Source organism: Tursiops truncatus, chromosome 10 (assembly GCF_011762595.2).
Source record: "Tursiops truncatus isolate mTurTru1 chromosome 10, mTurTru1.mat.Y, whole genome shotgun sequence".
NCBI classification, from domain to species: Eukaryota; Metazoa; Chordata; class Mammalia; order Artiodactyla; family Delphinidae; genus Tursiops; species Tursiops truncatus.
This window is the reverse complement of record NC_047043.1, coordinates 33,715,098-33,786,159: the sequence shown is the minus strand read 5'-3', so window position 1 is coordinate 33,786,159 and position 71,062 is coordinate 33,715,098. Positions and strand designations below refer to the sequence as shown.

Sequence of the window (71,062 nt, the reverse complement as noted above, 5' to 3'; positions counted from 1 at the left end):
TGCCGATGACCTTGAGGCCGCACGTCCAGCTTAATCCACGTCAGCGTCAGAGTGAAGGTCTCACTGTCACTCGGGGATATTTATAACCTGCCTGCCAGGCCCCAGTACCTGGAGGCTGCCTGGAAACTAGGCCACAGGAGCCACAGAGGAGGCAGGCTCTGCCCCTGCCCCAGCTTCGGAAGGCTCCCAGGAAGTGGGGCCCAAGTTAGGGGACAAAGGAGAGAGAGCCTCTCTGCCCAGCTAGAAAACTCGCCCCACCTACTGGGTGAGTGGAGTTTCCAGAAAGGGCTTCCCGTGTCCATAATAAGCTTGTGTCTAGGCTGAGTCTCCCACCCACTCCTAACAAGCAGCCCATTAACAAATGACCCAGCTGTGTGCATCCTCCCGGTGATCAAATCACCCAAGGGCTCCCAGTGCTCGGGGGCAAAGCCTTCACCCACACCACCTCCCCACCCGCTCCATGTGGAGGGGTCATGGGGTCACTAAGGACTCAGATGGCCTGGGGTCCAGTGCGGGCTCCACTGATCTCTGGGTAACCTTGAGTAATCTCATGTGAAACTTTCTGGGTCTCAGTTTTCTCATCTGTAAAATGGGCTCAACAGTGAGGCTTCCATGAATAAAATGCTCAGGATGGTGTCTGGCACGTAGTAAGCACTCAGTGTGTGCCAGCTTGTATAGAAAGGCTTACTGATTAGGAGAAGAGGCTCCAGACCAAGGCTACTTGGGTTTAAATCCTGATGCTGTCACTCACTGGCTGAATGTCCTTGTACCCATTACTTAACCTCTCTGGGCCTCAGTTTCTTCCTCCCTAAAATGGGATGAATAGTACCTACTTCATGGGGTCATTGTGAGGATTAAGTGAGTTAACATGGAAAGCTCTGAGAATGGTGCCTGGAACATAGTAGGTGTTCAGTTAGTATTAGCTCCATGATGATGATGATTCTGGCAAGATTTTCTTCCAGCCAGGCTCCCTCTCTTGTCCTGCCCCTGTACTTAGCTGGCACAGCTGCCCTCCCTATTCACCCTCTCCTTCCTCTTCCTTCCCAGTTCAAGTTCTGTACTTCTTTCAAACCCCACCTCCTCCATGCAGCCTTCCCTGACCACTTTGGTGGACTCTGCACTGCCTCCCTTCTCTGATCCCCTAGGTCTGACCCCGGCCACCCCACATTATTCCTCTGAGTAAATCTACTCTGTGGGCCCTGAGGCAGGGGCTCTGCCTGGCCCACCTCTCCTACCCACCTTGGTGCACAGAGCCCAGCCTCGTGCTGGGTGAGCAGCAGTGAAACCAAAGCTTTCCTAAGTCAGACTGGTCCTTGATGAGTCTGGACCTGTCTGTTCCATGTAGGCATCTATTCTTGAGCTGGGGGACAGTGCGTCCTAGGCCCCAACACACACACACACATGCCCCGTAAGGTAGAATCGAGTTGTTTCCCTAGAAATAATCCCCATTCCCACTAATGACAACGAACGTGCATCTTCCCCAAGCCCAGGCGTTCTCTGGAGTTTTCAGTCCTCCCCAACCCTGGGAGATGGGGCACACCCAAGAGCCTAGGTGCGACTCTTGGCAGGGTGACATCTGACATCACGAGGGGGCACCAAGGCAGGACACCCCAAGAACCAGGGCCAGCATGGGGGAGGGGGGCGATGTGGGAGGCTGAGGCACTGCAGTCCCTTCCTGAGGAGGAAAAGGGCACCAGAATGTCATTGTTTTCTCTCCCTTGAAGGCCTGACAGACAGCAGTCAGCCTTTCTGACCCTGAGGCTGTTCACACTTGCTGTCTCCAGGCTACACTCAGCCCCAGGGACATCAGAGGGCTCTGTTGACCAGCTTCCCCCCCCCCCCCCCCCCCCCCCCCCCCGCCCCGGCTGGGCTCCCAGGAGCTGCCTGTCTCCCTAGGACCTGTCACAATGGAGGGCTGTCCCTCCCGCCCCCTCCCCTGCCTCCCCCAGTGATCACTTCTCCTGGGGTGCGCCCTGGACAGAGGCAACCTCGCTCATCGCACAGGGGCCACCTTTGGCGGGGGCCCCTCCTTTTCCTATGAGCCGGGGCACAGGGAAGAAGGGGGCTCAGCAGGGCAGGGAGGGAGTGCTGCCGTTGGACTCATTATTCTCTGGGCGACAGAGGGCCGCTGTCGCCAGCCTGAGTGCTCAGCCCTTTCCAGCCTCCATGTCAACCTGCCCCAGAATAGGTGAGGATGGGAAGAGGCCCTCCTGCAGCCCCCTCGGTGGAACCCCGAGCCTGTCTGCTTGGCCCTCACGCCTCTCCCTTGCTCTAGTCTAAGACGGCCTGAAAACGGTCTCACACTAGTATCTGTGATCTATGAATGAGAGCTGGAAATTAACCCCCTCCACTTTGTAAGTTATCCCCAAGGATAATACCTTCCCAAAGGAAGGTCTGTCTAACGGAGGGAGCCCGGGCCAGGGGAGAGGGGGACGAGAGAAGCCTTGTACATCCAGCCAAGCGTTGGTCTGTGTACTCCAGCCCCATGCAAAGGTAAATCCGGGCCCTTCTTCCCCAACAGCAGGGGGTTATGTGCAGTAATACTATTGGGTATTTACAGAGCACATCACAGCTAAAAGATGCCTTCCAACACGCTCCATCAATTTGCTACCCTTCTGCACTACAGGACAGCAATCCTCTTCCACATGGGAGGGTACTGGACCTCAGAGCAGCTGGTCCAAGCCTCAGCATGGAAGGATGTATCAGATGCCCCTGGTGCCCCACCCGGATCTCCTTCACCTGTCAGGCACCTGCCCCAAGCTGCTGCAGCGATGGCTGCTAATGGCTTACAATGTGCCCTTGTCCAGCAGGTTGTCCTTAGCCAACAGGAGACACTTCCTTGGGAGACAGCCAGGAGGTTAAGGCCTCCATCATAGGCCCCCGCCCTGGGAACAGCCCTTGGCTAATGACGCTGGGTAGGGACTAAAGGCAGCCCCCTTGTCTCAAGGTGGGACAACTCCACATGCCATCCGGCTCCAGAGCTCCTCGTGGGTCAAGCCGGGGCTTAGCCTCACCTGAAGTGACTTCTTGGCCTCGATTCTCCTCCTGCTGCCCTCACTCCTTCACAGCTTCTCCTGAGAGCACTCCCTCAACAAATCACACAGACTCGGGGATCCCAAAGAAGACCCCTCTTCTGGGGAACCAGAAGGGCTAGAACACAGGGCTTCTGATCTGAAATCTTCACGCTCTTAAGATAGTTCCTGGGGTGTTTGTTGCAGTGAGAACCTAGCTTTCTGCCAGGATCTGTCTCCCTCTCCTCCCAGAGGAGAAGCAGGTTCTTACCACTTTCCCCTGAACCTGAGCCCCGGCCCCGCCCACAGCCCACAGCCTTTCCCCCTCCCTGCCCCCAGGCCGCCGCAGCCAACACCAGCCATCTAGCATCCTCCTGGGCCTCCAGGATCGCCACCCAGTGGCCTGACTTGTTAAGCAGCACAGATGGCAATTAACTGCATGATATGAAAATATCCAACCCTAATTATTTCAGGGATGAGGCCAGGGACCATAAATAAATGATGAAGAGGCTTTCCAGAGTCTCCTCGGCTGGCCCCTGCTCTAGCTTGCGGAAGGCTGGGGAGCAAGGGGGACGCTTCTCCGCACAGAGTTCAGCGGTGTGGGGTGGTGAGACAAGGGGCCATGCGGAGGGAGGCGGTGTGAATTTACCAGGGGAAGTCAGGCCACTCTTCCAGGCACGGAAATACACAACCGTTAGGGCCACCGTGCTGGTCTTGCGGACAAACAGGAAGCAAACAGCAGTGGCTCCCTGGATGTCCTCTGATGAATAATTGATTGTAGAATGCAATCTGGTGAACGAATTCCAGGAGGATCCCCAGTCACCCCCTTCTCCCACATCTGCCTCTTCCCTGTCCCATGCCAGGCTAAGGCAGGTTCTTCATGTTTCCCAAATGATTAAGTTCCCTTTGTGCCTCGCCCCGAGGTGGCCACCCTATGGGTATGCCCCTGGGGAGTCGCAGTCAGACGCCAGGAAGGATAGGCTGCAAGCTCAGATAGAGATCTGAGCCACTCAAGGGCTGCCCTTTGCTGGAACAGGGTGTCTTTTTCCAGCAACATATCACAACAAAGCCGTGGAGAGAAAGAAACAATTTGCATTCATGGATCCTTTTATGTGCCAGAGTGAATGCCAACGCGCACACACGCACAAAGGCACACACACACACACCCAGGGACATACACACACAGACACATTCGAACAGATGGGGCTCCCATACTTTGAAAGCCTGAATATGAACATTGGTATTTATGGAGGGAGAGCTATTTACTTCACAAGAGGTTTTGCAACAGGGCTGCTTTAAACAGTAAAGCAACCAAACCACATTGAATAGAATTTGATTTACAAAAATTTGACTTACCTGCACATTTTCAGAAGCCCGTGCGTTGTAGGGGTGCGAATGTGTGTTTGTAAATAAGTGGAACTTGTCAGGGCCTCTGGTCATCTAGTTGGGGAAGGGGCAGGCACTTCTGATGACCGGCTACGCACCTAGCCGGGTCCACACACCAGTTCCTCCTCCACCTCCAGCTGGAGAGGAAAACAAACCCTGACCCACGGCTCATCTTCAAAGAGGTTCCCCCACTGACCCCACCCCAGTGGTTGAGCCTCCCATGAGTGTTCTGAGGGGGGCAGCTAGAAAAGAGCTTATTGACTGTCTCTACCAACCCCCTCATTTTTTTTCTTTCTTTCTTTTTTTTCTTTTTTTTTTTTTTTGCAGTACGCGGGCCTCTCACTGTTGTGGCCTCTCCCGTTGTGGAGCACAGGCTCCGGACACGCAGGCTCAGCGGCCATGGCTCACGGGCCCAGCCGCTCCACGGCATGTGGGATCTTCCCAGACCGGGGCACGAACCCGTGTCCCCTGCATCGGCAGGTGGACCCTCAACCACGGCAGCACCAGGGAAGCCCTAACCCCCTCATTGGACAGATGAAAAAAATGAGGCAGTGGCCTGTCGCAAGCCCAGTGCCCACCTGACCTTGGGCCTTTAATGCCGTTATCCCAGCCATCTCCACAGTACCTGGTGAGGCCAAAAGCAATAAGGAAGGCTCCTGGGAAGTAGCCTTGCTGTCCAGTCTCCTCCAGGCTTGGGCCTGCCCCCTCACTTCTCTGCCCTCCTCCCCTCCCTGCTCCAGGTGACAGATGTGTCCTCTGAGTGTGAGCCAGCCTATGACACTCCCCTGATGAGATTAAAACTCACTCCCTGGGTAAAAACCTTACCTTTTTATTAAGACCTCACCCTTCAGAACCAGCTCCTGTGTCAACTGCTTACTGTGGGTCCCTTGTTCTGACTTCCCGTCCCTGGGTGTCCAGTCCCTCTAAGGGGAACCAGACTGTTCTGGTTCCCCTTAGAGGGACTGGACACCCAGGGACGGGAAGTCAGAACAAGGAGTAAGATTCAGTTCTCTCCTAATTTCCAGTCCAGAACTTGTCCCAGCAGAAAAACACACACACCTCTCAAGATCTAAGCCCCTTTTCTGTAATGACAACGAGGCTGATCTTAAGAGCAAACGCTTATTAAAAAGGAATAGCTGACACATGCACATGGCACCTGTGACGAGGAATAGCTGACACACATGCACATGGCACCTACGTGCCCGGCAGCGTTCTAAGCTCTTTACATATGTTAACTTATTTGATCATCACAACAACTCAGAAGGAAGTTCTGTCATTACCTCCCCAGAGACCCAGAGTGGTTAAGTAATTTGCTCAGGGTCACACAGCTAGTAAGCAGCCCAGGAGGGAACTGGGCCCAGGAAACGTGACTGCAGAGTCCAAGATCTGACTTCTTGAACCCTTCAGACCCGGCCCTTGCTGACATCTCTGACCTCAGATCCTACCATCCCTCCTCACCCCAGCCCTGCTACTGCTGTCCAGCTACAAACACACCATGTTCATTCCCACATAGGGCTTCTGTCTTTGCTGTCCCTTTGCCTGAAATGCTTGGCCTTCAGGCTTTCATGTCTCCTGGGACAGGCTCAGCCCGGTGACACTATCTGAAGCTGCCACCCCACCCCCCTTACCCATCACTTACTACACATAGATGTGCTGTATTTCCTTTAGCACTTCTCACTACCTGACACGGTCTTACTTCTTGGTTTACTGTTTCTGCCACTGAGATGTAAAGTCCACAGACACAGTGACCTGGCCCTCTACTTCACCGCGGTGCGCCCTGCACCTGGGCCAGCTTGGCCTGGCACGCAGCGGGTGCACACTGCTGCGGACTAGAGTGTGCCCATGAAGGCGTCCACGTGAGGCGCGGCGCACAGATGGCCGTGTGTGTGAGACAGTGCTCTGCAGCGTAGCACCAGCTAGAAGTGGTGAGACCAGCTTAACGTAAACGGGCTTTCTGGCAGCCGATGCTAAGAAACAGAATGGCTCTGAGGACTGATCTCTAATTACCCGGCCTGCAAGAAGGCAGAACAGGAAAGAGAGCCCCTGTGTTAGAGCCCAAGCATCTCCACCACCTGGCCCAGGCCTTTTGTTGGTTGCCTGGAGAAATGGAAGACTTGGTTAAAAGGTGCGAGGAACTGGCCCCTCCAGAGTCCTTTGAAGGGGTGGGGACAGGAGCTGCGGTGGTCCAGTCGCTCTAGTTACTGAGTTGAGCTTCTAAATATAGCCGGGCCAGGCATTGGGCCCTGAGGAGGAAGGTCTGAGATCAGATAGGACGGAAGGGGCACCCCTCCCCCCAGCTCCCTGCCCCCCACCTGACCACTCCCTGCCCAGGAGCAGTCTGGGGGGAGGGGATGCCATCTCTACTCTGACAAGGAGATAGGGGGAGAGAGGCCAGCAGGGACCTAAGCTTATGAATGTTCTGGCCCAGGGCCTGACCCAAGCTGGGGCATTCTGTTCTGGACAACAGGTGTTTGGGAAACGTAGGATCACACACCCGTGTGTGGTCTATGGAGGTACCGCCAAACTCAGGCGGATGTGACCCTTGCTCTGTGGCACTCGGGCCTTGCCAACTTCAGCGCTGCTCCAAGCCCTCGTCTGTGTGTGTGGTGATTCATACAGTAGGAGGAGAATACCCAACCCCCGTCTACCGTATGGCTGAAGGCCAGTACGTTAAATACGATGCCTTCCCAGAATGGAGGCGTGGATATGGAGGGGGGAGAAAACTCCAAAGCCACCATGAGTGGCATGAGGCAGGAGTAGTCCTCCTTGGCCTGGCAGAAAGCCAAAGCCTCTGCTTCCGCAGAGAATGTCCCAGGAGTCCTGTACTGAATGGGAAGGGCTGGGCAAAGCTCTCCACAGCAGGGGGCTTGCAGAGCCCAGGGGCATTTAGCAAGCCCAGGTGTGTACCTCTGTACCCACCCTGCCCGTGGTGCCAACATGCCCCATGTCCTTGTCTTTCGGTCACTCTGGCCTCTGGGGGTCCTGGTGTCCCTTCCCCCCACGTGATGTTCCCCCCGGACTGTCAAGGAGCCAGGAAGCCTTGGCTGGAAGTAGGTAGCTGGATGCAGGGACGGTGCAGAGGGCGCCCAGTCTCGTGGCCCAAGATTCTCCCTATCAGAGCGTCAGCATCAATCATCCTGCCCCACACCCACCAGCAAGGGACCTCGTCTATAAAAGGGGACAATAACGCCCTCTTCAGAGAGCTGTTATGAAGACGAAATGAGAAAGGACAGTGAGGCACCCAGCACAGTGTGTCAGCCCAAACAACAAAGAGGCATGTGGACACCCACCGTGACTCTCTTCTCTGGACTCTCTTTGGAGAGTGTAAGTTGGCCTTTCCCATGAGAAGATGTGGTCAAAATTTGTTATTGCTTTCTACCACCTTGAACTGCCCAAGACAACTGTCTTCTCCACTCCTACCTCCAGTGGAACTCCCACCACCCCCCGGGCACTCCCCATGCTGGTACCAGCTGCCCCACAGGCCAGGGCTCAGTTGATCAGTGGACATTGGAACTGGGTGCCCTCTCCCTTAACCCCACTGGTTTACGCAGGGTCGGGGGAGCTGGCAAGGAGCCTCCTCCAGGGACCACCTTCCACTGCCCTCGGCTATTGCCCAAGGCTCCACCTTGGGTCTCCCTACCCAGGCAGGGGATGCACTGTTTGCAGGCCCGCCCCAAAGCCTCTCTTGAGCCCCTCCTCCTTTCTCGGGTGAGGGTTCTCAGGACTGCTCAGAAGGCAAGACTGGGATGTGAGCTGGAATCCTAGTACGAGGAAAACATGGCCCCTCCCATCATCCCTGCTCCCCGCCTCCCCTCCCTGACCACGGCTCCGCTCTGCCCCTCCACTTGCATCCGAGTGAAGTCAAGTCTTCACATGGCCAGGTCTCTGCTCCTCGGCCGAGTGTCCTGGAGCACCCCCAGTCTGCCTCGAAGCCGACTCCACGACGTCTGCTTCACCCACGGCCGAGGGGCCCCACCATCACCCAGGCTCCAACAGAGTCCCTCTTGCATCAGGCTGGGATGAACAGGTTCCTTTAAGAGAGTGTTTTATACCTTATTCTTTACTGTTTGAGGTGGTGCATGGAGTGATGAAGTTAGGACAAGAGTCTACCTTTACCTTCTATCCCAACAGGTGGACTGAGTTTGGGAAAGAAGAGAGATGAGAATTACAGGGAAAGGGCCCTGGTCCCTGGCTGCCTCACTACCCACTACTCGAGGGACCCCCCCATCCCTCGAGTAGTGATCACTTCCTGTGGCCTCAACAGCTCTAGAGCAGAGCCCGCATCACTTGGAGGAGTGGGACCACCTTCCTGCGTGTGGTTACATTTTGTGGAGGGTGTTCTGTTAACATGAAGGAATGGGCTCCCCACCAGTGCCAGGTACTGGGCGAGGCTGGGGGCAGGGTGGGGCAGTGCTCTTCACCGGTGTGGTTTCCTGGTGATTGCTAAGGAACAACCGTGTGAGACGATGACTCCCGGGTGACAGATGAATGTGGCAGCAGTGCTGACCACATCTGGGGAGACGTGATCCACAGGGAATCAGGGCCCTGCGCTGTGAGGTGTACTCTGGAGTGATATCAGGAGCTCTTCGGGGACTTTTAGCTGATACTGGGACAGGGGGGCCCATTTCCTCCTGGGTCTGGGGGAGTGGGCCACCATCTCCACCCCCTGTGCCCATCTGCCCTTTTGTCCTTCCCTTCCTGGGGTGAGAGCATGGCAAACACCACAGAAAGTGTTCCAGTCCAATTCCTCACCCGGAGCCGGTTTTCTTGTTCAGATGGTGGTGACAGACCACCCTGGGTGCCGAATCTGTCTGCGCTCAGGGTCCAAGAGGACAAGAGAATGGATCTGGTTGGCCAGGGCTGCCTGGAGGGGGTTCGGCACAGACCTCCTCTCCCGGTCCCTGGGTGGATTCTGAAATTCAACATGCCCATCGTTAGTCAGGATGGTGTCAGTACTCCTTGGCACAAATACGGATCAGAGAATTCTAATATCAGGTAAGGGAGACTAAGCTGGACGGCCTCGGAGGCACTTTCCGTGCCAGTCCAGTGATTCTACAGCCCAGTATACCCAATATTGTCATTGACATGATGTCACGATCACAGTGTGCTCACGGTACATATTATAAATACGATGGAGGTTGTTAGCCCTCCATTTCTCCAGTCCTGGGTGTCATGGATTTAACTACTCAGTGCTTCTCAGTTTACAAATGCACAGCTGCCTGAGCTCGATCTGCCTCTGAGGCCAATTTGCCAATTAAAGAACTGAGGCTGAAAACTAAAGGCTCCCCGCCTTACTCACGAAGAGACGGGAGTCCCCTCACTGTTCTCTCCTGCCCACTGTCTGCTCCTCCCACAAGCCCACAGGACCACGTCCCCCCAAACTTTAATGCCAGAGTTTGCTCCCTCAGGCCTCCTCTTCCTCAGAAACAACCATCAGTCTTAACTGACTCCCGGTTGGACTCAGAGCAAATCTCTTCCCCTTCGAAGGCCTCAGTCGCTTTCTCTGATAAGTGAGGCACGCGGGTCTGCAGACCTCGAAGAGTGCCATGAATCCTCAGGTGAGAGCCACCTTGCACCAGGCAGTCCTCCGGCCAGTCCATCCTTTCCCAGGCCGGGCATTCCTGATACAAGGGGACCAGGGAGGGCTGCATGAGAAGCACACCTGTCCTTGTCAACCAGAGACGGTTCCTTAGGGAGACTTGTGAAGACCTCATGGGCCCGGGCCTAAGTGCTCTCACATCTCACCACAAGGGGCAGAGCATCTTGTACTCAGCAAGTCACTGAATGTGAATTGTCCTGATTTCTAGTCTCCCGCACAGGGCTGCTGGCCCCTGTCTTCTTAAAGTTCACGGCCCAGGTGTTAGGAGTCAGGACTTTAGGAATTAAGGAACTGTCTACGTTTCATATCAATTCCAACACAGGAAAATGTGTTTATTGAAGGCTTCCTCAGCCCTGTCACTCCCCAGGACTGTGACCTTGGACATAGAGGTTTGTTTAACCTCTCTGTGCCTCAGTTTGCTCATCTGGAACATGGATATCCTGCCCCACGTCACGGGCTTACTGAGGGTTAACTGGCAGAGCGCATGTGCAAAGAAGCACAAGCTTCTCCCTTCTCTACTCATAAAGCCCTTTCTGCATCGTTAAGAACTTTCCTTTTCATGGAGTCTCAGAACAGTCAAGGAAGGTCAGCAGGGGCCCCACCTCTTGGGCTTCTGTCTTTCATCACAGATGCCAGGGCTTGGCCCATCCAAGTGCCCCGGGAGGCTAGATCTTGGCATTCCTCCTCTGCTCCCCTTTCCCTGACCTCCAGCTTAGCCCCACTCCCCATACGCAGGAGTCGCAGCCGACCCAGAGATCGTGACGGTTTTTAAAAGACCGGCGGCTCATTATTTCCTCCCTCTGCACTTTGGTCCCATGGGCTGGGCTCAGCTCATCTGAGGTCAGGACCTGGGCTGGGGTGATGGGTAGAGCTCGGCCACAGAATATTTATAGCGGAGTCTGGAGCCAGGCTTCTTAACTTGTCCCAGATGTGACAGCTGTTGTGTCCCCAAGAACATGTGCATCTCCACACCCACCGATCCAGGTTAAAAACTGACAGGTAAGAGTGACAGGTATCAGGAGCCCTGAGGTGCCCAACAGGGGGGACACAGCCCCCAAAGCAGGAAGAAAGAGCACCCTGAGGCCAGAGCACAGGCTCCCCTTCCTCAGAGGGCTGGCCAGTGCCTTTGTATGTTGACAGACACATTGGCTGCCACTCCCACTCCTGCCACGGACTCCCTAGTGGCTGGGACATGAGCATAGAGAAAAAAGAAAGGAAAAATCGGGGTGCCTCCCCATGTTCTGAGTTTTAGGAGTCTCCTCTTTCACTGGTCTAACCAGAACCAGGGGGTCTCTTCTGCATCTCTCTCTCTGTGTCTCTGCACCTAGCACTCACTTCTGGGTTTCAGGCTGTGCTGAGTTCTGCTCAGGGGAGGCCCGAGGGAAAAACAGGCTCAATTCACCACCAGTTCAGTGGTACTTGGAATCCTGGTGCCTCTTACCCCCCAATTCACTTGCTGGTACTTACTGTTCAGAGACTTCAAATAGCCGTTCCGTACACCCTGCTCAGGTTTTATAGTCAGTGGGAGACAGGCTGCCATGGGTTTACTGCATCTCTCCTGGAACTGGAACACAGTAAGATTTTAAAGCCCCACCAAGCTACAAAACACTTGGTCCTTCTCCTCTCGCCAGGAAGAAGGAGACGAGTCCTGGCTGACTGTCACGTTGTCCTCCATCCCCATATGAAAACACAATCACACCTATTCACTTATTCATTCCTCTCACAAATATTTCTCGAGCTCCGGTTCTGTGCTGGGCCACTTCTAGACACCGAGAATTCAGCAATTAAGAAACAGACAAAGCCACTGTCAGGCAAGGCAGTCAGAATATAAACAAATAATTAAATATATCCTATGTAGGCGATAAGTACTATTGTGAAAAATAAAAGAAGGTAAAAGGATGGAAATGCTTTTTTACAAAGGGTGGACAGGCAGAGCCTCTTTGAATAGGTAATGAAATCTAAGGAGAAAGTAGAAAAAAGTGAGTTCTCTAAATATCTGAGGCAGAAGTATTCCAGGAAGAAGAAACTGTCAGGGCCCTTTGAAGACAGAGGAAGCATGTCCGTTCGGCAGGTCTGAGGAACAGCCAGGGGGCCTGTGTAAGCGGGGAGCACAGGGCAAGGAGGGGCGCTGTTGAGGATGAGGTCAGAGGTTGGTGGGGGGTGGGGCAGATCACATGTAACCATGTAGGTCATTGTTAGGACGCTGGGGAACAGGGAGTTTGACACGGAGGAGTGGCATTGCCTGACTTCTAATTTAAAAGGATGGGACTTCCCTGGTGGTCCAGTGGTTAAGACTCCGCCTTCCAATGCAGGGGGTGCAGGTTTGATCCCTGGTGGGGGAGCTAAGATCCCACATGCCTCACGACCAAAAAAACCAAACCATGAAACAGAAGCAATATTGTAACAAATTCAATAAAGACTTTAAAAATGGTCCACATAAAAAAAAGGTCTTTAAAAAATTTTTTTAAAGGATCAGTTGACTGCTCTTTTGAGAATAGACTTGGGCAGGAGAGTGGGGGGCCAAGAGGGAAGCAGAGGAATCATCTAGAAGACCACGAAATAATTCAGGAGAGAGAACACCGTGGATTGGTCCAGGGCGATTCAGATGGAGGAAGTTAGAAATGGTTGGGTTCTTAATATATTGATATGTTGAAGGTAGCGTGGACAAGAGCTACTGACAGTGAGCGTCCAGATGGAGAGAGAAGATGAACGGTCGACTTGGCGTTGCTCTGGAGACCGTTTGGCAATCACCCTGCTGACCCAGGAATCTCCAGCTCAACGTCCCTGACATGATATTCAGCCACTTAATGCACACTCCTGGGGAGAGAGGATCCACCACCTCACACAACGGCCTCACGCAGTGCTTGAAAGTTCTTTCTTTTTTTTTTTTTTTTTTGCGGTACTCGGGGCCTCTCACTGTTGTGGCCACTCCCGTTGCAGAGCACAGGCTCCAGACGCGCAGGCTCAGCAGCCATGGCTCACGGGACCAGCCGCTCCGCGACATGTGGGATCTTCCCGGACTGGGGCACGAACCCGTGTCCCCTGCATCGGCAGGCGGACTCTCAACCACTGCGCCACCAGGGAAGCCTGAAAGTTCTTTCTTATACTCAAAGGCTACATCTGTGCTTTCTCTCACTGCTCCTAAAGCAATATAGGGCAGGTCTCCAACACCTCCCTCACACAGTCCTCCAGATTGTCTGATTTCTCTCTCGGTTCGCATCCCCCATCAATGCCATTTTCAGTTGCTCTGGACATGAACACATTCCAGAAGGAAGTAGCTCTGGGTGCTCTACTTCCTTCCTCGGTAGAAGGGCCAGGGACTGATTGTTCTCTGAGGTCCTTCTAGAACATCATTCACAGATTATGGTAAATGATTTGCATTCAGACCACAAATTTAAATTTGGCAAATTCACTCAACCCTTACCCTTTTTCAGGTGGGAGGAATTAGAGAGCTAGCTTAGATCTTGCTTCTTACCACTGAGAAAGCCAAAGCCATTAGAAGAGCATCTCCTTAGGTACCACCTGTCAGCATCCATGTCCACACCCCCTGCTTTCCTTCCCATTACAAAAATGGACTATCTGTGCTCCTATCTAAATTCAGCCCCTCCACTTTTCTGCTATATTCCACCCCTTCTCTCATGTTCAAGAACACTGGTGACCTGAGAGTTGGAGGGAACAATGGAATAGAACTAATATTTTTAAAATAAAATTTAAGAATCCTTTATAGAAATAAAAGAAAGCCTAAATTTATGTAAGAGCTAACCATGTGTCTGGGAAAATTGAGAATGATCAACTCAGAGACACAGCCTAAAAAATGATTAGACTTTAAAGACAAAGAAATCATACTCAAGGACTCCAGGCACAATACTCGTAATACCTACAAGAGTATGAAAATTATATTGGCATCAGGATGTTTAAGAGCAACCTGCAAAGCAAGGCAAGAATGGAACGTTATTTTCAGGTAACCAAAAGAAAGGAAACAAATTGTGAGCCAAGGACTTTATATGCAACAAAGCCATCATCTAATTACCAAGACTATAGAAAAATAAATTATATACATAACGAGTAGGGCTTCCCTGGTGGCGCAGTGGTTGAGAGTCCGCCTGCCGATTCAGGGGACATGGGTTTGTGCCCCGGTCCGGGAAGATCCCACATGCCGTGGAGCGGCTGGGCCCGTGAGCCATGGCCACTGAGCCTGCACATCTGGAGCCTGTGCTCCGCAACGGGAGAGGCCACAACAGTGAGAGGCCCGTGTACCACAAAAAAAAAAAAAAAAGAGTAAAAGAATCTGTGCAAATGAGCCCTTCATGGATAACCTGCTAGAGGATGAATTCTATCCAATCAAGAGATGATGGGGGAAACTTTGGCAAAAGAATGATGGAGGATGTAATGTATTTAAAGTGTATTTATTTATTATTATTATTTTATTTTGCGGAGGTTCCTTAAAAAACTACAAATAGAACTACCATACGACCCAGCCATCCCACTACTGGGCATATACCCTGATTATACATTTTATATGGTTTGAAATTTAGAATCATGGGAATATTTCACATATTCAAAGAATAAAATGGAATCAACATGAGGGAAAAGATACTTACATCATCTCTAAGTATCTGCCAACAAATTACTTACTAATTCCAAAAGAAAAAAGTAATAACTTTACAATGGTGAAATCTGGCTTAAAAACATTTTGATGAAGTGATGAACATTAGCCTAACCAACAATGAGACAAACCAACATCATGGCCCCCTATTATTTCACTGACAAGGACAAGATTCACTTAGAGTTTTTGCCAAGGATGCACTAACTGAATCCAATCTACGTGTAATACAATACAAAAGAAGAGGGAACTGTTCCAGATTAAAGAGACATGACAACTAAATGCAGAATGATGCTGAACTGAATTCCGGGCTGGAAAACATAATTGGTACAAAGGACACTACCTGAATAATAGAAGAAATTAGAATATAAATACAATATAAATTGATTAAATACTAGTATTGTATAGATGTTAACTTTCCTGATTGTTAATGATACCGAGCTCATAGGACAGAATTTCCTTCTACTTAGAAAAAAAATAACTATGGAAGAGTAAACAGGCATGATGAAATGTAAATTACTAGTAAATGAGAGAGAGAGAGAGAGAATGATAAAGCAAATATAGTAAAATGTTAACCATGAATAGATCTAAGTAAGCAAATATAGGAATTCATGTACTATTCTTGGAACTTTTCTATAAATTGGCAACTAAAACAAAATAAATGTTAAAAAATTGTATTCACACCTCTCCTATAGCAGCCCTTATACCCATTAAGTACCCCAATTTCTATATTCCATAACACTTAAGTTCTAATATCAAATATATAGTATGTTTATCATGAATCTCCCTCCATAAAAATACGAGTTCTCAGGGACAGGAACATTTGCAATTTTGTACAACGAGGTAATCCTGTTTCTAGAACTGTACCTAGCATTTTGTAGATGTAACATAGATATTCTTCAGTGAATGAATAAATGTATAATTGGTTAAAATAGGCTCTAGGGTCACATGAGTCAAATCCTTGCTCTTAGTGTTCCTTGATACAACATGGGCAAGTTACTGAACCTCTCAGGAGCTTAGCTCCTAATAAGTATTTACTTCAATACTTATTGAGGAGAGTGACATGAGGATATGAGGAGAGTGACATCCGCAAAAATTGTGCAGTAGGAACAAACTCCAAAAGTTTGTTCTCCACAAAAGCAATAAATATACTGGCAAAAACTGTGAGAATCAACTTTTTTCAGAACTCTGGAATCGAATCAAAATTTACCACAAGCAGAGAAATGATTAATTGATTAAGAAAAAAAAAAACAGATGAGTCTAGATAAGAGAGCTTTGTGACATTTTAACTTACCCTGATACCATCTCCCACTTCCCAGCTTGCAGTGGCATGAAGACAACAGCTGGCATTCCTAGTATGTACCTGGAACCAGAGGGAGCAGAACAGACTTTATTCTCAAACAAATGTAGTTTTTTTCTGACCTGTCTGGTGCCTCCTTGAAGAACTCTGTCAAATGGCTTGCTTTACTTCACCTCACTCAGAACATTCCCAGGGTGGAAGCAGCTACCCAGGGAAAATTTGTTCAAAACATTTAAAGGCAAATGTATTAGCTTTTGCTTCCTGAGACTGGGAATAACGGTTGGGGAAAACAATAGACTAACCTAAAAGTTTGGGAGGAAAGGCTGGGAAATGAGATGATTTGGAGAATAAGGATTTTGAAACGCAGTCACATATTTCTGGGAATCTAGGAGGCCATGCACCTATTCAGGGCTGGGCATATGCTAAGAAAAGACCTGAGAAGGCCCTAGGTTCTTACCTCTGGCTGAATCCAGGCTCTGTAGGAGCAGGGAGTGAAGGCTTACGGGGAGTTGTAGTCTGCCTGGCTGAGTGTTGGAATGCATGTCCCAACACACACACACATACACACGCACATGCACACGCAGAGTCCATCTGCAAAGACTTGAGGAATTTTTTCTTTTAGTTCTAAGAGCATAAGGAAATTTCTCTTGAACCACTAACTGAGCTAACAGAACAGACTTTAATGACCACACATAACAAAGGATACAAACTTTCCAAAACTAGTTCAGAAAAGTCAAAGAACAAGGGACACGCAAATCAAAACCACAGTGAGATGCCATTCACACCTACTAAGATGGCTATAATTTTTTTTTAATAAAAGTAAAAAGCGTTGATGAAGGTGTAGAGAAACTGGAACTCTCATATATTGCTGGTAAGAATGCAAAATGGTACATCAATTCCATGTTGGCAGTTCCTCAAAAAGTTAACTATAGACTTATCATATGACCCAGCAGTTCCACTCCTAGATATATATCCGAGAGAGAACTGAAAACAGATACTCAAACAAAAAAACACGTGTACACAAATGTTTATAGCAGAATTATTCATAACCGAAAGGTGGAAACAATCCAAATGTCCACCAACATGAATGGATAAAGAAAATATGGTATATATGTGCAGCGGAATATTATTTAGCCTTAAAAAGAATGAAGTACTGATACGTGCTACAACATCGATAAACCTTGAAAACATTAGGCTAAAAGAAGTCAGACACAAAAGGTTATACACTGTGTGATTCCACTTACATAGAACGTCTAGAATAGGCAAGTCATCAAAGCAGAAACCTGATTAGTGGTTGCCAGAGGCAAAGGGGAGGGGAGAATGGGGATTAACTGCTTAATGTGTATGGGACTCCCCGGGTTGTAGGAATGGTGTGTGACAAAATGTTCTGGAATACTGGTAATGGTTGCACAACGTTGTGAAGCCACTGAATCGTACTTTTAAAAATGGTTAAAGTGATAAACTTTATGTTATGTGAATTCTATTTCAATTTTTTTTTTTTAATGGGATCTCAGTTCCCCCACCACGGATTGAACTCCGGCCTCTGCAGTGAAAGCTGCAAATCCTAACCACTAGACCACCAGGGAACTCCCTATTTCCATATTTAAAGAAGTAACATGGGATGCTCAAATACAATGATGGATTTTGAACTTTTCAGGACTGACTCTTTCAAAATAAGTGCCCAGTGAATATTCACACATGGGCCTCCTCCAACTGGCCTCTAAGACATTTTCTTATTCTCATTGGTCAGGGGCATCCTCATCTGCTCAGCAACCCTCTCCCATTGGCTGGATCCTTCAACCCTCTCCCATTGGCTGGATCCTCGATGCCAAGGCTCTGAGTGAGAACCCGGGTCCCCCACGTTCTGTGGCAGGGACACAAGGAAGCATGGGATAATGGCAAACCGTCCTAGAAGGGTCTGGGTCCCCAGGGGCTGGCTGAGACTGGGTAAAGCTTCCTCTATAGTGAGAGGCCTTTGGTTGGTGGGAAAAGGTCGGAAGTTGTCATTAGGGGGCTCTGAATTGCAGCTCAGCCCCTAACTCCTATGAGGCCTCAAGCTATTCACACCTCTCCTGTAGCTCCTATAGCTGGACGGTGCTTTTCTCTGAGGTTAAATGGAAGTGAGGACTCTGGGATCACAGGCATCACATTATCAATGTGGTTTGATGTTCTGCTAAATATAAAGTGAGGACCACAGCCCTCAGAGGCCAGACTGCAGCCTATCTACATTCTGGACGGTCTACGGGCTCCCATCCCCTCCCACACCCCCAACTCCTACTCACAGTGCTTGGCCCATCCAAGACTCAGAGGTTCCCTAGAAGCCCCCAAACTCCACGGAGTCCAGGCGGCCTCTCCCCCTACTCCTGCCTTGGGACTGCTGGTGTAGGACCAGTCGAAGGCTCTGAAACGTTCTAGAAGGCGCGAGGCCATCCTCCGCTTCCCTCTTACACACCGCAGGGGTGGGCAGAGGGAGGAGGGCCTCTGATTGGAGGAGGCTTGGTGGGAGGGTGGCTTGATGGGTGTGGCCAACGGCTGGAGGAGAAGCAGTTGAGAGCAGTTAATTTCGGGAAGCGTCCTGCGCTTTTTTCCTGAGGTGGCGCTGACTTAGTTGAGGAACAGGCTTTTGGGGATTCCCCCCTCCAGGAAGATCAGAACTGCTATAAGGACGCAGGAAAACCCTTGAGGCCCAGGACGTGGAGAACGGGGCACACTCTCCCTCAACCCAGGTTGGTCGCAGAAGTTGCGGCCGGAGGGTCCCCTGGGGCCACAGCCCTGCCGTCCTTGGGGCCTGGTGCTCCTGTCCCGCCAGGAGATGGGCGGTGGTTGGCAGGGCCCCGAAGCCCCTCCCAAGCCCCCTCCCCCTGGCCTCTGGCCTCACCAGAACGTTTCTCTGCTCTTTTCTCCCTTTACCTGTTATTGCCTCTCTCATGGAGGAAGGATTCCAGTCTCCCATCCCAAGGAGGAGAGCCACCTGAATGCCATGAAAGACACTGGGACTCCGGGGACAAGTACGTGCCTGGCAGAGTGACCTCCCAGCCCATTCCTGTGTGCCCTGCTCTGCGCTCTGCCGGCTTCTACCAGGCCTCTCTTTCCGGGTCTGAGGGTATTTTTCCTGGCTTCTTAGTCTCATTTCTCAACTCCCTTTCTGCTGTGACTTGTGAAGGGTTGGGGTGGACAAACTGGAGACCTGCGGGGTCAGGGATCTCAGTTTCGAGTCCAAAGACGTCCCTCTAAGCTCTGGGTGATCATGGGAAATACGCTAACCCCTTCATGGGTGTGTGCTCTCACGTGGAAAGTGACAAAATCATAATGCTAATTCCGAGTCTTGGTGAGAATGGGAGTGATTTATGTGAATGTCTTTTGAAAACGGATGTGCTACAAATTACTTATTGTGATTTTAACTCTGTTCTTCCCACTCCCCGCCACCCAGCTGCTGCCTTTCTAGGTACCGAGTTTCTTCTGATTGCCTTTTTACTTCCACAGGATGGGTCAATCAAGCCATAACAAAGAGCATGGAGGCAGCCCTTTTGTCCACCCCGCCATCTTCTAGGAACTGGGAAGCACCCTTCAGGAGTCTCCGCTCCAGTGGACCTTCCCAGGCTCCTTCCTTCCCAGCCTTTGCTGTGGCATTAGCCATCTGGAAAAGGAGCTGCTAGTAGGACCCTGACTTTTGTTCCCGGCGCCACTCCCACCCCTTCCCCTCCTGATATCCAGTACTCTACCTTCAGGGAGGAGACGTGAATTTCAGGCAGCAGGAAAAAAAACCGAGCCTTCAGGGTTATGGTTCCCTCCGAGGCCAAGGTTCCCATGACCGTCAGTAGAGAGGGCTGGGCTGGGCCCCTTCCCTTCCTCACTCTTCTTTTCCCTTTTTGTCCAAGAGCTCCGCTCTGACCCCAAGGCTTTTCCATTTACCATCAACATGGAAACTTGACTCTTCACACAAGTATATTCTTCCTCGTTTGTGCATTACGTTGTTCCTCAAAACTGCCCTTCCATGCAGGAGGCCTGTAGGGCTCAAGGGGCCTGGTCAGTCAGCTAGGCCCCCCTTTAGGGCCTCTCAAACCACAGGTCGAGTGGAAAAGTTTAATAAAGGCTGCATGTCCTTCTTGACCACTGGCTTGTGGTCAGTGTGCTGATTTGGAAGTGAAGACTCAGCGATCCTTTCTATCCTTCCCACCCAAACCAGGTGGATGGTGTTTGTGCCGCTGGGAAATGCAAAGAGGGGCAGGTGGGAGGGCTGTTCAAGTGGGCACCCCTGGCCCTCCCACCTCCCTTTTGAATAAAGCTCGTCACTGTCTCATCTCGGGACCTGGCCCCAGCTGGTTTACAGACACCTGGCAGAGTGCGCCGAGCATTTGCGTTGTAATAGGGCAGGAGCTAAAGGAACAAATTTATCCACCAGAATGTCAGGTCACGGGGAAGGTTGTAGGAGCAGGTAAACAGTGATTCACACTGAGGTCCTGGAATTTGATTAGTTACTATTTTTATAACTTTGCTCTTTTAGTCCTTGATTGAGGATAAAGGGGGAATTGGAACAAATCACAGGTGGGAGGGCATGGAGGGGGTTGTCGTCCTCATTAGAGTGGGAACGGAGGAGTGCAGGTATGCGTCATCGGCCTGTGCTGTGTACCTGAGAGGTGTGGGCAACTTTCCTGGATCCCACAGTGGGGAGTGCAAGTCCCAGAACACAAAACATCGGCTTATTGGGGCCTCAGAGGTTGCCCGGTGCCCCTGCCCCTCTCCCCCACCTGTTTTCCCTGTGTGCCATGGAGACCAGAGCTGATTTGGCAAGAGCACAGACATCCCTCAGACTCCCCATCTGGGGCCCTGGTTCTGTTCTCTTCTACCCCAGTGGTGACCACAGAATATTCTGGGAGTTGTCTTCTGTTGTGACTCTGGGGGCCTTCTAAGGAGCAGTAATGGTGGAGTCTGTACAAACCTGGAGCTCACTGACACACAGGGCACGTGTTCTTCATCTATTCTCTTCCTTGGTGGACTTCGGAATTAAAGGTATAGACCCATTTATAATCATGATACCACCTGGCAGGGATATTGGTGCATGGAGGAGGGCTTATTTGGAGACCTCTGATCTCTCCAGCCCTCAGACTCTGGGCCTGATACGCGTATAATAATCACTAATGTCCTGGAATTTATGACAGTGTTATCATTGATCCGTGTCATTACTCATCATGAATTGGTGACTTCTCGAACCCTATGGGTTATTTGTACTGCGTAGAGCTCTGTGATTAACAAACACAAAAATCGTTGGAGGTAGAGAGGTACTATGCTATTTTACAGATGAGGATACTGAAACGGGAAAAAGACCCAACAACCCAAGCGAGGGGTTATGCAGTGCACTTGCCTTGCTGTTGCTATATTACTCCTCCCCTGCCTCCAACCCTCACACTTTGGAAAGCGAAAACAAAAAAGAACAGGCATCTGGGGATTATTTAACGCTCAGTTTGTCAGGACAAAGTTTAAGGACTCTTAGGAGGCACTGGGACAGGCACAGAGAAGTCACTAGATATTTGCTCAGTCCATTTCTCCATGTCTTCTGCTTTTCAATGTTACATTTGTTCTTAACTCTCATGGCTCACCTTCCAGAGAATCTGCTGAAATTCTAATGTCCTTTGCTGTTCCATAGGTTACTTTGGGGCAACTCCAGTTTTCGAGTGACTACCTAGCCCTCCCCCTAACTAGTTGTATGACCCGGCAGCAAGTCATTAACACCTGTCTGCGTGCCTGTTTTCTCGGTGAGAAAATGGGTGATCTAACCCATTTATGAGGTGCTTACTACACTGTTTGCTAAATAAGACTAGTTCCCCCTCTCCTGCTTGGACAGTCCTTTGTATTCTGTCAAGAGCTTGCCTGTTTATGGTGTATCACAACCAAAAGGAAAGAGTCCCAAGTCCTCCCTCCCGTAGCTGGTTCAAGACCAACCCAGATACCATAAAACTTTCTGAAAGACTTCCATCCTTCTGTGCAACAGCCCCCCTGCCCAACCCAGAGACTGGGTGTGACAGGTCAGTGCACCTGGAACAATCTGAAAGGCCTGGGGCTCACTGCCTTCCATCATTCTCCACTCATTTAGTCTCCAGCCATCCCCTCGTGGAGACCTGGAAGGGACAAGCGGACTTGATGGTGGGGCCGTGCCCCGAAGCCTACAGTATTCATGGAGAAGCCAGCCCTTCCTTCCTTCACTAGGCCTCGAAATGCAGGTGTAGACATAGCCACGATTTTCCAATGTGCTTCTCTCTTCCTACACGGGGTCAAGAGTCTTTGCCGGACTAGTTCCTTTGAGGAATTAGAGCCTCAGAGCATACAGCACAGTCACTCGAATCCTGAAAACGACCTCAACTCCCGGATAGCCTTCTGGCTTCACTAGGTAGAGGGCCCTCCAGGACACTCCATGTGGAGCCCGAGCCCTGTCCTGTGCTCCTTCCCCCTTTTCTAGATGTGGACGTCACATGGGCTGGATCCACACCTCGGACCTGCACAGCTGTGTCCTCCCAACAGCTCTTCTGGTCCTGCCCCTCATCCCTGCCCTACTCGACCCTGCCTGGACCCGTCTCACGCCCCTTCTTTTTTGCTTAGCCCCAAGTGGACGATGGTGTCTAACCCCTGTCCCAGCTGGACTGGCCCTGGAGGGCTGAGAGAGCCTCATGTCCACAGAGGATCCCTGGCAGAGCTGCCCTTCTCAGCCCTATCTCTCAACTTTCCAGGGTCCTATAGCCTCTGTCTGCCTCTCCAAGACCTGCTTGTGGGGCTTCTGTCTTTCCTACCTCTGGCTGCCTTCCTATCTATCGTGGCAGCCAGCACTGTAACGGCTGAGTGTCAGTGGTGTGGCATGAAGAGAACTCCAGTTGTGGGGTCAGAAGATACAAAGTTTGAGACCCACTTCTGCTTTATAAGCTCTATAAGAAGTTGGGGGAAAATGAACAACTTTCATCCTCAATTTGGAAAATCTATAAAGTGGGGAAAGCAGTAATGTGTAAATTGGAGTTTTTAGGTAAGGAATGGAAGGAATGATAATCCGTGTGAAGGAATTTATTTGTAATAGTGAGATGCCGTACAGTCTAACTCTGCTGCTGACCGTGTATCTTAAATGTCTCCAGTTATGTTTCATCCCTCACGATTCTGCAGACACGTTGCGGGTAGGGAAGGAAACTTGGTTGACCACCCCTGGAATTGGATACTCTTGCCTGGGCCCACTCCATCTTGTTCTTTACTCCAAACCGAAGATGGAGGGGTTCAGGCAAGAGGATCTTGCTTTTTCACGCCTGGCGCAAAGCCGCACTTTCCAGAAATCTTAGGGAGGTGGAAGGCCCTAGAGCTCAAGAGAAAAGTCCCAGCCTCTGCTTCCCTAACAAGTCAGGGCTGAACTAAGCTACAGCTGTTTGCAGGATTCCTCAGAAGGTAGAATCTCATCAGAACGCTTAAAAGTGTGAAGATCAAGAATTTGGTCCCTTGAGTGCTGTTAAGGCCCTCCCCACCTCCTCCCAGACCTCTGGGGTGATCCACAGTTGTCTCCATTTACTCTCGACATGGAAGCCAAGCTCTTGGTGTGTGGGGGTCACCTAATCCCCGGCATCGTGTCCTGCTGCCCTTCCTGAAGCACCTGTGCACCATCAGCTCTCCCAAGGGGCCTGTCCAGCTATGCACACTCTAGCCAGCCCCCTCTGACCTCCAGAGGGAGTGAAATATTTCTCTAACGTTCCTTCTTCATTCAAGCTGGGACTAATGTGCTGCTTCAGAAGTAAAATCCCAACTGGGAGCCAATCTTAATCTTCCCTCCTCAGGCAGGTGGATGTCGTTTGTGCTACAGGAGACCTGGATGTTAAGGAGAGGCTGCCTGGGGTCATCCCATCACCCCTCGGAAAGTGCTCACCGCCTGACTCAGGTGGGGACCCTCTGGCCCACTCTACGTCCTTGAACAGAGCCGGCCTCTCCCTGGATGGCTTACCTGGCACCTGGCAGAGTCTTCCCATGGGTATTTACATTGTAGAAGGGAAAAAGTCTTTTAACCCAAAGGAATAAAGAAAAGCCAATGGGAGATTTTTAGTGGCAGCATTTGTGTCATTCCAGAGCCCTGGCTGTTAGATTTTCGTCACTATGCCAGATGTGAGACAAGGGTGAAGTGTGAGCAGGGATAAGGGAACCGATGAGTGAGGGAACCCAGGGGAGAGGTCTGGAATCTTCCAGGTCCTTCTAGCTGCTGGGACAGTGGATCTCAGAACACAAAGGAGTATCGGGCTGCAGAGGCTACCATGTGCTTTCTGCCCCTTTCCTCCCTCCCTCCTTTTCTCAATGTCATGACCAGCGTTGACTCAACAGGGGAACAGCCCCTCCACAGATGTTCCCAGGCAGGGCCCTGGCTCTGTACCTGGTTTCCTACCTACCTGTGGTTTGGCCACAGCAGTCTCTGAAAGCTGCTTTCTCTCTGGGCTCTGGATTTCACGTGAAGGCAGGAATAATGGTTCTGCAAGGGCCCACCAGGAATACGGAAACATAACCATCCGGCACTGATCTGATTGGAGTACAGGGAGCCACAGCCTGCCTGGGTAAATTCTGAAATTCCTCCTGCACGATCTTGCCTGTAGTGAGATTAATAACAGTTTTCATGGATATTGAACAGGGGATTCTAATACCCGCTGAGGGAGGCTAGAGCGGATGACCTCTAATAGCTCTGTGACTCCTGGGATTCGGTGAACTTGAGATACCTATTATCACTAATATGCTGTAATTTATAATAATGTTTTCAATGATGCATACCATTAATAATAATGACTTTTATCACTCTGCCTTTTCCAACCTGATGTGTGATCTATATAACTAAATGGTAACTCCTCAGGCGTACTTACTGAAGTTGACGCTTACCATCGATACTTTACAGGAAAGGAAACTCAGGCCAAGAAATAGGCTCTGAACCCAGCTCCTCCCACTGGATGGCCCCTCCCCGCCAGGAGCAACTGCACCTGCCTTGGGCTACTCAGGACCCTCCAGTTCTTTGCAACTTCCCCTCCTGCCCTCCTCCAGGCCTGCTTTGTTGTCTCATCCCCCCTCCCACCCACCTCAGAAGCTCCTGGGCAGCTAGAATTGTCTCCTTCTGTCCCTGCTTGTCCACTACAGGATTCCAGTCCTGGCTGGGCCCGTCTGACCCAAAGCCAGCCACTTCGCCATGCTGGTCCCTTTGGAGATTAAAATCTAGTGAATTCTTCCAGCCAGAGGCGCCACATGGGCTTCTGGCCAATCCATCCACCCATCTGTCTCCTCCCGGATAGTGGGTTCTTCAGAGCTATAGGTTATCTTAAAACGAGTGAAAACAGGCCATCTTTGTAAAACCAGAGATCTAGAAACCAGCTAATGTCCCTGCCCCTCGGAAGTGTGTGAGGCCCTCCAGTGCATGCCCAGTGTCCTTCACTTTTATTTTGATTTCTCTCGATACCGGGCACAGTGCAGGGCACACAGTAGGTCAGCAAATGCATGCTGAAAACATACAGCAATGATTTCTCCACTCTCTCACTTTCTCTGCTGGACTGTTTTCTCAAATTCAAGGTTTATATACCAGGACTCAGGCCTTTGACCTGAAACCCAGCAAGCTCTGCATTTCTAATGGTCTGTGCAGTTCTGTTAGTAACTTCAGTGTAAATCAATTTATTGAGTGTTTACCCAGCTCTGCCACTCACTAGCTGTGTGACCTTGGGCAAGTTATTTAACCCCTCTCTACCTTAGCTTCCCCAGTGGGGATGATAATGATACCCACTTGATTGAATTGTTTTGATGATAAAGTGAAATGATCTATAGCAAGCTCTTAGAATAGTGCATGGCACATAGGAAACTCAATGAACAGCTGTTATCAATTAAATTTTGCAGTTCAACATCCACTCGGAAAATGCCAACCTTGTGTCAACCTAATGAAGGGATAAGAACTTTCTCATAATTAGTCAGGGTAGGTAAGGCAACGAGGCCATCCTTGGTAGACAGGCAGAATCATATCCTTGAGAGATTCCCCAAAAGAATGTGTGGGGAAAAGTATGACAGAGAACCCAGGAGGGGAACCTTCAAGATCACTGGATGTAAATGAGGGCTTAATTCTCTTCTTCTCGGTAATATTCCTTCTCAAATGGTGAGCAAGATACTTGCTTGTTACCAGGACATGCCAAGTCAGTGACTGAGGGGACAGGTGTGGGGCTCTGAGGTTTTGTCTCATGAGAAAGTGGGAATGGTCTCAGGAAGGTCAGCTGACAGAGGTAACCACGGTTTGGGGAACAGGGGACATCTGGAGATAGCACTGGCCGTTCAAAGGAAAGAAAACTCACCCTTGCAAAACATATAAATGCTGGAGTCCTTGCTGGGTGTGCCAGGGAGCACCAATGAACACATGTTACAGAGGAGGTGGCAGAAGAAGAGGGGGTATGACAATCATCACCTAAGCAGATGGGCAGCCCGGACGGAGGGGCCCAGGGCTGTGGGAGGCTGGTCAGTAGGCTGACTGGCTGTGGACCAGATGGGCTTGGGGATCCCATGGAGATGGGTGTAATGCCAGATTCACCCCCTCATCAGTAGGGAACCAAGTGGGTAACTGTGGGAGACACTGACATCTCCGAAAGGGGCTGGATAGTGAGATCTTCCTTGCTGCAGCCCCAGAGAGACTCCAGCACAAAATGGTGGAGAGAATGCTGGCTCTGAGTCACTTGGGCTACATTTGACTGTTGGCTAAAGGGATCAGATCAGTTATCCCAACAAAAACAAGAAAATAACCAGACAAGAGCCTGCAATCTGGGCCCATTTCCCCGGAGTTGGCGAGCAGAAGAAAGATGCCAAACGTCCCAAATGCGGACATGGCTGTTGCACCTGTGGGAAGATGCTAAATGGCCAGGATGGGGACCACAGGATAGCTGCAGAGGTAAAGCTCAGCTCCCCTCCTTGGTCTGTTGGGAAGCATATCAATTTCCCCCTGCCAGAGGCTGCAGGGAAGGGAAGCCTGCGAGCCTGTAAACATTCACTGGCTGTGAGTTGGGGGACCTGGAATAAGATAATGCAATAAGCTGAGAAAATAAGATCTTTGGCTTAAAGGCTGAAAGCACAAGTAGATATTTTTAAACGGAGAAGGGGGCAGCGTTCCTCTGAGATGTTTGCAGAGCAACCTGGATGGGTCTGATTCTATTACGCAAAAGTAGAAGCCTCAGGTGTTTACCTGTGAGAAGCCTTCTTGTCACAACGAACTTTTCCTGCTGCCAACTGCATCACACAGAACGTTGCTGGGTTTGGGATCTGGGTGTGCTGTATAAAATTGTGTGTTCAGGTTTTGACTGCTGCCTGCCAACAGTCTTTTTTTTTGAATAAGTGTGTCTAATTTACCAGCAGCCGTTTGCAAACCCCCATGGCTGCAAGAACAGAGGAAACCCCACCCAGTTTGCTGAAGCCCTGAGACCTTTACTGCAGACACACTGAGAACAGAGAACAGAAGACACGGAAGTACTCAGGCTGTACTTATGAAAAGTCTATACCCACAGACTCTGGGAGAAAAGTTACTACCCATTTGGGAAGGGGGACATCTGAGACAGTGACCTTCCTCTTACCTGGTTAGAAACGATATCCCTTATAAAAAAAAAAAAGCGAGTCTAAGTTATTTTGGAATTTCAATGCTGTAATCATGACAAAATGAAAAAAATCTACTTTGAGGGGAATCTGAGGGATGTGTCATTATAAAGAACTTGGGGAGAGGGGGTCGAACACTTGCCAGAAACTCAGTAATTCAGCCAGGCTCAGAGTGTATCAGCTACCTCTCTTCTGTGAGAGATCAGAGAGCTAAAGGCTTCTCTCTGTCAGGAAAGAGGATCTGGGTAGGCAAGCATCTCTCCTGATAGGGACAAAAGTTTTGAATTAGGAAGAGGCGAGAAGATGGGTTTGGGCATTAGAGTGAGCTGGTGTGAGGTTTTCTGTCTTAAGGGTACAAAGTTATAGGTTTTCAGGGCAGAGGGGGCCAGATGAGGCTGGAGGTTGGAAAGCTATTAAACAAGGGACCTCTAGCGGTCACCAGGCCAGGAGAAGGGATGATCAGGGGAATTTTCCTGGGATGGGAATGTGTTACAAGCCAAAAAAAGGGCCAGAAAGGCTCGTGCAGGGTCAGAAGAAACCACTTAACCAAGGGGCCCTTGCCGGGAGTCAACACTCTGAGAATTTTAGCAGACCTTTGGGCCAAACCCAGGGTTTCCAGATCAGGCTATAAATTTGAGTACTTCACTCACCGTAAAATATAGTCTGTAACGAATGAGTTGAAGAGAGGAAGAAAGGATAGGGGAGGCCGTGTGATGTCACGTGAAGAGCTAAGGCTTGCAGCCATGTGTGACCTTGGGCAAGTCACTTAACCCCTCCGAGCCTCAGCGCCTTCATTTGTAAAACTGGCATAATAATAGTTACCTTGAGAGGCTGCAGTGAGGATTCAGCGAGACATGCGCGTGAAGCAGCAACACAGGACCTGGAACCATTAGCTTCCTTCCCCTTCCAGAAGCTGTGCTTGCAAGTCAGTGGTTGTGTGTGTAGAGCTGCACTGCACCAGCCCCATGCGGCTCTCAAGCACTTTAAAGGCAGCTAGTCTGAACTGAGATATGCCATGTGAAACACACATCAGATTCCCAACACTTTGCACAAAAAAAAGAGTAAAATATCTTATTAATCATTTTATAGTGATTATACATTGAAATGAAAATATTTTTATATATTGGGTTAAATAAACTATATTGTTAAATTAATTTCACCTGTTTCTTTATACTTGATTTAATGGGCTACTAGAAAATTTAAAATTACAGTGAGGTTCACACTTTATTCCTCTTGGACAGTGCTGACCTAGACACTAGAGGAAGATAGGGTCAGGAAGCTGTGTTCCAGAAGCTTTCTCTACCGTGGGTCTCTACCGTGGGTTTGTTTCTCTACCGTGGGTCTGTGCTTTAGTTTGTTGTCCTGGTTCCCCGGTAAAAGAACCTTTTGAAAAAATGCCACCTTGGGCTCAAAGCGGGTAGAAGGTACTCGGGCTCCCCTAGTGGCTACGTGCGGTAGTGGCCATCCAGGGAAAAGGAGGCAGGGCTGGAAGGCGACGGGATGGAGGGATCAGGTTGTAGCCGGGGATGGACTATTCCTTCTCAGCCTGGAGCTTAATTCCAGACCCTCTACTGACCTTTACTCCAGGAGGCCGGCCCCATTCTCTCTTATTTCAGAAGGCTCCCATCTTATACGTGAACTTGGCAGGAAGCAGGCTCTCACTAGGCGGTAGCAAACACAGGTGTAAGGGAAGATGCCACCTCAAAGCCACCTTCAGAAAACCACAGCGTTTCCAGAGAAATAAACAACAGACATTCACAGACACAGGAATGTTCTTTTTTCGCTCTCTCCCAAGAAGTGTGATCCGTTGTTGTTTTTAAAACTGTACATTTTACTGTACATTTTTTTTTAGCAAAAGAGAAGATTGGCATTTGTATTCTGCCCACAGGGATGTCACTTTCCAAAACTCCAAGTCAGAAACCTGACAAACACAAGCGTGAGTACATACCATGTCACGACAGAGCTCGTAGCCACTGATGAGGACAGAGAGTTGATTCCCCCCCTTCCGATGTCCACCACTTTCCCTCTGGGCATCTGAACCCAAAGGCAAAAAGAGAGGTGGTATTTGGGGTCACTTCCTCAATGGCTACATTTAGAAAGGCTTAGTGAGAAAGTGCAGAGGGAAAAAAGAGTGGAGGAAAACGGGTCCGAGAAAGAGGGAGGATGGGAGAAAGCATGTGCTCTGGCACAGGGGCTGAAAGTCAGCTTGTGGTCTCAGGAAGAGACTGGCCTGGCCTGTTAATGGCCTGGTCTGTTTAATGTCCTGGTCAGGACCAGAAAGGGACTGGGGGAGGCAGAGAGGCACCAGAAGAAAAAGAATGAAGACAGGAGAGTAGAGGGAAGATGAGGAGAGAAAGGAGGACAGGGAGGAAGGACGAAGGCATGGGATTTGGAGGCTCCTGGGAGGAGCCAGAAGGCAGTCCTGCATAGACAGCTCCCCGCCCTCTCCCTGTGTGTTCTGGGCGAGGTTGGGGGCCACCAGCTCAGCTCCAGGTCTGAGCCCATTAGAACGTTTCAGCCCCAAATGGACTCACCTGTATGCTTCGTAGGCTGTGTAGTGAGCAAGTGGCAGAAGGAGGGAGAACAAGAGACAGAAGCTAGAGATCTATGGCAGATGCTCGGGAGAGGGAAGAATGAGGTGGAGAGAGGTAGTGCGTTGACAATGAGGAGAGACCTGGAACAGACAGGGACCAGGAGAGACAGAGATGTGGGGAAAGACCTTCAGATGCTTCCAAAGCCTTTTCTCCCCCGCCACGTCTCGTCTGCCCCCTCTGGCCACCATCTGGGAACGTAGGGGTCAATTCCTAGATGGAAAGGAGCCCGTGTGTCCCTCCCATCGCCATCCTGACATTTCCATGACAGACCCTCCTCATGGAAGGCATCCCCCGTGTCCCCATGTCCCACCCTGAGCCACCTTCTTCAGGAACAAACAAGGGACAGACTTTGGACATAGAAACACCCTAGCTACAGTGAAGACAGGGTAATGGATTTCAAGCCCCACCCCAGGAGGTAAGTGGCCTTGGGCCCTGCCCTGGCTTGGTCACTAATGCACTATGTGACCTTGGGCAAGTCCTTTAGACCCTTGGGGGACGGGAAGAGAGGGTTAAGGATGAGATGATCGCAAACACCTCTTCAAGCTTCAGAACCCTACAATTCATTTAGTCATGAAGGTCCTTAGTCCTTCGAGCTGGAAGGGAATTGGAGACTTCGTATGATCGCATTCGTTTACGAATTAGGAGCCCGAGGTCCAAAGAGAGAAAGGGTCTTGCCCACTGTGTTTAGCTGGTTGTTCGGTGGTGGCTCTGGAACCCAAACTCAGAGCTTTGGACCCCGTGTCCAGTGCTCCTCTGCCACCCCACTCTGCTCTCCTTAATTAAGAGAAGCCCTCTTGCCCCCCCCATGTCCATGGGGACTCCCTGTGCCAGCTTCCCCCCAAAGAGGCAAAAATCCCAAAGCAACTCCAAAAGTTAACATCCCTTATGTCCTTGTGTCTCATAAAAACCCTTCTCCCTCTCCCGCACGTAGAGTCCCGGAAGTTACCCTTCTAGTTTAAGCTGATGTGATGGGTGTTTGAGAAGCAAAGGAAGCTGAGCCAGGGATGGGGGAGGTCACTTATCCCTCCCAAGTGTGGGGACTCTTGGGAATAATGAGGCATCTGGGCAGGGGACTCCAGTCTTCCCCCAAACAAATGTGCAGCCCAAATCATTCCCTGCTCTTCTCAATTGGCAATGATCGCCCACCGCCAGGGCTGCTTTCGTGTGTAGAGTAAACTCTCCGTTATCCGTGTCACTGAAGAGAAGGAGTCGGGGAAGTGGAAGAAATAAATTAAGAAATAAAAACAACACCGGAACCATCAGCAATGCAAAGCCGCTTGCTTATAGGCTACATTTGTGATTAGAAAGGCAGGAGCCCCGCCTTTCCAAACACTCAGGGCTTAGTCTGACATTTGAGCCATCGGAGTCTGCTTTCCCTGAGCACAGCCTGATGGGCGGTGGGGGACGGGCCTGGGAAGGTGGTGTGTGTGGTGTGGTGGGGAGGGGAGGCCGTTGACAGGGAGACAAAACTGTCCCTGGATGTAAACATCACCATGGAAACGCCACAAAGACTTGTGGGTAAAGATGCTTTCCTCTTCTCTCACCCTGACAGGGTGGGAGGGAGGATGCCCACCCGCCCACCCAGGCCTACACCGTGCTCTCCATCACCCACTCGGAGCTGCCAAAAGTTCCCCGGGCCCCCGCCAGGTCACTCTCCTCAAAGGGCAAGAGCATGCCGTTGACAGAGAGACTGCGTTTTGTCCAGATGTTCGAGACCCTCCGAGGGGGGCTGTAGCCACCAGGGGCGACCCCTCCCGCAGCCGCAGCTGCAAAGTCCCCCATGTCGAAGGAGTGGCTGCGTTTGGCCTTGCCCTCCAGGGGCAAAGGGAGCAGGCTCCTGGCCCGGGCCGCAGGCGGCCCCAGCAGTGGCTCTCGGTCCGAGGGGTGGCCCCTGGCCGATGTCCCAGACCCTCTCCCGCCTGGAGTCCTGGAGTCCAGCAGCTCCTCCTTTCTCTGACTTTTGAGGTCCAAGGAGGCGAAGGCCCCCATCAGGCGATCAAGGTTGGGCTTGGGGCGGGGGGCGGGGGGTGGGAGCCTCCAGGGGCCCCGTCCCAGCCCTGCAGCCTCCCCGAAGCCCAGGGAACTGGAGGAGGAGGAGTCACTGCCTCGGGCCAGGCCAGCGCTGAAGTCCATGAGCTCGTGGCCCACCACCACCTTGGGTGGCCCAGGTGCGGGGGCCCCGCTGGGTGCGCTGCCCAGCGCGGGGGGCTGGGCCCCATTGGTCTGCGAGTGCATGTTGCTGACGGTGGCCGCCGGCTTCCCGGCGCCCTCCTGGTTGCAGACCTTGTAGCGCACCATGAGGATGACGATGAAGACCAGCAGCGTGGCCACGATGATGCCACCGATGACGAGGATCATGGTGCCGCCCAGGATCTGGCTGTGCATGGACTGGCACTGTGGGTAGTCGGCCTTGGTGAAGAACTGGGCACAGCCCACGATGTTGGTGGCCGTGAGCGTGGTGGCCGTGTCATCCCACATGGCCAGCACGCACAGGTCGTAGCCAGTCCCTGACACCAGGTTGTTGACCACGAAGGCCTTGTTGGAGGCTGGGATCATCCTGTGGGGGGTGGGTGGGCATAGAGGGGGAGGGATGGTGAGGGACAGTAGGGTGACGGGGGGACAGAGGAGAAGTAGAAAAAAGAGAGAGGGTGACAGAGACAGGAGAGATGGAGAGGGAGAGGGAGCCACAGACGCAAGGACACAGAATGAGGCAGAGCAGAAGAGGGTGACAGGTGGAGAGACAGGAAAAGGGAGAGACGGGGAGACAGAGGGGAGGGGGAGGAGGGGGACCCAGGTGAGAGAACAGAGACAGGTTGGGGTGGAAAGGGAAACGAGAGAGAAAGATTCCGGGGTGGAGGGTGGAAGTGCCAGAAGCAGGTACACAGAGAAAGACACCGGCGATCAGTTGCAGGGAACAACCCAGAAGATGTGGAAATAAAAGAAGGGAATGAGATGGGGGATAGTTGATGGTAGAGACAGTGGAAATTGGTTAGCGATGGAGGTTCAGGGAAGAAAGGGGAGAGATTCAGCAGAGAGGAGAGAGGAAGCACACGGGGAGGGGCAGAGGGAGGGACAGAAGAGACAGAGATTAAAGGTGTGAAGAAGCAAAAACTGAACAAAAGGGACTCCCCACCTCCCCACTTCTGCCTTGTCTGCTGCAAATGGTCCCTGGGTCTCTGGACAGTGGGGTTGAGAGTAAGGCCGGCCCTGGCCCCTCAGCACCCTCCCAGAGGCCGGGTCCACCCCTTGTCTGTCCTGCGAGATTCCTCAGCACTGACAGCCTTGTTCTGAGCCTGGAGCTGTACTGAGTCACAGACAAGGTCCTGCCCTCAGGGACCAACTCCATCCTCATCTCCACATGGCTTTCTCGTGCCTCGGGAGGGAGAACACTCGCTGGTGCAGACTGGGGTCTAAGCAGAAGAAAACTGGAGGTGGAAAGAGGGGGTGTTGCGTGGAGGGGAAGGGCACGGTGCAATGTTGAAGAATGGTGGGCAACTGTTTCTCAGAAGGAGGGGCCGGGCCCTCCATCACTGCCATAGCAGGCCAGGTGCATCCAAAGACACCTGGGAAAGGGTATCACTGGTTGGGGAGGCCTTGACTGGTCTCTCACCTTAAGGGAGGGTCTGAGGGGGCAGCAGTCTCCCCTCACCGGGGCCCATCCACCATAGCCTGGGCCCCTTCTGCCTGGACCTTCAGGAAGCGTGGATACAAACTGTGACCTCTAAGGCCTTTGTGCAAGTATCATGCCTTCTGGTGGGGGTCCCTAGAAATGACACCTGTCTCACCCCATAAACACTCCTGCAGAAATACCTCGGCCTGAAGGTGGCACATCTCTCTCTGCAGCCTTCCCCACCTCCCTCCACTCTCAAAGAGCCCTCCGTTTTCCTGTCCCCTACTAATCCAGGGCTCCATCTATACTTGCCAACCCCTCACACCTAGAGCCAGGCAGCTTAATTGAGATCTCAAATATGAAATACTGGAGCCTGAACACTTCCACCTGGGAACCGCGCACGGAGGCTGGGACTGACAGGCAGGTATTGACAACCCGTCAGTGGGCAGCCCTGGAGGCTGCTGCCTCCCTGCTCACTCTTGGCCCACACAGCTGCTGGGGAAGCCACATGGAAGAAATTGAGTACTCTGCCCCCATCCCCATCCCCAACCCATAGCTACAGCGCATGGGGCAGAAGAGGCGGGTGGAGGAGGTTGGAGCCCAGATCCAGCATGCGTCCTGCAAGCCAGACCTTTAGGTCTATCTGTCTCACCTGGGCATCATGGTAATGCTGTGTCCTCATGTCACAAAGGAGGAATGGCCAAGGCTCAGAGAGGCTGAGTGATTTGCCTCAGGTCACACAGCTGGGACTGCCAAGATGAAGCAGTTGGGGCTTTAACACTAGCTTCTAGATCCACAGTCTGGTCTTATGCTTTTCCACAAACTCGGACGTTTTTCTTCATCTCAGTGAAGACTGCAGGCCCCACCCCGGGCCTGTGGCAGGTCAGCCACCCCCTTCCCTGGAGAATATTCAGAGCCCACTGAGGCTCAGTTCTGCTGGGCCAACTGCTGTGCAGAGCCCAGGGCTACATGGGCCCACTTCCTCCCCCCTCAGGGAAGTGATGTGAGTTGGAGGGGCAGGAGCTGTGCACACCCAGAACGGTGACAATAGTAGAGCAAACACTTAATGGCAAGTGTGTGCCAGGCTCTATTTTTGGTGTCCTACTTCTATCAACTCACTTAGCCCTACGGCAACTCTCTGAAGCAGCCACTGTCGTGACCCTTGTTCTGCAGAGGTATTAAGCAGATGTAACATGGCAGAGCCGGCATTCAATCCCAGGCAGTCTGGCTCCCGTCCACTCTGACCCACCTTGTTCCGCCACCTCTCTGGGTCGTGAGCGATGGAAGAGCATATCCATGGAGGAGGGGATGGGCTGGCTGCTTTATTGAACACTTGGTATGTGACAAGGGTTTCCACATTCAATATTGCATTTAAACTTCACCACAATTCCAGGACACAGGAGATGGACTCCGAGCCCAGAAATCATCTCAGTGTTTAGCCATCTTATCCTGGGAAGCAGACCCCACTACTACTACTACTTCTAACAGTTTAACACTAGCAAACAAATCTACAGCTGATTTCTACAGCTAATAACAGAGGTTTAAGAAGAAATCACACGGGAGCATACTGGTTATTCTGCTATTGGCTCTCAGGTCTGTCTTCCCTTTCACCTGCCCTCCCATGGACAACAAGGAACTACATTTCCCAGGCTCCCTTGCCTGTTCCCAGGCTCCTTTGCCTCCCAGATAGAGCTGGCCACTGGAGACCCCAGAGGAAGACTGGAGGGTGGGAGGAGGGGAGAAGCCAGGTGTTTCTACCTTTTTCTGCTTTAAGTGGTGTCTCCCTCTCAGCTCCTGAGCCTCCTCTGTGATCCCAGCTCCAGGGGCTCTACCTCCTGCCAGAGAGACCTGGATCTTAGGCTCTGATGAAACCATCTTCTCCATTACCTCCATCCTTGGGCGGGGTGGGTGGTGGCAGTGGCTTCCTGCTGTAGCTAATCTCTGTGATGCTGACCCCTCAACAATCCCATCACCTGTAACCCAACCCCAGTACTGCATTCCCTCTTCTATCTAGCGTGTTCTTTGTTTTATTTTCTCCTTACAGAATCCTAGGTGACACAAGGACATATAATTTACACAAGAAGGAAAAACTTATTTTTTCCTTGCACTTTGGGAAAAAACTATCATTACTTGACGTCAGCAGTAGCACATCTTATCTAGTAGAACCCCAGCTGGAGGAAGCACTTTGCCACCTTCTCAGAATCATTCATCACTCCCCAAATCTACCACCTGACGCCTTTGCGTAGAGCAGCCCCTCGTCCTAGAAACCACTTATCTTTCTCCACATGGTGACCTCATCCTTCGAGGCCTGACTCAACGTCACCTCTGACCCAACCTCTGCTCTCTGCTCCCACAGCCCCCCTGCCTTCCTCTGCTAGAGGCCCTTCTCAGTGGATGCCTGTGTCTCCCCGGAAGAAATGGGCTGTGTCTTCACCTTTGTATCTCTGTTGCCAGTCATCATATCTGGCCTTGCGTCACTGCTGAGTAAATATTTACCCTATAGTTGAGCAGTGAATGAAAGACTGCTTTGTTAAATACTAAGGCCTGTACAAATGTCAGGGATTCTTAGTTAAATATGACAGCTGGTGACCCTTAGACACTGCCTGGTCCTGAGGATGTCTCGGGAGAGGCGTTTCTACATCTTTGAAGTACACCCCTGACGATCTTGATGGACTTGCATGTAGATATGTGGTGGGGTGTGTGAGTGCAGATGAATGTGTGTGCATGTGTGAGAAACGATGTGTGGGGGGCATGTCTATCATTTGAGAGCCGGCTGCATGGGTATTTGTGAACGTGTGTGTGTGTGTGTGTGTGTGTGTGTATAGGCGTTCACTTATATATAGTACACAAAGGTTCTAGTTCCAGACAATGTTGGTCACTGCTTTGTCCCTCTTCCACCCAGCCCCCCAGAGGCTCCACATGTCCCCTAACACTTCTGAGGGGACATCCCATGTAACCTCTCCCAGAGACACTTGCAGACCAAGTTTGCTCTTTCCTAACTGCTGCCATTAAAGCTACTATTTGGGGCATCTGGGAACGGAGATGGGAGAGGTTCTTAGAGTCTCCCCCTGAGCCTCAGGGCAAAGCCTATGAGCTGACCACCAAAGTCTACTGTCCCCCTTTCGTGGGCTCAGTCCAGACCACATTCCCCGGCCAACTGTGCACTTAGTGGTGTCCAGGTGGCGAGTTCTGGCCAATGGAATATGGTGGCAGCAGTGTGTGTACCTCTGCGCCAGGCCTTACAAGAGGGGGAATACTTGCCCAACTCTCCTTCCACTCTGCTGGCTGGACCCTGGGTGCAGTGACCAGCCTTGGCCAGGCAGATGACAACAAGGCCCACCCGAGGGATGCTGGAGTCTCCACACGAGGAAGGCCTCCTGATGAAGCCGGTAAACCGCCCTGGACTCTCAGGAGAGCGAGAAATCAAATTCTGCCGTGTTTGAGCCTTTATGCATTTGCATCCATTTGCTGTAGTAGTTGGCCTCTCCTAGCTAATCCAGGCCCCTGCAGATACGATGAGGTGAACTTGAGGAGTCTGTTATGTGTAGGCGTGACAGAGAAAAAGAGGGCGTGAGTGTGTGTGTGGGTGACTGAAGAGGTGCGTGTGTCTTTGTGTAAGAGGGGGAAGTCGGTGCTGGTGTCTACACAAGAAATGCGATTCTTGCCTTCCTGGACTTGTCAGCAAACGCCACCTCTTTTACCTCCAGCCTCCATCCCCCTCAGCTCCCAGCATCACCACTTTTAGGTGCTCTCCTCCTCCCCTCCCCCATCGATGAGGCACCGGCTGCCTGCTGAGCCCCAGCACTAATTTGGAGACACCATGTCAAGCTGCCCTCACTCCACTTCCCTGGCTCTGCACCCTCATTACTGGCTCTTCACAGAATCACCAGCCTGCCAACCTCTCTGGCCGGCCATGACATCTCAGGGCACATGAAAGGGACTCATTAAACCAAGGCAAGCATCCTGGCTCCCCAGCCTCTCCCTCTAGCTGCCAGCCCCAAAGGGGACTGTTTGCTTTCCTGCACAACTGCAAGGGAGCAGAGGAGACATGGCTGGTTCTATCTAGCGTACGATTCATTGAGTACGTACTATAAGCCTGGCACTTGACAGGCTGGGTCTCTGATTCTGCACACTGACTCTGTGAGGTAGGAATAGTTATCCCCACACTACAGATGAAGAAACTGAGGCTCAGGCAGATCGGTCACCTGCTCAAGGTCACACAGCTGGAAGGCGGCTGAGCCAGCGTTGTTAGCCAGGGCTGCCAGGCCACCAAGCATGGTCTTCCCTATACTGTATTACCGTGAACTGAATTGAGCAGAATCAGATGGTAGCAGGAAGCAAGTCTTAGAGTCAGGGTAACTATCTGACAGCAATTAAAAACCAAAAACAGAAACATGTATTACTACAAAGGCAGCTAACATTTATTGAACACACTATATGTCTAGCAGTGTTCTGAGTACTCTACCTGTATTAACTAATTTAATCCTCACAGCAACTCTATGAGGGAGGTACTATTATTATCCCCATTTTACAGAAGAAGAAATCAAGGCTCAGAGAAGTTAAGTGATTTGCCCAAGGTCTCATGGAGAGAATGTTTGTGCCTAGCCAAGATTTGAAGCCAGCACTGTCACATTATTTCAATAAATGCTCTTGATAACCCTGGGAAGTACCTTTCGGTACTTCCCCATTTGAGAGACAGGTATGAACTGAATTACCCCCTATAGCTAATTAGGGGTAGAGATGAGAGTCTCATGAGGGTTGTTTTGCTACTTCTGAATGCTCATGGGAAGACTGAAGGAAGTGAGGGAGCTATGTGGATGTCTGTGGGCAGTGTTCCCACAGAGGGAGCTGCCAGTGCAATGGCCCTGAGGCAGGAGCCATGAGGAGGCCGGTGTGACAGAAAAAGAGTGAGGGAAAGGGAGAGTGGTAGCAAATGAGGTCACCAAGGTAGTAGCCAGGAGCCAGGTTCTAGAGGCCTTGCAAACGCATTGTGTCTTGTGTGCCAGCGCTGAGGATTTGCTGGGTGCCAGTTTTGAGAAGGATTCTGAGGCTGTGCTCAGACTCAGTGGGACTCAGTGCTATGGGTCTGGAAGAATCTGTTTTATATTTGTTGCTTCTCGTCTCAGGATCAGAGAGCCATTAGAGAGGAGTACTGGAAATACCGGTACAAGTGGTAGAAGCCCCTCTTCTGGTTTCGGTGCCGGACGCTGGCCTTCCCTGAATGCACGGCCCTGAGTGATAACAGGGGAAGGCGCAGGGCTGCTCTTTAGAGCAGGATTACCATAGAGCTGGCGTGACTCAGTGAGGGCTCCGAGAATCAGGAGCCTCTCGTTAACTTCTGAGACAGGCCAGGGGCCGGGGGCCAGGCTCTGTCGCTGCCCCACTGCCTGTGCCCCTGCTGAGAACATGGGGCTCCCCTGGCTGCCCTGAGACACTCTGTCTTATTGGCAATGGCTTTGCCCCATCAGCAAGTAAAGGAGGCACATTCAACATGACTGAGATTCTGAGGCGGGGAACCCCAATATCCATTCCCACAGCCCTCAGAACAGCAGGCAGGTGGGGATCAAAACTCTTGGTTGCGTTGGCCTCTGGATGAACTCTCTTGCTCCCCTCCCCCCACCTCTCCTCTACAAGCAGCCAGAGGGATCCTGTTAAAACCCAGATCAGACCAAGTCCTTCCTCTGCTCAATGCCCCCAGTGAGGCCTGTCCCACGTAGTCAAAGTCCTGACGTGGTCCCCAGACCCCTTGTGACCTGACTCTCACCCCTCCGAGTTCCTCTCCTCCTACTTACCCTGCTCACTCTGCACCAGTCACCTGGCCTCCCTGCTGTTCCTCAGGGTGTTGCCAAGGGTGCTCCTGCCACAGGGCCTTTGCACTGCCTGTTACCCTTGCCTGGATGCTCTTTCTCCAGATGTCCATATGCTCTCTGCCTCACCTCTTTCAATTCTGCTCCAACGTCACCTCCTCTGACTGTCCCGTTTAACACTGAGGGCTTCCCCCATCTTTACCTTGAGCCCCCAGCCCCTTAGTCTGCTCCATCTTTTCCCATTACACTTTTATTGCCTGACAGACACTAACATTTGCTTATTTACTAGGCCTCCTGTTAATTCTCTCTCTCTCTCCTTCCACTCCTAAGAGCAGGCTTTTTTGTCTGCTTTGTTCCCTGATGTTTCCCCAGCCTCTAGAACAACACTCGGCACATAGTAGGCCCTCAACAACATTCTGTGGGGCAGGTGAATGAAATGAATGTTCCGTACCGGCACTGTCCAATACAGTAGCCATATGTGGCCTTTTAAACTGAACTTCAAACTAATTAAATTTAAATGAAATTAAAAACTCAGTTCCTCAGTCACGTTAGGCACACTTCAAGGGCTCAGTAGTCACATGTGGCCAGCGGCTGCCACACTGGACAGCACAGCTCGGGGGCAGCCCACCGTCTCCGAGTTCTACTGGCCAGGGCTCTTGTTATGCCCTCTGGCAGGTGGTAGGAATCCTGCCATCTCCTATGTGAGTCCTGGCGCCCCAAACAGATGGGCCAGGCCAGGGAGGCTTGTCCAGCTCCAGGACAGCTCCCGCACCGGGACAATTGGTCTTGAAGGCTTCAGTCCGGGCCTCTGCACTCTCTGTCTCCCCAGGCGTTCTCTCCATGACGCTGGATAGCTTCATCTCTTCTTTTTGGTTCTTCCAGCTTCTCTCGACTCCTGGGGCCTCCAAGTTCAGTGGGGTCTCTCTGGGGCTCCCCCAGGCCTGACTCAAGCTCGTCTGCCCCCCAGGAGTGCTCTGACTCTCCACCTCCCACTCAGCCTGTGGTCCAGCCCCTTCCCAAGACTCTGTCCTGTGGCAGTACCACCTCCCTTTACCCACGGTCCACAGGCTGGGCCAGCCCGGGGCCAAGTGGAGCCTTTGGGCCCCTCTGGTCCTCCATGGCTATACCCTGTTCCTGCTTTTCCACTTCACATCTACTAGTTACCCTTGTACTTCTGTTGTGTAAGTCTCTATTAAGAAAACTCCCTGATAAATCCAGTCACCATGATGAATGTCACCCCTCTCAGGAACAGTGACCATTAGAAAGAGAGGCGGCAGAGGGCAGTGGTGAGGAGCACAGAGTCTCAAGCTAGACTGCTGGGGTCAAACGCTGGTTCTGCCTCTTCCTAGCAGTAATCACTTACTGTGGGCCATTCCTTTACCTATCTGTGCCGTAGTTTCCTAGAAATATCCTATTTCTGGAAAAAATGGGGCATTTATAATCTCTGCTCTATAGGGTTATTATGAGGTTTGAATGAGTCGTGACTCATAAGGAACCCGGGTCAGTGTCTGGCCCACAGTAAACTCCACTGGAGGGTTTGTTATATAAAGGGGGGGTGATGATGAACTAAAAGTAATGTATCTCTGATAGTGGAAATCCAGGCCTCGAGGGTTTGTGGCCGGCAAATCTCATGCAAGCTAGACCCTGGGAGATGTGTGCAGCTCCTGGATCCTGGCTGGGCTGATAGGAGACATCGTGGCTTCGACATTCACAGCAGCAGGACATGTTCCCCCCTGCGTGTGGCTCCAAAAGTCTTTTTCAGAAGAAATGTGGTGACAATGTTAGTCCAGCCCTAGCTGAGTGAATGAAGGGATTACTGGAAATTCAACCAAAGCGAGCCAAGCCCCAGCAGGCTGCCTCTTCACTCATCGCCCCAGAGTAAGTTCCATCCTGTTCCATGGTGCTCCTTCACCAATGGGATAAAGCCGGGAGTGAGAGTGCGAGCCTGGGACTGGACCACCAGGGTTCAAAGCCCAGTGCCGTCGCTTACCGGCTGTGTGACCTTGGGCAAGCCACTTAACCTCTCTGTAATGGGGGAAAGATGATAGGGCCTCCCTCACAGAGTTGCTCTGAGGACGAAATGAGTCAGTGCCTGTAATTTAAACCATGCCTGGTCCATCGCGAGCTTAGCATATGTAGTGATTCTGACTGAGGGAGTCATCTGGCCCCAACAAGGATGGAGATGAATCCCACAGCATGAGGTTAGATTAAATATGGGCTAGTGAGGCAGGTACACAGCCCAGCTCAGGGGCCAGCCAGCTGAGCCCTGGCGGTCTGTCTCTTCTGCTGGCCTCAGCCTGCCCTCCAGCCTAGCACTTCTCTGGCTGACCCACCAAGATGATGCCGGCTCTTTCTAGTTCCCCCTGTGCCATCTCCACTCACAGACCACAGGAAAGCCGGGTTGAGGGGGCCCATCGACCCCCTGGCTGTCAGCGCTCCACTCACACACTTCCAGGGACACGCCAGGCAGCCCCCCATCCCCCAGCTTCGCGCATCTCTGAGCTGCTCAGAATCCCTGCTCACGTTGCTATGGTCTGACGGCTGCTGCTTGGTCCCACCGGCCCCAACTCAACCCCACAGAGACACCCGGGACAAGGTGTTTCTTTCTTGAACACATTTCAGCGCTTCCCAAATTGTGCACCAGCTCCCTCACGCGCCCCCTCCCCTTGAGTTTCCACTTCTCCAGAGTGAACATTTCCATTCCTTCCCACCATCTTTTCGGGACACGCTCTCCAGCTTGCCTCGCAGCTGCTCCTCACTGATCACACGCCAATCTGTCTTTGGCCCTCCTCTGAGTGTATGGGGGCGGTGGGCAGGGTCTGAACCGGAGGACAGAGTCACGTTCCCCCAACCAGACGTCCTGCTTCTCCTGAGGCCCCCCACCCAAGACAACACGGAACTTTCTGGAAGCTGCATCGCCTCGGTGGCTCACACTGAGCAGGTGGCTAATGGAAACACCCTGTGATTTCCCCAGAGCTGCAATTAAGCCACGTTGCTCCCATTCTGTCCCCTAAAGTAACGTTTCTACCATCATAGGCTGAGCCGACCCAGGCGAGGTCCCCTCCCCTCATCAGGCCTTTTCCTCTCTCTGTATATCTTTATCTCTCTCTCTGTTTCTCCTCATCCAAGTTTCTATGGATGTGGAACTTTTTCCTGCATCTAATTGTCCTTAGCTCCCAACCCCCAAGGATTGGGTGGGCACATCACAGGAAAAAAAAAAAAAAATGTGGGCTCTGGGATCTGACAGAAATCTCTCTTCGAAGGCTGGTTCTGCCCCTGACCAACGGTGTGACTCGGGGTCAGTTTTTCCTCTCTCTGAACCCAATTTGCTCATGTATGAAATGGGACTAGCGGTCCCAACCTCCTGTGCTGAATGCGAGACATTAAGTGTGCTGGGGAAAACATGACTGCCCTCTCCTCTCCCTTCCCAGGGCCATTCAGTACTCCCGTGACGACGACGATGGCCACGATCTTGCCATTTATCTCCTCAAGGATCTGAGAAAAGCTTGCTCAATAACAATTCATCACTTACAGAAGAAATGCAGAAGGTGTCAACCAATTATACCTCGTTGTAAACACAGGAGTGAACAAAATGAAGATTCCCCACCAGCCGCCTCCAAACGCACTAGAACCACCGGCAGACGCCAAATCAGCACCATCCAGTGATGTACCTGATCAGGCAACCCTGCCCGGTTAGCAGATCCATAATTTCCCAGGGGCACCACGCAGGGGCAAAGTCACCTGTGGCACCGACTCCTTAAAACGGCTAAGATGGTGCTCACGTCAGCTGCACATATACTCAAACTGGAATGATGGAGAAGAGATTAGTATGGTCCTTGCACAAGGATGGCATGCAAATTCGTGAAGCATTCCATATTTTCATTCTGACCCACGTTACAGCTTGGATGAATGTTGAGGACATTATGCTAAGTGAAATAAGCCGGAAGCAAAAGGACAGATATTGTGTGTTTCCCCTTATATGAGGTACCAGAGTGGTCACATTCATAGACTGAAAGTAGAAGAGTGTTTGCCACGGGGAGGAGGAAATGAGGAGCTGGTATCGGATAGGTACAGCGTTTCAGTCTGCGATGATGAAAGAGTTGTGAAGGTGGATGGTGGTGACGGTTGCACACAAATGTGAATATACTTACGGCCCCTGCACTGTACACTTAAAAATGGTTAAAATGGTAAATGTTATGTTATGTCTCTTTTACCACGACAACAAAGTGGCCAAAAAGATGCTATCGCAGAGCAAATGCTGCCAGGTGGGCAGGAAGAGGAGAGTTCGCTGGTGTCATTTGTCACTTCAGTGTGGCTGATGCACACTCAGGTGCAGTCACCCCCGGCAGGACCTTGTGGGTCTGTGGTTGCCAGGCTTGGTTGGCCCAGTCAGGTCTGGGGAGGGCACAGGGTGGGGCAGAGTGGCCCCCTGGCCATCCGCTTGCTCTTTTATATCTGTCCTGTTGTTGGAGAACAAGGCAGCTTCAGAGCAGAACTTGGCACACACCAAATGCACGCAGAGAGGTTGCAGAAGATAAAGCATGGTGGTTCCCAGCATCCGCTGTGCTGTCAGCTGGATCTGGGTTCAAGTCTCACTCTGCCACTGACTGACTAGTTGTGTGACCTGAGGCAGATTATCTAACCCTCTCTGTTTTAGTTACATAGAATGCTAGTACCTACTTTGTAGGAATAGTGTCAGGATTAAATGAGGTAAAATGTGTCAAATATTTGGCATGACTCCTGGCAATAAATCAGGGAACAGCAAACACAAGGTTTTGTTTGAATGACAATGGTGACGTCAATGATGACCCTTGATAGAAAAGCTCAAGATGAAATGAAGTCCTCAGTCATCTCATGGATGGGTTTTGGGGCCCTGCCTTTTCCCCCAGTTCTAATCCCCTCCCTCTGTCAGATCAGAAGCTCCTTGAAGAAGGCAACTTTATCACCCCCCAGGTAAGTTTGTACTATGGTGTAAAAAGCTTACTGACTGCGCAATGTAGGTAAGTCACTTCATATCTCTGAGCCTCACTCAGTTTTCTTGCCTGCAAAATGGGTTAATAGTATTGATCCTACGGCATCTTGTGAAACTTAAATACAGTGATACTTGTTCAGTACTGAGTATAGTGCATAGGCTATATTTGTGCAATAAAAAGCGGCCATCAGTAGAAACGAACACAACATTTTAAGTCGACTATACGCCAATAAAAATTTTTTAAAAATAGCAGTAATCAGTATTACCTTTAGTAACTTGGCAATAAGTGATTCTCTGTGCTGTTTCTTTCTTTTTTTTTTTTTTTTTTTTTGCGGTATGCGGGCCTCTCACTGTTGTGGCCTCCCCTGTTGCGGAGCACAGGCTCCGGACCCACAGGCTCAGCGGCCATGGCTCACGGGCCCAGCCGCTCTGTGACATGTGGGATCTTCCCGGACCGGGGCACAAACCCGTGTCCCCTGCATCGGCAGGCGGACTCCCAACCACTGCGCCACCAGGGAAGTCCTGTGCTGTTTCTTAAATAAACCTCAGAATTTATTGAAAAACAAAAGCAGCCATGATGACACTTGGATTAGGTGTCTGAAGATCAAGTTCAAATCCTAGCCCTGAGAGCTGCTAGCTGAGGGATCTTGAACCAGGAGATCGTTGGGAAAACCTACCAAGCTCCTTGGCTGCACTTAGTAAAGTGCTCACAAAGCTGAGGTGTCATTTTTTATAATGGGGACCCTCAGAACCCCTGCATGAATGAGTGACTGAGAAACTGACAGGCACCTCCCTGAGGGCTTCTCCAAGCTGCAAGCCTGGAGGCTGGACTCCACGACTAAGTGGCCTGCCCGACTTCCAGCTCACTAAGCTGCAGCGCCGGAGTGCCTGCTGCCTCACCCCGAGGAGAGACGCCCTTTCCAGCTGGCGGTCTGGAGGAGCCCGCTTAGCACTTCTCCAGCCTGTGTTTCTGCTGATCCGGCCCTAGACACCTCCGCCTCTAACAAGCAGGCTGGCCGGGATGGGACGAATCAGGTCAGGAGAGAAACAACCTCTGAAGTGAGACCTCATTGGGCAGTGGGGAGGTCACTGTCCAGTCAAGTGGATGGAGGAGCAGAGCTGTCCCCACCCACCAAATAGTCTCAAGTTCAGCTGGATGGACAAGACTCTAACCCTGACTCTCTCATGGAATTGCTGTGTGACCTTGGGCAAGTCACTTTCCTCCTCTGTGCTTCAATGTCCAATTCTGACATTCTAGAATTCCACAAGAATATCACCAGGAGAGGGGTGACAGGAGCAAGGGAGAGGCAGGAGGAAGGAAGGCAAGGCACAGTCATCAAAGAGCTGTGGGAGTTCGGGCACCAGGTCCCCAATTCTGAGCACACGTAGGATTTGGCAACAGAGTGACCGGGGTTCTGGGCTTAAATCCTGACTCATAACTTATGGGCTGCATAATCTTTACCCCAGTACTTAACTTCCCAGAACTTCAGTCTTGTTTGTAAAAGCAGTCTGCCAACCTAATTTGCAGAGTCATATGAGGATTAGAAATAAAGTATGGAAAGCACTGGCATACGATATATACTCAATAGACCATATATGTATCTAGTGAATGCTTACCTACTTTATCATCTATCATCTATCTATCATCTGTCCATATCTATCTATCTATCCATCTATCTATCGTCATAGTTTTTATAGAGAATGCTAACACCATCCAACCCCCCATCTCCCAGAAGGACCTCTGGCAGTGGCGAAGGTGAACTGTCTGGGGGGAATGGCGGGTTGCCTGGGGGTTGGCCCGTTGTGCTGAGTGGGAAGGTAAGCTTCACTGTGGAATTCCTTCATTTGTCACGAGTTTCCAGGTGAGGCTGGCCTGGCCTAGAGGTGCAGCATCCTGGTTTTAACTGGGAATAACTCAAAGCAGTATTGTTGCCCTCCCCCTCCCCCTCCCCTCCGCAAGCCTGGGGCAGCAGCTCCTGTGGGGACAATGAGCCCCTAAATGTGCTTCAAGGCCCCTGGAGGATAGCCCTGTGGGTGTGTGATCTTAGTATGGAAGTAATCACGTGAGCAAATCTAATGGAGTAAATCACAGACTTCCATCTGTAACTTTCTGGTGGTCTCCCCAGCACTGTATATTGGGGTGCATGGGTCTGAGGCTCCAGAAATTGGTTTGCTTTCCTCCCTCTTCTGGTGCAGGCTGGGAGGGGTGTCGCTGGGCTGCAGAGGGGGCAAAAGGTGGGTGAGCGGCCTGCCCCTCTCCCACCCACACAGGCGGGATGGAGGCTGGAGCCCGGCGGGGGAGCTGTGTGTGTGTCCGCTGACTGGTGTGTATGTGTGTAGGTGTGTTGTGTGTGTGTGTGTGTGTGTGTGTGTCTACTGACCAGACTAGAAGCATCATTGGTGTGTGAGTAGATGAGACGAGGGTGTTGGCTTGAGGCTGTGAGCCTCTGTGAGCATTTAAAGGAGGTGAGCATTTGAATGAGTCAGAGCCTGGAGAAAACACCCTCCCGGGGCCCGCAAGGCTCCTCGTGGTCTGGCCCCACTACCTCCCTGCCCCGTCTCCTGGACTCTGCCCCTAGCTCTCTCCCGCTGCTGCGGCCACCCTGGCCCCCGTTGCTCCTCAGACATGCTCCAGCCTTGAGGCCTCGCCCTGGCTGGTCCCTCTGCCTGAAATGCCCTTCCCGCAGACCTGTTTGGCTCACCTCCTTCAAGTCTCGGTCCTGACTCACCTTCTCAGTGAGGCCCGCCGGGCCACCCTATTTAATATTGCAATTTGCCCACCCCCTGGGTAAGACAGAGCTCCTTACCCTGCTCTGCAGGTTCCTTTTTGCGTAACACTGATTTTCTCCCCTCACCTCTGTAATTTGCCCATATATCATGCTTGTTGCCCGTTTCCCCCGCGAAGACGAGGATCTCCAGGTGTTCTGTTCGCTGATGCGTCCCGAGCACCCAGAACAGTAGCATTTATTTGACGGCATATTTGCCTCTAGTTTCTCATCTGTAACACGGGGACAATAAGAGAAGCTACCCACTTCAGAGAGTTGTTGGGCAGATTAAATGAATGAATACCTAAAAGCACTGAGAACGGTGCTCGGCACACAGCTTAATACATGTTAGCTGTTGTTGTCACACTCCATCACTGCTTGGGAGGTGGAATTGAGTGAGTGATCCGTGTGAGGGACCCAGCACACCGGCCGTCACCCAGGGGTGAAGGTGCTTACTAAACGCTTCTCGCTTCACTCTCACCCCACCCCTTAAAAATTCCCAGGAAGGAAAATTCCCTGACCCCTTCCAGTCATGGAGCCCGTATTTTTGGGCCCTCTTTGGGTTAGGAAGTTAGTTATCAGTAAATTTACTATCTGTTCGGGTTTTGTTGTTGTTGTTTGTTTTTTATCAAAGGAAGAAGCAAGCAAGAACCCAGCCTGCCCCACCCGGGGCTGCATAGCTCCCAGGTCCTATAGGTAGTTAATAGCATGTGACTAACAAGCACATCCTTTGTTGGGTGCAATAGCAGCTTGGACTACGCGGCACCTGAGCCCAGGAGTCGGGTGCCCAGATTCTTCTCCCAGCTCTGCAACCCCCGATAGGCTGGATGACTGGGGCACGTCCCAACCCCAGTCTGAGTCTCTGCTCTTCCCTGGTAAAGGGTTGGGATTAGACCATTGCTAACGTCTTTCCAGACTCATCTGTTCATCCGATTTTTATGGAGCACCTGCTATGTGCCAGTGCTGCTAGAGGGGATACAGCAGTGAGCAGAGGACACAGGTCCTTGTCCCGTGAAGTTGACGTTCTGGGCGGGGGGAGGGTGAACAGTAAATGATTAACACAATTGGTAAATCATGTACTATGTTAGAAAGTGGAGTGTGCTATGGGCAAAAGAAAAAGCATAGCAGATTAAGAGAAGGTGAAAGGGTTTGGGCGTGGGGAGGGCAGACTCAGCTCCATGTGGGCTGGTCAGGGATAATCTCCTTTAGCGGTGACATTTGAGGTGAAGGACATCTTACATTCCAGGAACCTACGAATCTCTGTGATTCTCTATTCCGTTCGGGGTCCCCTGGAGTCCCCATCTCTTATTTTCTCTCCTTCTCTGAGCACACTGAGCCCCAGCTTGCCCAGTGGGTGACGGGGCCAGAAGACAGGTCAGCCAAGTCCCCAGCGGTGGTGAGTGACCTATCACCATCTTTATTCACATTCCAGTATTTCACGGCTCCCGTGGCTCTGATGGAATAAATATGACCTTTTATTCTTCACCTCGCTTAAGGCTCAAGGTCAACAGCCCAGCTGCGATCTATCGGCTGCTCCCGCCACTGGCTGTCTGTGAGCCAGGGAGCCCCATGGCTGCCAGAGATTCATGGCGCCACCTCCCAGCCCCACGCTCCGCCTGCCCCTAGGCACTGGGCCTGGGCCTTGCTTGTCTGAGGAAGCAGCAGCCACGGTGGCTCGGGGGACCACGGCTTATTGAGGGCAGAGACCAAGCCGTAAATCTCCCCCCTCTCCCCTGAGCACCGCCCATCACTAAGGTTGAACCCATGACCCGGGTTTCATTTCAGTCCTGGGAGGAGGCAGCCACGGGAAGGCCAAGCAGCCACGGTTCAAAGGGCAAGTCATACATTAGAACGCCAAGGGCACGGCCATCAGTCTTCTCAGCATGGAGAAGGGACGAAAAGGCATCGGCCTGCCTGCCTCAGATGGAACCCTCCAGGCCCTTCCGGCAGCCGAGGCTCCTGCTTTCAGAGAAGCCTGGTTTTGCTTGTCAGACACCACCAGCACTCCTGGAGGTTCTTCCACTTGTCTGACGGAGACCCATCCCTGCAGCACCCGCCTCTTTCCTCTCGTTTCCTCCTTATGTGTGGGTGGTGGGTGGGATGGGATGGTCTGGTTCATACTTCCCCTGCTTCCTCATGGTAGTCTGAGTGACACGGGCTGCTGGTCTGGGTTCGCTAATAGATTAGGTGGCTGGGAAGGGGCGGCTAGACAGTCTAGAAAGGAAACGCAGTCACTGGCCTGTATTTTGAACACACCACCTGTGACCCTAAGATACCATCTTGCTCCTCTCCATCCTAACTCATGTCCTGGGAGGAAAAGGAGGGGTCGGGAGCTCTCTGGAGCACAGCCAACCTGGGTTTGAATTCTGGCTCTGCCACTTCCAAGCTGGGAGAACTTGGGCAGCTTACTTACCCTCTCTGATCCCAGAGATTCCTACCCTGCAAAGCACCCGTAATAGTCCCAGCTGTCTCCCAGGGGTGGTGCACATGCTCGATGCGGGGTGGGGGGGTGGGGGGGAAGCACAGAGCAAGCACTCAAATGCTAAATGAGTATTAGCAAGGCCTCGAGGTGCAGACTCTAGAGCCAGCCCACCTGGGTTCAAATCCCAGGTGGGACACCTTGGGTAAGATTCTTAACCTCTTCGGGCCTCAGTTTTCTCATCAGGATAATAACATCTCATGGGGATGTTGCAGGAATTAAATGGGCCAATAAATGGAAAGCACTTAGAAGAGCACCTGGCACGTAATCATTTCTCAGAAAGGTCGGCTCTTATTATCATCACCATGACTGGAGGAGAAACCATCTGCAATCACTTGGCACTTTTGACCTAAGCCCCATCAACTGTTTTTGGGATTTATAACCCACCAACCTCCAACCAAGCTTATAAAGGGCCTTGCAACATAAAAACATATATAAAACGAGACGAGTAAATTTTTAAAATGCTTTATGGCAGATCATGAGCCAGCAAGAAGGCTTGAACTAGAGGACCCCAGGATGCTTGCTGTGATGTCCAAACAGTAACCTCACTTATAACCCCCGCATACCCACCAGGTTGCCACACAGTGCTGGGCCACTTCATCTTGGGAGAGCCTCGGGAGGAGGGGGCGTGATGGCCTCAGAACATGTGAGGGCCACCCTTTCAGTGTGGGACTTGGACCAGAGGAGGCCAGTGGGGCTGAGGCAGCCTTCAGATGAGGGGCACCCCCGGCCCATGAGGAACCGCCCCAGTCCACTTTGCTCTGGTCAGGCCACATCCAGCATACTGCCCACTGTTGGATCCCACACATGCAGAGGGATGGCACAAGCTGGTACACGTCTGAGGCAAGAGACCAGGAGATGTGCCACAGGACACACCCCAGGTCCCTTCCTGCTCCAGGGACAGACATGACAGCCCTTTACCTGTAATCCCTCCCACGTCTCTTCACCGATCGCCCTCCTACTTGACCTTCTGGGTCACCTCCAGGAAGCCTTCCCTGACCGCCCCAGGCTCTCACAGGCTCACACAGCTTATCACAGCTGTAGTATCTGAATCAGTGACTACACAAGTACCTAGTCCTTTAATGCCTGTCTCCCCAGGAAATGTGAGCTGCAGGAGGGCAGGGGTGTCCCATTCTCAGCTGTCTTCCCCGTGAGTGGCCCAGACCCAGCATCATAAATACCTCTTGAATGACTAAAAGTAAAAGGCGAAAATGGACGGTGGCAGGGAGGGAAGATGTTGCATCTGAAAAAAATAGCACTAGGTAAACCATGAGAATTATCTGCAAAAATTAAATAGACATATTATGGAAGAAGAATGAGTTTTATTCCTGATGAGAATGAAGACAGAATCTACGGCTAGGAGGTAGAGGGAGATGGAGTTTGGGCCTGTAAAAAAAACTTCTTAGCTTAAAGGCACCCAGCAGTGATCTGGGCTCTTGAATAAAAAAGAGGGCAGGTTCCTGGGTCTGGAAGTTATCCCCACGTGGGGCCAGTCAGCATCCCAAGGAGGTGGTAGGCGTGGGGGTGGTCAGTAGGAAGGGTGGTGGGCATCATAAGGATTCATGAACAAAGGAGAGAGCTGGCCTGGATGACTTTGAACTGTCCCCTTTTCACTCTGGACTTTTTTCAGTCTATGAGAGTAGCAAGAACTAGGCCCATTTTAAAGATAGAACAACAGAGTCACAAGAGAGTTTTAACAAATGAACAGCTGAATTGGTCCCCAGACCTCGGCTTTTCCTCCCTCTCCCTGAGCTCTCTCAAGCCCTCGGCAATGTGTCCACACAAGGGAACTAGGCTTTGAGGATGCCTGATGACCCCTTCCTGACCCCCTCTCCCTCCTCCTGTTAGAGCCTCCACTGTGCCCTCCATCATGTCTGCATCCTCTGTTGGCCAGTCCCAGAGGAAACCACTTGAGTATCTCCCATGGCAAATGCAAAGAAACACATCTCTAATGGTGGGATTTCAGATCTTCTGATCTTTTGTGAAGGCAGTATTTTTGGATGGGATTCTATTCCTAGGCCCACTCTAGGCAGGACGAGGGAGACTGGAGTTTGGGTCTGGACCTGGGCAATCCTTTCCCGACCTCAGGAAGGTAGGCTCTACCCACTCACTTCTTCTGCAGGACAGAAGCTTCTTTCCAGCCCCCCTACCTGAGGGCAAGGACTGCTGAACACCAGCCTAGCCAACCTGAGAATTTTCAAAGCCTCCCTGTTCCACGCAGACCTTCTTTAGATCGGTCTTTTAGATCGATAGTCAAAGCTTGGCGGAAAAGCAGCCTTGGGAACCAGCCCTTGGCACTGGCTCATAGATGGTGGCATTCTGACGGGTGGTAAAAATATCTCTCTGGTGTTCAGTGCCAGCTGCCGCCACCATCTCAGCTTCTAAGATCCTGTCTCCATGCCCAGGACCTCAGCAACCTCCGCACCTGTCCACACACACACCCCAGGAGACAGAACACAGGTCACCCAGCCCCTGACCACTGGCCACCCTCACACCCACAAATGCCACCCCAATTGTTGCAGCTAGGCACCAGCAGAAAAGGCCCTTAAGAGCCACCAGAGAGGGAGATGTATTCTCAGAAATACTGCAGCACATTCCTAATGAGCTAATTAAACAAGAACATAAATAATTACTCCCTATCAGAGTGAGAGGACTTGGGGGGAGGGGGGTGATGACTGAGGAGCTGGGACAGTGATGGGTGAGCTGTGATGCTCTGGAGGGGGAGATGGGAAACTCCTGTCCACTGTGGCTGTGGGTTGGGCCTCAGGGAGGTCCCCGGGCCAGGGAGATGGAGCCCCAAGGAGTCTGCCAGAAACATCATCACAAAATGCTGCTTTGTTCCCTACCTGAGTGTTTCCTGCTCACTCACGTGCCCACGCCCTGACCTCCCTCCGCCGTCATAACAAGCCCAAACGGGAAATTTTGGTGGAAGGGGTCGTTCCCCCCATTTTATGGATGTTGACATTAAGGATCAGGAGGGTCTCAAGACATTGCTAAGACCCCTGAAACTGTCCCCTACCTGGTCTCCCTGCTTCCACCCCTGCCCCGAGAGTCTCTTTTCCACTCAGCTGCCAGAACCTTCTTTCTTAGTCACGTCATGCCACTCTCCAGTGTTCAACCACCCAATGGCTCCCATCCCATTCCAGATAAAGTCCAAGGCCTCACCATGGCCTATGAGGCCCTACATGGTGCAGCCCCATCCAGTTCTCTAACCTCATTCACTGTCACCCTTCCTCCAGACTCCCTGGAGTCTTGCTGCGTCTCCAGCATCCTACCCTAAGGGCCTTCGCACTTGCTGCTTCCCTTGCATGGCTCTTCCTCTCACTCCATTCAGGTCTCTGTTCCAAGTTCACTCTTTAGAGAGGCCACCTCTGACCACCCATGTAAAACAGCGGCTCCCCAGTCTCTGTCTCCTTACACTACTTATTTTTCTTCCTAGTGCACATTTAAATTTTTTCCTCCATAAGAATGGAAGCTCCTTGTAGAAAGCACTTTGCCTATCTTGTTCTAACCCTATGGTCTTGACTAGATTCTACCCCAAAGCAGACACAAAATAAGTATTTACTGATTGAATAAATAAAAGTCTAGATACCAAAAGTCGAAGTGTGGTTTGTGCCTAGACTATCCAGTTCCAAATCCAGAGTTTTTCCACCACAGGTCATTTCTCCCCTCATGGTTCCCCACTGCCAACAGGAGAAATCTTGAAGTCAGGAACAGAGCACTGGCTACAAACTCCAGCTCTGCCACCTCCAAGCTGGGGAACCTTGTAAGTCCTGTCACCTCCCTATGGCTCAGGGTCTTCAACTGTCAAATGGCAATGTCATACCTCACAGGGTTAATGTACCAAATAAGAGAATAACTTACACAGCACATCTTTAAAACCATACCTAGAATGTAGTAAGGGCTCAGTAAATATAGCTATTGTGTGTGACACTCAAGGCCACCCTCTGTCTGCCCTCTTCCATCCTCTCTGAACAAATGTCTTATTATTTCCCTAGACCAGAGGGTCTCAAAGAGTGGCCCCCAGATGGACAGCTCAGCATCACTGCGAGAATGCATTAGAACTGCAGATTCTCCGACCTCACTCCAGACCAAATGAGTCAGAAGCTCAGGGGGGCTGGGCCCTGTATCAGTGTGCTAACAAGTCTGCCAGGTGATTCTGATGCGTGCTCAAGTCTGAGAACCACTGCACTAGAGACAGCCTTTTCACCAGGTAAGCCAGATGTGGTAGACTGAGCTGTTGGACCTGGTTCTTCACTTCTCTTTAATAAGATAAAACCTCCACAGCCTTGCCGTGGCCTGACAGTGGGTGATATGCAGGCCCTGCTTGGCCTTGTAACTTGCTTTGGCCCATGGGATTTAGCAGATGTAATGCCAGCAGAGGCTTGACATTTGCTTCTTCACCTGCCCACTGCATTTCTGCTATCACCATGAGAAGAACATACTCTGGGTGGCCACTACACCCTACCTGGGCTCCAGAACGAGATACACAGAGAACATTTAAACCAGACCCAGAGCCTGGAGCCCAACCCAGCTGAGACCAGGTGAACTCCAACCAACCTGCAGACCCACAAATAAGAAGATTCAATAGGTTGTATGTCACGTAGATTTTGAACTTGGTTGTCACGCAGCACTATCCTGGTGACACTGACTAATATACTGGGGCTCTCAGGGGTCCTTGACCAGGCCTGATCATTCCTGCCTCGGCCTCTTTATTGCTTCCACCTAAAAGAGCTAACCCCTCCCCTCTTCCTTCCAAATCCCACCTACTCCCCCGGACACAGCTTATACCTCACTCCACCTGCTCCCAGAAGCTCTGCCCCATCCAGCCACAGAATACACCCCTCCCAACCCAGGCATGTGAATGCACTTCCATTAGCTCATGAAAAAGCTCAAGTGTATCAAGTTCACCAAGCAAATTCATTTACATTTTCACCTTCTGGGTGGCTAATTACTAAGCTGAAATGCCCCTTAACTTAGTATCATCACTAACTAATTACCTGGTTAGAAGGTTAAGGGTCTTATAGTTCCGTGTGGTGTTTAATTTCTGAACAAGTACCTTCCTGACGCTGCAACAGTAGTTAGTTCCCACCCACATCATCAGCCCTGCAGCCACAGCACAAGTGGGAGCCCGTCTTTGGAGCCCACCCCAGCTAGAAATAGCTCTCCTTTGTAAATAGCTAATGAGCTTGTTCATGCGTGTTGCGTGTCTCCATTGCCCTGCTTTCACCTTGGGCTGGCATATCACAGTCTGGTTTTGTCTGATTCTGTGGGCTCACCACCCCCCACCACCTCTGAGGCTCTGAAGATGATGGGCATTAATCTGACTTCATGTTTGGAACCCTTCTGTCACCTACGGGGTGCCCACTCTCGTCACACACACACATGCCGGACCACAGGCCTAATTGGCAAGGACTCAGACATCCCTCTTGGCTTCTCTCTCTGTCTCAGTGTCTCTAGAGATGAGCAAAGAGCACGCACAGAGTGGCAGAAAATCAGCCCAGATCACCTTCCTTCCCAGGCTGGCCTCAGCTAAACTACACACTGGCTACTGGCTCCCGGGATCTTGCGGGCAGGTGCCAGGAGACGTGGATGACACAGACGCTTTCGCCCATATGGCTCTGTGGCGGTTGCACTCCTGCCCAACATCCATCCTCTTCTTCTAACTCCCCAGCAGAGCCCTGATTTTATTTGGGAAAGCAACATGCCTGAGCAAATGACCAACTTTCTTGGGCTCTGACGTGGTCTGAGGAAATACAATGAGATGGAAGCAGGAGTCATCGGGTGGGACTTCTGGGGGACTCTTTAAAGGGGCTGACTCATCCAGAAGGTTGGTACCTGTCTTAGTTGGGCTTTCCCGGGAGCAGACTCTACGATGAAGATTTGAGTGCCAGTAGTTTAATTGGGAGGTGGGCCCAGGATTCTCTGGAATGGGCAAGAAAGGCCAAACAGGCTGTTTCGCTAAGCAACTTACCCTTGTGCACAATCTGGGCTCAGTCCTACTGGGACCCTCTGGGAGACAGCACAGAACATGCCTCAGCTGTCCTTCTTCTTTCCCCCCGGGGGAGGAAGCTGGGGTATTAATCCTCCAACTCCCTCTGGCATAGGGTGGGGCTGCTCCTGGGGACGTCAACTCTGCTGCACTTCAGCTGCCCTCCCTGTGGGCTGGGCACACCTGAGGAAGTCCCAGAGGGAAGGGTCAGTGAGCCACATGTTGAAGACCGCAACTGACCTAAGAAGGAGCTTCAGTCCCTGAGGCCCATGGAACTCCCATACCAGCCCTGAGCTATATCCCTCTGGAATTCCATGACATGACAGAAACAAACCCCCAATTTTGTCAAACCACTACAGTCAGATCTTCGCTACGAGAAGCACTTCACACTATCTGAAGATGCTCTTCACGTCTTACATCTTTTATCATTTCACAACATCCTTGTGAGTATTATCATCCCCATTCCGCAGATGAGAAGCTTGAGGCTCAGAGAAGGAAAGGGAGGGGATAAGAGACCACGTCTAGAGCCCTGGATTCGATCCTCCTGGTATTAATCGCTAAGCCTCAGCTGAGGGGTAAGAAAAATGACTCCAGCAACTAAAATGCACAGGATGCTTTTGTTTCCTAAATGTTTCACATGCTTTATCTCTTTGGAGATAACCCCATTTGAAGGGGTTTGTATTTCAATGTTATAGATGAAGCAAAGTCTCAGAGTGGTGAGATGACCAGGGCAAGGTAGAGCTGGATGGGAAGCCAGGTCTCCTGACTTCTTCCCTCACCAGAAGTTCAGAGACCAAACCCCAGCTGTGGGATTTACAGCAGCTCTGCCCACCAGTACTGCCCATTCCCTAGGTGCAACGGCCCAATGCTGAACACACACCAGAGTCACCGGGGGAGCTTTAACAACACGGATGCCTGGGCCCCACCCCAAGCTGACTCAGGATCCCTTGGAGAGAGGATACAGCTCCCCATGGATTCCGGTGCACAGCTAGGTTTGGGGAACACTGGGGTGGTGGGAAACCTCAGGCTCCAGGTCAGAATGCCTGGGTTTCACACTTCCCCCACCCACAGTTCTCCTGGAGCTGTTACGAGGCTGAAAGGAGCTGGCTGCTGTGAACGTGTTTGAGGGAAATTCTAGTTGTCAGGTGAGTGTTTGTGTTTGGTGTCATTCTGATGGCTGCCACCACCAGCATGATCCCCAAGTCCCAGACACTCCTCAAGCCTAACCCCTCCCTCTGTAAACCTTCTTTGGTAATATCCTGGTGAGAAATAAGTAATATCCCCACCCGCACCCCCAAACCAACCAAATGTATATAAAATTAACAAGGAACTGGTTCTCTGGTTCTCACTTGCTAGAGGGGGAAAAGCCACATTCCAAAAGAAAAGTAGACTGGATGCGCAATTCTACTCCCTTTACTCCTGCTAATTATTTCTCCCTTCGAAGATGTCTTCAGACAGAACTTTTTGAGAATAAAGAGTGAATGACAAGTAGAGAATTTAGTCACTTCTGAACAGATGCCCTGAAGGTTTTTGAATCTGAGTGGAGTCATCTTCTTGTGCAGAGCAGGAGGGGCAGGATGATAAAATGGTGATATGATTTGAGATGCTCTTGGAAGGCACCCCTGAAAAATGTCTCTCCTATGCACAAACTTGCTGTGGGTTTTGAAATTCCACCATTAGAGATTCACTCCTTTGGGTCTTTCAGAGTTTCCAATTGAACTGCGAAGATTTCTGAAAGGGGTGACACCTTATACTTTGATCTCTTAAAACTCTATCAGATTGTTTTCCTAATTTACAGTTCTCTTAGAGTAAGGTTTTGAAGAATGGAGCCACAAGAAGAAGCCTGGAGAACAGGGACGAAAAGAGGGGGCTAAGAAAGGAAAGTGGACAGGCTCCTAATAACAATAAGTAATGACATGTATCCTGTACTTCACAGTTGACTATGAAAGATGCACTTTCAAATAGGTGATCTCATTCAGTTCATGCCACTGTCTATATAACATATGCAGAAAGGAATCTCTGTTCCCATTTTACAGACAAGAAAACAGAGACTGACAGTGACGCAGTGTTTTGCCCATGATCCCAAGACTAGTAAATGGTAGAGTTAAGGTGCAAACTCAGGTTCTAGAAGTGCTAGCTGCCTCTTTGTCTTCTGTATATTACTGGCAGTGCGTTGTGCCTAGTTTTAAAAGAACTACATTTCCCAGCCCCCCTTGCAGACATGTGTGGCCGTAAGAGATATAAGGAGAAGTTATTGGGTAGAGTTTCAGAGAACCTCTTCCCCTTTGCCCTCTGGCTCGTCTGCTTTTTATCTTTCCTGCTGTATAGAAAGGAGATGTGAAAGCTAGAGTGCCAGCAGCCATTTTGCACCATGAGGGAACCTTAAGGACAGAAACTGTGTGCTGAGGATGGCAGATGAGAGAGGTAGGAGCTGGGCCCTTGGTGGCCATGCTTCCCAGAAACCCAGGCTAAACTCTCTTCCACTGGACTTCTCTTACACAAGAGACATAAACCCTTATGAACTTAAATCTCATTAGGTTAAGTTTTCTATCCATCCTAATTGCCACGGCTAGGCCTTAGAAATGTGGGGAAAGCAACTAAAGCTGGAAGAGAAAATCTCAGCAGACTCCCAGTGGGTTACACCATCCTTCTGAGAAAAAGAAGTTATAGTTGGTGCCCCCCAGCCCAAGTCTCCAGCCTTAAGGAAAACTCCTTGAGGTATCAGTGAGATGTGCCCCACAGCATGGTACCTGGCATTGGATGTAGGACACCACATTTCTAGTCTTTGCTTGTGGAACCTTGGGAAATCCACTCAATTCATTAAAGACGTAGTTTCACCATCTATAAAATGGGTATAATATTGGTCCTGTCCATCTCCACTTGTGGACATCAGATTTCTATTGTCAAGCAATGTAAAAGAAATTTAGAAAAATATAAAACCCAAGGCAGGCTGATCTGGGTCTGACCAGGGAGTTGCCAGGGATCTTTCTACCCCACACACCCCAATTTCCTTCTTCACACCTTTTTTTCCTCTGCCTGTCAGGGTTCAATCCACTGTTTCAGGAGAAGCTGAGATGTCAAAGAAGCAGCTGAGTCAAAGAAACTTCCCCCTGTATAGGTGTCAGGTTTTGCATATGGCATGACCCTTCCTTTAGGGAGCACCTGTCCCTAGCAGTTTCTTCCCATATCCACAAGATCCCAGGTTCATCAGTAAATTTGCCTCCACCCCAAGGTGGGGAGGGCTACATTTTCATGGGGTAGGGGGGACCAACTGAGGTGTTGATTCATAACATCCTGATGGGGTAGAAACTGGCTGAATCTGCCATTTTATTTTTTCCCCAGAGGGGAAACAGAGCAACAGTTAAAAAAAAAAAACAAAAAAACAATGCCCTAACCCCAGCCCTGCAAAACTCTGTGGGGTGGTTCAGTCTCCCCCAAGGTGGGGAGTGTGTCTGACAATCATGGAAGAATATGGCATGGAAAGGGGGGTCTGAAGATAATTGGGGGTCGGGGCATGGAATGGTTACTATCTTCTACTACCTTCAGGTCTCTTGCCTCATAATCCCTCACGTTTTCTACACGGAATTGATGACAACAGACTAAGCTACACGAAGACAAGGCTGCATCCTGGCTAATTCCACACTGTGCTATAGAAGTATGCTGGCTGTTCCCCTGGCCCTCCTGGGGACTGTTCCAACATCATGCCTGGAGGCAAGTGTTTGTGAATGTCATTTGGGCTGCTAATGACATGCAGGGCACTTAACTTACCATGTCACACGGGGGATGAAGCAGAGCTGGGATGGGCTTCTGCTTTCTCATGCACGAGGGGAGGCCCCCTTCTTTCTGACTCCCCTCTCGCCATCCTTCCTCTTCCCCTCAATGACTCCTCCCCACCCCCCTGACACTGGCCCCATTAATGCCAGCCACTTCCTGAAAGGGCAGGCCCTGGGGCAGACAGATGCGGGAGCTGGCCCTCCCCAGTCACACGGGAAACAGGCCAGGCCCCACTTGTGGACTGTACGTGTCCAGCATGACCCAGGGCTGCCGGCAGGGCTCAGCCGTGTGTACTCAGGGAAGGCAAATGGCTTGGGAAGTCAGCAAAAACCATTAGATAATTAGGGAGCTAATTATCTGATTTAAAAAAATAAAAGCGAGACACTATTTCATAGCCAAATTCAAATCCTGAGTTATCCATGGCTTGGAATTAGCCATGTCTCTGCTCCCCCTTCCTGGTATATAGAATGGAACCTGATGTTTCAGACACAGCTCACAGCCCCCAGGGCTTCTGTAGGCCCATGGTGTTGGTCAATGGTGACCTGTCAATGACGTGTCCAATCTGGCTGGACAACTGAGCCTCCACCAAGGTCCCTGTCTGTGGCCTCAGGCCTCAGGGCTTAAACCCCTATGAGACAGGGCACCCTAACCCTGGGAGGCAAGATGCCATGTGGCCCCAGCTGGCTAAAGCAGGTGGATTTAGCAAGTGTGGTAACCATACTGTCTTGATCATGGGATAATAAGAAAACAGAGCCATAGACCATCAGGGTAGGCTCACTTAAGTCAAATGTTACAGTTAGGCTGACCACTCAGCATCCCTGGCATGGAGTTAGTCGGGTTCTACTTGAACCCTTCTGGTACGGGCAGCTCACTACTTTATGGCAGCCCTTGCTTATTCTGCTGTTGGGCAGCTCTGATGTTCATTTCCATTCTGTTCAGTTCACCAGGTGTTGACTCAATAGCTGTTGTGGGCCAGGACTTACTAGGAGCTAGGGATCCACAGATGAGTAGGTATGAATAGCACATGCTAGAGAGGAAGAAAGACACAAGCCATATCATTTTGCAGCCAGATGGAGAGCAATGAGAGAGGTAGGTACAGACGCTGCTATTGGAAATTTTTTATTGTAATGGGTCAGTGCCTGCTTTCGTATGTGTGTGTGTGTGTGTGTGCGCGTGTGTGTTCCTCTCTCCTACTCATACATTCTTTGAATAAATTAAGGGATATATGACTCCTTTCCCAAATCCTGTCATCTCCAAGGTAACCTCTGCCCATCTCACAAGATTCTAGAATCCCATTCTCATCAACGGATCTCTGGATATATTGCCATTGGTAAAGATAATCTCTTGAGACTCTGTCATCCTGTATTAAACGTGTTACAGCTCCACTCCGACCAGCTTGGATGATTCAGTGATTAAAATCGTAACCTCCCATGATCTGAGCACTTCACCTCTGTTAACACAACCCAAAATTACAGGAGTCTTTTGGCAGCTCCATCACCTTGCGGCCATGATGTCCTTGAGATCAGCTAAAACTCTGAGCCGATGCCACACAAAATTCCAGTCAACCCAGATGTGCCTCACCTTGAACTCATGCAGTTGAGTTTTTGAACCGAAAGAGAACACATATTTTCTGTGTCATCATCCATGTCAATAAGAAAACATACTGAGCAGTACAGCATGGGGGCAGGTATGGGCACAAGGCAGAGGCTTTCTCCCATGCTCACATCAATTTGTTAAGCAACCTGATTACTTGACCAGTTACAAGTCCACTTCACCAGTTCACACGTCTCCATTTTGGCCCAAACACAGGGTAAGATTTTTGTCAAGTGTCCTTTACAATTGTGATGTGCTCTGTTTATGGCAGTGAGTCACAGCCATAGAAACTCCTAGGATGTTTTCCAACAGCATCTATCACCGCAGAGGTTCTGGCCCACTTCCCCCTTGGAGATGCATAGGGGTGAGGGTCTCGTGGAGAATCCTGTGTCAGGAGGGATGTCACTGAGGAGGGCTGCCCTCGTGAATGACAAGGAGGCAGATTGAAAGAACTACTGGGTCACAAACTAGTGAATATAACAAAAAAGAAACAGACTCACAGATATAGAGAACAAACTAGTGGTTACCAGTGGGTGGGAGGGGCAAGATTGGGGTAGGAGATTAAGAAGTACAAACCATTATGTTTAAAACAAGCTGCAATGATATATTGTACAACACAGGGAACATAGCCAGTATTTTGTAGAAACTATAAATGGAATATAACCTTTAAAAATTGTGAATCAGGGCTTCCCCGGTGGCGCAGTGGTTAAGAATCCACCTGCCAATGCAGGGGACACGGGTTCGAGCCCTGGTCCTGGAAGATCCCACGTGCCGCAGAGCAGCTGGGCCCATGTGCCACAACTACTGAGCCTGCGCTCTAGAGCCCGCGAGCCACAACTACTGAGCCCATGTGCCACAACTACTGAAGCCCGTGTGCCTAGAGCCCGTGCTCCGCAACAAGAGAAGCCACCGCAATGAGAAGCCCGTGCACCGCAACGAAGAGTAGCCCCTGCTCGCCACAACTAGAGAAAGCCCGCGCACAGCAGTGAAGACCCAACACAGCCAAAAATAAATAAATAAAATAAATTTATTAAAAAGAAAAATTGTGAATCACTATGTTGTACACCTGTAAATTATGTAATATTGTACATCAACTATACTTCAATTTAAAAAAAAAGAAAGAAATACTGGGTCATAGTGTCCCCTGAAGACAGCTGAATACTTGGGCAGGATTTGTCCCCTGGAAACCCATGCTGGGTCCTGGCAACCAGCATTCTTTGCCAAGGGCTTATAGCCATCTGTTGAGCAATTCTGCCCAGCCTAGCATCCTATGCTCTATGGGGTCTAGTCTTCAAAAGGAGACTATCCACCCTTTTCCCATCTTGGGCACTTCTCTTTCCCTCCATGCTGTCTCAGGCCCACCCCCATGGGCTTGGGAAACTCAGCTAGTGTCCTCTAGTCCTGGAATGTGACCCTTTGGGTACGTGTGATGTGTCTCTGTTGGCCTTGGTTTCCTCCTTGAGTATTGGTCTTGCCCTTCCCATGTTGCCTGGATTCCAGTTCTGTCTCTGCTACTTTCCATGTAACACCTTGGGCAAGTTTCTTATATGGGAAGTGGAATAACAATAGTTCTCACCTCCTGGGGTTTTGAGAAAACTCAATGAGTTAGTACCCATAGGGCCCTCAGAATAGCGCCCGGTTCAAGTAAGCTCTCAGCGCAGATGTGTACCATTATCGCTGGCCCTGTTCTTGCCGGGGAAGGTGGAGGCCAATTGGAAACTGTGCAGCTTTCCCTGTGGCTCTTGTCTAGTCCTCCTGCAGCCTCCTTCCTAACCAGCACATTTGTCCTTCCTGCTGTGAACATGGATTAAGAGCCCTGCCCTCTGTACAGTGTGTGCTCCTCTCTAATATTCATCTTTGGATAGAAGGCTTTCTGCCCCTCTTTTGTACACATCCCTGTTGAAGGGATGTTGAAGGCCCAGCGTGTCACAGAGCCACTGTGCAGCCCATTGGTGTCTCTTCTTTCTTATGGGGACAGTTTGCTTTCTAAAAATCCACTGTATCCTTCTTGGAGTCTCCCATTTGTCCTAACAGCCAGCTTCACTGTTTGGGTGAGGGCAGCACAGCCATGGTGGCTAAGTCTAGGCACTGAAACCAGAGGCCTGTGTTCAGATCAGTCCTGCCTCGTTCTGGCTGCACAACCTTGGGAGAGTTTTAATTCTCTTGGTCTTTCATATTTCTTGGTATGTCCAGGAGATTTAAATGAGATATTTACTTCTTGGAAAGCTACATTGAAACCCACAGTAAGCTGGCAATAATGTTGTCTGGTGATTGCTGTTACTATTATCGGGCTACAGACTCACGCTGTCTTTTTTCTCTAAATTTTGGAAATCCAACTTCTTAAAGACTGAATTGCCTATCTAACCATACTCTTCCCGTTTCTCGCCCAGGATGGCAGACAAGATAATGGTCTCAACTCTCACCATTACTGTTACTACAACCATCACTATTGCTAATAACAATAATAATAATAATTTGTATTCCTTGAACACGTACTATTACGTGCCTGCACTGTTTGGAGAGCTTTCCATGCGGCTTCTCTTCTAATCTTCAAGACCACAATAAGGGGAAATCTGCATTGTTTTTCCCTAAGATTTCTGATGTTTCCATTTACTTCATTTTATTGCACGTTGCTTTATTGCACTTTGCAAATATTGTTTTTTACAAATTGAAGATTTGGGGCAACGCTGCATTTAGGAATTCTATAGGGGATATTTTTCTAACAGCACTTGCTCACTTCATATCTGTGTCACATTTTGGTAATTCTCGCAAAATTTCAAACATTTTCCTTATTGTTCTATTTGTTATGGTGTCTGTGATCAGTGATCTTTGACATTACTACTATGACCCACTGAAGGCTCAGATGATGGTTGGCATTTTTTAGCAATAAAGTATTTTTTAGTTAAAGTTTGTACTTTTTTTAGACATAATGCTGTTATACACAATAGACTACACTATAGTGTAAGCATGACGTTTATATGCACTGGGAAACCAAAAATAATCATGTGACTCGCTTTATTGCAACATTCACTTTATTGGCGTGGTCTGGAACCCAACCCAAAATATCTCTGAGGTGTGCCTATATTTCTACCTATAAAGCTAGCGTCTCCAGGATCTCAATCACCAAATAAAAGCACTTTGAATTCAGCTTTGAGTGACTTCAGAAGTACACCTCCGATCCCTCCCGCGGCCCTCGGAGGGTTTCTGAGACCCCCAGGGAGGGGTACCATCTTGGCCACCTTGGCTTGCTGCCACCTTGATGCCAGTATCTCCCCCTCACAAACCGCATGTCCCTTCATCCTGCGCCTTTGCAAACCTCAGAGCTGGTAGCTTTTTGCCTTTACACTTTATATCAAAGTCGAAACCATATAATAAATTCACAAGTGAAGAAATATACTTATTTTCAAAAGGTCAACCTCACAAGGTATCAAAGAAATGCAAATTAAAGCAAGGTCCATTTTTCACCTATGAGATTGGCAAAAATGAAAGTAATTATATATTCTATAATTGGCAAAGGTGCGGTCAAAATGGGCACTGTCACCTTCCACCGGTGAGAGGATAAATAAATGTTTATATGCAATGTACAAAGGTTATAATTTACCCGTGAAACCAGTGATTCAACCCTTAAGAAAATATGCTAAGGAAATCACTGAAGTTGCACAAATGTATTTATGTACAAAGATACATCCATTGCTGCATTACTTTTTTTTCTTTGCTGCGTTACTTTTAATATTGAAAGATGGAAACAACCTAAATGTCCAACAATAGAAGACTGATTAAATAAATTACGGTATAGCCAAATGAAAAGTACTTTAATACCAGGGGATCTAAGCAAGCTACAATGTTGAGTGGAAAGAATTAAGAAACAAAAGGACACACTAGATTGATCATAAGTATTATTTTGAACTGAAATAAAACTTAGAGGCCAAATGCTCCTGGTAAATCTTGAGTGGTGGGATTACAGGTCATTTTTTTCTCTCTCTTTATCATTTTGTCTATGTTCCAAATTTTCTACAAAGACTATCACTTTTATAAGTAGGAAAAATATATATGCAGATTGTTTAATTTCATATATATATGAATACATAACATATATTGTTTAATTTCATATATATATATATATATGACATGCATATACTTCAGTTAAGTTCTAATGCTGTTTTCTCTACATCCTGAGAATGAAGCTGTTCTCCAGACAAGCTACACATATGACGCCAGGTAAGGGAAGTTCCTTGGCTCCTGCAGCTTCCATGGTGTACCCACCCTCCATCTCATGGACTCCGTTTGGTGAATAAATGCCTTCCTTTCCCCACAGCTTCCCATCCAGAGACCGATTCATCAACTGAGAAAGTCAGAGTAGGAAGAAACCTCATTGACAGATCAAGGTTCTTGACCTCTCTTGTACCATGGACGCTTCAGCTGTCTGGTGAAGTATATGGGATCCCCTCTCAGAATAATCATTTTAAATGCATACAATAAAACACACAGGATTTCAAAAGAAACCATGCATTCCTTGAGCTGTAAGATTCTAGGCCATGTCTGTCATGTTCAACACAAGCTGAGGCTGGCCAAGGAGGAAACACACCTGTGGTCAGCCCCCGACCCTTTGGCCTGGACCCATCATCTGTGGGCACCTCCCTCCCTCCGAAAAACGTAGGCAATTCTGTTGCAGCTTTTCAGTCTTAATCTCCCTTTCTATCAGCCTAGGAAATGGCCCTTTGATTATGACAGAAGGAGATGAACATCAGTGTCTCCATTTCCAGATGAGGAGACTGACACCCAGAGTGGTCAGGACAGGTGGGCAGGATGGCCCCACCTCTAATATTCAGTAGGCTCACATGACCTGCTCTGGTTAATCAGAGCTCATCCAGGGCTTCTGAGGGACCAACTGGGACATGAACGCTCTTCTCCTTCTAGGGCTGCCTAGAGGAAAGAGGTTGTCTGAGGGTGAAGCCAAACCAGAAGAGAAATGAAACTTAGGGAAGCTAAGAAACTGAGAATGCAGGATGTTTGTGGGGCCTTTGATCTACCCTGAGGCAGGTCCTCAAGTTTTCAATTACATGAGCCAACACATTACCTCTCCCTTTTTCTTTTTTCAGCCAGTTTGAATTGAGTTCAATTACCTGCTGACCAGGTCAGGTGCAGATTATCCCCATTTTACAGATGAGGACAACTGAGGCAAGGCAAGAGAGTTAAATGACTACCAAGTGGCAGAGTGATGATCTGAATTTTACACCTCCTGACCTTAACCGTGACTGCCTACAAGTCCAGGTGAAGGTCAGGTTCATCCCTCCTTGAAGGAGTCAGATTCTTTGGCCAAGAGTTCTGCTCATTGTTATTGTGTGCCCTCCATCTGAGGCTCAAAACAGAAAGTTCTGAGGCTCACAGCCACGAGCCCACCTACCACAGTCACGGCCCTGGGAGGTACGGTCCTCCGACATACACCTCTCTTTGGGCTGCCCATGTGGGGTCCCGTCTTCTTAAACTTGTAGGTAATGTTCATTCTACTTCCTCTCACCTGCACAAATGGCGCAGTTTGTCCCCAGAATCCCACAGCCACCTCTGGGGAGGTGGGGCATAGGTGGGAACAGCTCAAAACCCTCCCCATCATTTCCTCCTGGCCCAGCCAGACACCTCCCTGTGTTGCCACAGTCCCGGGCTCACCTGTAAATCAGTACCTCATCGTCGGAGCAGTTGTACTGCAGCTGGTACATCTTCACCCGGGGGGCAGACTTGCTGACCGACCACTTGACCAGGGCCGAGGTGGTGGTCACATCGGACACCAGCACAGCCCGTTCCGGGGGGCTTTTGGGAGGCTCCCCGCCCCCACTACCTCCACCTCCCCGGCTGGTCTTGCTGGAGCCAGTGATGTCCGAGAGGCGGGACTTGGGGGACGCCGTGCGGCCGGTGCTATTGCTGAGGTGTGGCAGCTGGACAATGGAGACCTCCACTGTGGCCGTGGCCTCCCCAGCGGCGTTGGCAGCGATGCAGGTGAAGGCACCGCTGTCCTGAGACGTGGTGATGAGGATGTCCAGGGTGCCATTGTCATACACGGCAGTCCTGGAGGAGTTCCCCACCAGGCGGTCATCGGGGGCCACCCAGTGGATGAGGGGGCTGGGGTCCCCGATGGCCTTGCACTTGAGTGTGGCCGCCTGGCCCTCCAGGACCAGCAGCTTGTGCGTGTGCTGGGTGATGAGAGGCGGTTCGCACACAAACTCCTCCTCACGCACGTGCCAGAAGTAGCGGCCCTTGAGGCCCCCCGGGGAGCCACAAGTCTCCAGGTCATCGTCCCGCTCGAGCCTCCGCAGCCAGAGAAGCTCGCAGTTACAGTGCAGTGGGTTTCCCCCAAAACTAAAGGACAGGGGCGGAGCGAAGGGCGTGGCCGTCAGGGCGGAGGCCTGGGAGTGGGCGAAGATGGGGTCCGGGGGCAGCTTCTGCAGCCGGTTGGAGGTGAGGTCCAGGCGGGCCAGTTTCTGCAGGTCGGTGAAGGTGCCCTCGGTGATGTGGTCCAGCAGGTTGTGGTCCAGGCTCAGCTGGTGCAGGTTGACCATGCGCCTCACGGAGCCCCAGGGCAGGCCGTGGAGGTTGTTGTAGGAGAGGTCCAGATCCTCCAGCGTCAGCAGGAAGTCCTCGAAGGCCTCGTCTGCGATGCCTCCCAGCTGGTTGTTGTTCACAATGAGGTGCTGCAGGTTGACCAGGCCCCGCAGCGTGTCCTCCCCGAGGCTGGGCAGCCGGTTGCTGTCGAGGTGCAGGGAGCGCAGGCTCTCGAGGTCCAGGAAGGAGAAGGGCTGGATGTGGCTGATGGTGTTCCTGGACAATGTCAGGTCCACCAGCCCCGTCATGTTGGCGAAGTCCTGGCGGCCGATGTGGATGATAAAGTTGCCGCCCAGACGCAGCTCCACCGTCCGCCGGTCGATGTCAGGGGGTACGAAGAGCAGCCCCTTGGAGGGGCACAGGGTCCCCAGTGACTCAGACAGGTTCTGGCAGACACAGTACTTGGGGCAGGCGTCGACCACGGTAAACGCCATGACAAACGCCAGCAGGCCACCAAGCAGGGTCTCCATGGTCTGGTCACTCAGGCCACGGCGCCTGGAAGGGAGGGACACAAGGTCAGGGTCAGGAGGCGACTTCCTAAAGCCCAGGCCCAGAGCTTCCTCCCTCACACCCACCCCCGCCTTGGGGAGCAGTAGAGTAGCATCTGCTCACGCAGGTGTAATCTCTTCAACCAGTCCCTCCAATACAATTCCACTTTTTCCTTTCTCCTTAGCTCTTATCACCTTGGAACAGACTATTTAATTACTTATTAATTATGTTTATGGAATATTTTCTATCTCCCTCACTAGAATGTCAGTTCCATGAGGGCAGGTACTTTTGTCTATTTTGTTAATTGCTATAACCTGCACATCTAGCACAGTGCCTGGAACATAGTAGATGCTCAATAAATATTTGTTGGATGGATGCATGGATGGATAATTCCATACCAGTGGTTCGTCGAATAATCATTGGATTTGAAAAGTGTTTTATGGCTGGATTTTGAAGTGGTTTTGCCTTCTTAATTGGATTAGGCTCAGCATGAAATCAAATTGGACCAGCATTCCCTAAGAACAAGAACATGGACAAGGAGAGAGCTGTCAGAGAGCTGTCAGAGAGCTGGGAGATGCCAGTGTTAGTGGGGAACTGGCTTTGGGTAAGTTCTTCACCATGGAGAATCCACATAGTGGGTGAATCTCTGGGAGTTCAGGGAGGTGAAGAAGGGGGTGGGGTGGGAAGCCAAGGCATGGACCTCTTCTGAGCACTTAGTATGTGCTGGGTCCCCTGCCCAGACCTTCATATACATCACCTCATCTGGGCTTCAGGAACACACTTCATGGGGAAGGGCTTATCTGTGTATATAGATGAGGACTTGTCCATGGCCTAAGAGCCTTCTTCAGGTCCTTATGCAAAAGTCACCTTCTCACCAAGGCCCTACCCTCTGTGCACATCCCTCTTCCTTGCCCTGCATTTTCTCCTTGGAATTGATCACTATCTAAGTTACTATATATTTCACCTAAGTGTCTTGTTATTGTTTGTGTTCTGCACTGGCAAAAAGGCCCCAAACGGTTGGGACTTGTTTTTATTCACCACTGAATAAAAGGCCTATAGCACTGCCTGTTGCATAGTAGCTGCCTTTGTGAGAATGACTATCCAGGGAAGGAAGGAACAGGGCTTTGGATCAGGTCTTTGAATCTCCAAATCCTACAGTTTCATCATTATTCCATGTGGCTCTATTTATGTAGTACTAAGAACATCAACTGAGCTGGACTTTTGGAAAATCATTGCACGCTGGCCGTGTAGCATCACGCAGACCAACAGCTCTCGATTTGCCTTCTAGGAGTGCTAATTAGGGTTCTGCAAGGAAGGCTCCTAAGGCCACTGCATTGGGAAGCACAGCCCACTCTCGCTCACCCTTTCAAAAGCTCTCGCTGCACTAGCAAGTTCGTAGAAGTGTTGAGAAATTCTGTGGCAGTAAAGAAATATGAATTAATGTTTAATCCTGCACTGCTCCTTTTTTTAAGCTAAATATACTCCTATTTTTTTTGCATAACAACTATTAATGCCTTGAGGAAGTAGAGCTCTATTGCTCCCAGTTTAAGGAGCACAGATGCAGACAAAACAACCAGCTGATAAAAAAAAGATACATAGTAAATTTAAAAACCTATTCCAATCAGATATGACTTTATTGTGAAGATTTGAGTTCCATCACTGTGTCTCTTTAAGGGTAAATCTCCGACCTGAAACCCCTCAGGGTGAGATTTACTCTGCATTTTATCTGTAGTGAGTGTTATTCCTGAACAGCACTGTCCGATAGAAACATAATACGAGCCACGAATATAATTTTAAATTACATATTAAATTACATTTAAATTACACGGCCATATTAAAAAAGTGAAAAGAAACAAGTGAAATCAATTTTGATCATGTATTTTACTTAACCCACTATATCCAAAATATTATTTCAACATGTAATCAATACAAACAGTTATGAATGAGATGTTCAACATTCTTTTATTTGTACTAAGTCTTCAAAATCCAAGTGTATTTAACACTTGGAGCACATTTCAAATGCTCAATAGCCTTATGTGACTATAGGCTTCCACAATGGACGGCACCGTTAGAGCAGGTGTTAGCCAACTGTAGCCCAAGGGCCAAATCCAGCCTGCCACCCGTATTTGTAAATAAAGCTTTATTAGAACATGGCCATGCTCATGTTTGCATACAGTCTATGTCTTTTTTCATGCTACAATGGTGGAAGTAAGTAGTTGCAGCAGACAGAATATGGCCAGCAAAAGCCTAAAATATTTGCTGTCTTGCCCTTTACAGAAAAAGTTTGCTACCTCTGTTCCAGAGGATTTTCTTTTCTTTACATCTTCTTCATTATGGTCACCCTCATTAAAAGCCTTTGTCAACGTGCCTATTTCCATGCAGCTCTGCTCTGAGCTCCCATGAGCAAAAGCCCACCCTTCCAGTCCCTGCTTTTGCCCATCTCCTCCTTGAGGGGTACCAGCCTGCCCTGACCCAGGTCCCACCAGGCACGTCCATCCCAGAGGTGTCTACATGTGGAAGCTTTTGTGCCACCTTCTCCATGCCCAAATGCATGGCCTTCTAGGTCCATACTTAGCTGGGTCCTGATAAAGCAAACAGGAATCTTTTCCATCTGCCTTGACCCTCTTATGTTTAGCACAAGGACAAGTCTTTGCAAGAGCTGGTTCTGCCCATTTTTCCACTTTCTTTCTCACGACTCTTTCTTCCTTTGTTCTTCTTGCTTCAACTACACTCAACCGCTCTCACTTATAATTGCCAGGCTTGATCTTCCTCCGGGACTTCTTCCAAGCCCTGCTCTCTTCCCGGCTTCTCCCCCACCTCCACTCCTGCCTGCCCAAGCTCCTAGCCCACCTCCAGGCTCAGCTTAAATGTCACCTGCTCCAGGAAGCCTGTC

The 71,062-nt window shown here is 50.5% G+C and overlaps 1 protein-coding gene, 1 long non-coding RNA gene and 1 other non-coding gene across 3 annotated transcripts; 2 read left to right on the top strand and 1 right to left on the bottom strand.

Annotated features, from left to right (window-relative positions):
* Positions 1-18,381: 18,381 nt before the first annotated feature.
* On the top strand, positions 18,382-20,118 carry LOC141279642 (uncharacterized). The gene is made up of 3 exons (XR_012334225.1): positions 18,382-18,625; positions 18,837-18,907; positions 19,383-20,118. It is a non-coding gene; the product is annotated as an uncharacterized lncRNA (long non-coding RNA).
* Positions 20,119-31,509: 11,391 nt separating this feature from the next.
* On the bottom strand, positions 31,510-68,150 carry LRFN2 (leucine rich repeat and fibronectin type III domain containing 2). The gene is made up of 2 exons (XM_033863688.2): positions 66,751-68,150; positions 31,510-32,651 (listed from the first exon to the last, which is right to left on the bottom strand). The coding sequence occupies exons 1-2, from the start codon at positions 68,148-68,150 to the stop codon at positions 31,682-31,684; spliced, it is 2,370 nt and encodes a 789-aa protein (XP_033719579.1). The 3' UTR covers positions 31,510-31,681.
* On the top strand, positions 43,286-43,392 carry LOC117314074 (U6 spliceosomal RNA). Its single transcript, XR_004528755.1, has one exon. It is a non-coding gene; the product is annotated as a U6 spliceosomal RNA (small nuclear RNA).
* Positions 68,151-71,062: the final 2,912 nt, after the last annotated feature.

Bases quoted from the DNA above. Each gene is read 5' to 3' on its own strand.
- LRFN2 (XM_033863688.2), bottom strand. From the start codon at position 68,150: ATGGAGACCCTGCTTGGTGGCCTGCTGGCGTTTGTCATGGCGTTTACC. The intron at 32,652-66,750 runs GTGAGCCCGGGA...CACCCCCCACAG, and splicing joins GATGAGGTACTGATTTACAG to GATGATCCCAGCCTCCAACA.